This window comes from Pelobates fuscus, chromosome 8 (genome assembly GCF_036172605.1).
Source record: "Pelobates fuscus isolate aPelFus1 chromosome 8, aPelFus1.pri, whole genome shotgun sequence".
Lineage (NCBI taxonomy): Eukaryota > Metazoa > Chordata > Amphibia > Anura > Pelobatidae > Pelobates > Pelobates fuscus.
In genome coordinates, this window is record NC_086324.1 from 134169367 (window position 1) to 134241455 (window position 72089).

The following is a 72089-nucleotide window of genomic DNA, read 5'->3' on the forward strand; positions in this document are numbered from 1 at the left end:
TTGGCTTCCAGTTAGATATAGGGCTCAATTTAAAATTCTGGTGCTTGCTTACAAGTCCCTACATAATGCTGCTCCAACCTACCTATCCTCCCTAATACACAAATATGTCCCGTCGAGGCCCCTTCACTCTGCCAAAGACCTACATATATCCTCTGTCAGTACTCACACCGCCAAGACTTTTCCAGGGCTGCACCTCTTCTGTGAAACTCCCTTCCCTTCTCCGTAAGAATTTCACCCAGTCTCCACTCATTCGAAAAATCAATGAAAACTCACTTCAAGAAAGCATATCAATTAAACTGTTAGCAGGTTTTCATCCCCCATGACTCCTCTCCTGCAACTGTCAAAAATTACCTACTAAGCCCTCAATTGATACTTTTCTACCTACTTCATACCCCTACTTTTACCCTCTGTGTCACTATACCCCACTCCCTCTAGAATGGAAGCTCATGGATCAGTGCCCTCCACCCCTCTGTTCCTGTGCGTCCAGTTGTCTGGTTACAATTACATGTATGTTAGCCCACCCATTGTCCAGCGCTGCGGAATTTGATGGCGCTATAAAAATAAAAAATTCGAAATTTGTTTTTTTTTCTTTTTAAACAGTGACTTATAAATCTAAAGATCTACAAGAACACAAGGAAAATACATATTTGTCTATTTAAAAACATAGAATGTGACGGCAGATAAGAACCATTCGGCCCATCTAGTCTGCCCAATTTTCTAAATACTTTCATTAGTCTCTGGCCTTATCTTATAGTTAGGATAGCCTTATGCCTATCCCACTCATGCTTAAACTCCTTTACTGTGTAAACCTCTACCACTTCAGCTGGAAGGCTATTCCATGCATCCACTACCCTCTCAGTAAAGTAATACTTCCTGATATTATTTTTAAACCTTTGCCCCTCTAATTGAAGACTATGTCCTCTTGTTGTGGTAGTTTTTCTTCTTTTAAATATTGTCTCCTCCTTTACTGTGTTGATTCCCTTTATGTATTTAAATGTTTCTATCATATCCCCCCTGTCTCGTCTTTCCTCCAAGCTATACATGTTAAGATCCTTTAACCATTCCTGGTAAGTTTTATCCTGGAATCCATGAACCAGTTTAGTAGCCCTTCTCTGAACTCTCTCTACGGTATCAATAGCCTTCTGAAGATACGGTCTCCAGTACTGCGTACAATACTCCAAGTGAGGTCTCACCAGTGTTCTGTACAATGGCATGAGCACTTCCCTCTTTCTACTGCTACTACCTCTCCCTATACAACCAAGCATTCTGCTAGCATTTCCTGCTGCTCTATTGCATTGTCTGCCTACCTCCAAGTCCTCGGAAATAATCACCCCTAAATCCCTTTCCTCAGATGTTGAGGTTAGGACTCCATCAAATATTCTGTACACTGCCCTTGGGTTTTTACGTCCAAGATGCATTATCTTGCACTTATCCACATTAAATGTCAGTTGCCACAACTCTGACCATTTTTCTAGTTTACCTAAATCATTAGCCATTTGGCTTATCCCTCCTGGAACATCAACCCTGTTACATATCTTAGTATCATCAGCAAAAAGACATACCTTACCATCAAGACCTTCTACAATATCACTAATAAATTATTTCTTTAGGCCATGTCTTTGAAAAAAATTAAGTTTGACTTAACACAAGGAAAAAGCAAAAATAAAACCTAAATGACATGGAAACATAACGTTTAACATTCTACATTTTATTACATCCACTGGCATTCGGAAGACAAATATTAAGGAGGAGAAAGAAAAAAAAAAAAAAACACAAGTGCATTGTATACAGAAAGAGAAAACACATGGAAAAAACATATTTACAAAAGGAGAAAAACAATTTAAAAAAAAAAAGTGGTAAAAGTAAACCAGAGATTTTGCATTCAACCCACAAATACAGCAGTTTTTTTATGTTTTGTTTTTTTAAACACACTCTTCAAGGAATATTAACTCTTTGTTCACCAAAACAAACATTAAGTTTCAGTGCAACCAGTTTAAAAAGATACAGCATTGGCAGTTATTGAGGAAATGAACAGTAGCATGAAAATGTCCCCAAAACACAAATATTAGACAGAAGGGAAAATTAAAAAAAAAAAAAATGCTCCCATGGAAGATTGCATTATTGAATCTGGCAATCCTTGTTTTATTCGTTCTTCTTTTCCTTTAACTTGAGGAGCTTGTTTATTTCTCGTTTTCCCATTCCGGCATATTTTGTAATTATCCCGTGTTTGTTCAGACCAGGAAGCAGTAGTAAAAAGCTCACTGGAAGTAAATAAGTGGTGTCATTTAAAATATAACAGCATCAATGGCTTCACATAGAACAGTATCCCATTACAAATGCTGCATTCTCACATCTCAGCTATTTAAAGTAGACATTTTTATATGAAGAAAAAAAGAAAAATAAAGAAAAATAGCCAAGTTGACTGAAAAGAAAACAGATAGCTGGGTTGATATGTGGTTGGAGTAATGATCAATCATAAGCACTCCAGCTTTTACAGATTAGGTTTCCAGTGAGGTCCACAAAGCTAGAATAAAAGTAACACAGCAAGCACCATAAGTATTGCAGTTCACTATAGTGCTTATGGTGGCAGTAGCGCCCTGGCGCCCTCCCAAAAGAAATATGTCAAACATTTTAAGAACAGTTTGACAACTTATCTGTGTTCCTTGGGTGCCTGCAGCCCTGCATTCCCACATCTAATAAAATTAAAGTAAACCTATTTTTGAGAATGCTTTTAGCCCTATATTTATTAGAAAAATATCCAAATAAGACAAGCACAAACTTCCTTTTGCTTGGTTGATATGTAGGTGGAATAATTACCAAACTTGGGCACTATCTTTGACAGAGTAGGTTTCCCATGAGATCCAGAGCACTTGCCTTAAATGGAAGATTTCAAGCACCATCACCACTGTAGTCTGCTCCAGTAGCTATGGTACCAGGAGTGTCATCGGTAAAACAGGCTCCAGTGGTACTGCTTACCTCTCCTACCGCAGCAAAGTCACAGAGAAGGTCTATTACTTTAAGTGAAAGAGCTCTGTGGTGTGCACCAAAAGGATGCTCAGCACACGTTGATGCAGTAAAATAGCTCGTCAACAGGACAAGCTAGGAATATTCTTCAGTACTGGCTCCAGTCTTACGTAACACTATATATAAAAGTGCTATAAATATTGGACATCCAATAGGGCTCCCTCTGTATATAGCAATAATTGATTGTTAACATTGTGTAGAGCACTCTTGGTCATGGAGAGCCATGACCACTTCAGATATTAAAAGTGGTCTTGGTACAAGGAGTCTGTACGTGCAGTGTTTCAGTATGAAACACTCCTAATGAAGAGATACCTAGGAAGCTCATCCATAGCCGCATCATCAGCAAACCTGGAGCGAGAGTTCTGGTCCGGCTAATCTTAAATCTGTGCATTGAATATGTCTGTCCTGAGCACGCTGTTAAAAAAAAGGTTCAATGGTGGCAATAAGCCCCCCCTCCCCCGTAAAGGCCCTGACTGACATCCCTCACAGTGGTGTAAGTGCGAGTTACACCTGGCAAAGTGCATCAGGCTACAGGGAGAACTTGGCCTTGCAGCTGAATTACATGTAAGTTTTTGGGGTGCATTATTATTATTATTAATAATAAAACACTGTTCTTTGGTTGGCAAAACCAAATAGGATGCACACTAAAGCAAATGCTTCTATAGTCCCAAACTTACCAATCAAATACGTGAGGAAAAGGTTATGAACTTGCTGTCCAATCCAAGCAACCATAGCAAGAAAAGTTATCATAGACATAAAATACTGAAAAGAGAGAGAGGGGGGGGGGGGGGGGGGGGGGGGGAATTAACATTACCTTTATCATGCTTATGTACATCTATAACTTTATCTTAATTAGTCATTAACCCTTCCCCCCACCCCCCCCCCCAACTATCACATTAAAGTCAACCATTCCAAGCAATCTTACCATTTTTGGCTTTTCCTCTTTTAGGACAAAGAGACGTTGCCACCAGCCAATAGCCCTTCGACGTGATTTCACAAGGTTGCTGCAGATCTCATGGAATCTTTGGTGCTGCTCAGTGCTCCTGGAATAGCAAAAAGGTAGAATATGTAGGACATGATTCAATGTATCTCGGGGGCAGAAGAAACAGAGATGTTTTAAACGAAAATAAAAATGTATCACAAAATATGAAAAAAAAACAAAACAAAAAAACGACCACATTCCAATCAATAAAATTGAAGATACTTGTAGTGCCTGGATCCTCTTTCTACCACTAAAATATGAAGGGAAAGCAAGTCAATCTGCACTATAACCCTTTCAGAATCTTTAGACTGTTCTAGTTCTTAGTACAAACATTCAAAAACATTTGCCCTTCTAGTACGCACATGGAGGAACTATACTAGGTGGATTTTCTTTATCCTCTTATTTATCATTATTATTATTAATTATTATGCATTCCACTCAGCCCTCACCTGAAGAACTTTAGCTTGCTGAAATGCTTTATGTCTGAACACTGAGCCCAGGTTTTTTTTAATCCATTTTATAAAAAGTGCAGGTTTCAATATTTATGAAACCTTTTATAAATTAACCTTGTTACACCCCCCTGGCTGTCTGGCAACTGGTCCTGTTACAGTGGCTCTAAACGCAAAAGGCAAGCAGCTGGAAAGAGCATGCATGCAAGAGATCTGCGGCTTTTGTAAGCAGGCTGTTTTAAGATATACTCCAAAGAAAAAGAAAAACACAAACACACAAACAAATGTTTTCATTGGGGGTATATTCACTTAGTAGTTGTTTAATATATTTGGGCAGGAGTGTCCCATGAAGTTTTTTTTATTAATAGTACTGTCTAGCAATTTGATATTTTGACCACTAGATGGCACTATGATTATATTTAAAGGTCCAAATTAAAGTAGGCACAAAATCATTGAAGTTATTTTGAACCTGTGAAAGCCAGATGACCGATTATTCACCATTAACCAAAAGATGCATATGGCCTGATCTCCAATGATGAACTGGAAGAGGCAGTCACTGGCTGAGAGTGTTAGACGAGCACTCTGACAATCACTGCCCCAATCTCTGGTATCAATTGTTATGACATACTTGGGGGCTGAATTGTAGAGAGCAGAGCATCTCTGTTGAAGTGGTTATGGTGCCTACAGTTTTCCTTTATCACAGGGTTTATGCACTAAATTCCAAACGGCAGTGAATTAAAATGAAAATTGCACAATGTATGCAAATGTAATAGATTTTTGCTTAAAATTATGCCATTCGGCGGAGCTTGAACTCAAACCTGACGCCATATTTCAGAGCTCTCCCTGAGTGACCCTTAATTCGCCAGATATCGCCCAAAATACTCCCGATCCGACCCTACAACTCGGAGAATCCAAACAAGCAAGCGGAGCTGAACCGGCTGATGCCTTTTTTCCAGCCGCAAAAGCAGCAGAAGCGGCGCCGCCGAGTTGAGGCCTACCGCCCGCTGACAACCACGGACCTCGAGGCACTCCTGAGGAGCAGCTACGCAGGCCACCCAGGAGCAGAGGTGCCGCCACACGAACCGGCTATGGGCCGAAGGTCGCAGAAACCTACTGCAGGGTCCGATAACAGAGATATCGGGACCATGCTCCAGCGGCCGGCACAACACAAATCCCATGCATCATCGGAGGGAACCCAAAGTGAAGCCGAAACCGAGCACCACAGCCAAGAGGCAGAGACAGCACCAGCCTCTCGGGCATCACCGACCCTAATTGCGGACGCCTCAGATGACACCGCTTCATCCACTAATGGCGATCTGAAAATTCTTCTGGCAAATATACACAAACTGCTAGAGGCGGACTCAGCAAGGCTCAAAACCGAACTCAAGGAGGTTAGAGAGAAAGTGGGAGTGGTAGAAGATGGGGTAACAGAGGCACACACCAAGATCCACGTGGTGCAGGACACGGTCCTCCAGCTGCAACAAAACCAGAAGCTCCTGATGGGACGGCTCGCAGTTATGGAGGACCGACACCGCCGGCTTAACATAAAAATCAGGGGGATCCCGACCACAGTATCCGCGGAGGAATTGCCCCAATATACAAGACGCCTCCTCGCAACTTTCTTGCCTCCAGCAGCAGCCCGCAAACTGACTCCGGACGGAGTATATCGCCTCCCCTCGACAACCCACACGAAACCTAACCTGATCCGAGATGTCATCCTGAGATGCCGCACAGTCCAGGAAAAGATACAGGTCATGCAAGCCATAAGAGACAAAACGCCACTTACCTTCGAGGATTCCGCCCTGCTGTTCTTTCAGGATCTTTCCAGGGCTACGCTGTTATGGAGAAAATCCTGCAGCCCCGTCACCACCCAATTACGAGCAGCTGGCCCAACATACAGGTGGGGAGCAGACAACTCTATCCGAGCCGGAACCACGCACGTCCTACAAGCCATGGAAGAAGCTACGTCGTTCCTTCAAAAACTGGGACTGCCTGATACGACAACAACTCCAGGTCTGCCTACAAGCACCTGGGACCCGACCACAGTGACACCCTTTGTGCCGCGTTCCAGAACCACACCGCCACCAGACCCGTAGGATACCATGCTGGGCACAGACATATGACCATGCTAACGGGACACAGACACCCATGCTGTATGGACATAGTTGGGACTCTTGACAAACACTCCCTGGACTGGTTCGACTTACTCTTGCTTTAATTGTTACTTGCTTTTATGTTTATTATATTTTTGTACCTCTACTGCTATAATAACTCTCCCTCTCCCTCTCCCCCCCCCCACAAAGGGACACCTACCTTACCTGCCCACAGAGGGGAGACAGAAGGAACACACACACAAACATAAACCCCAAGGTCCGACGACCGAACAACCACCCTTACAAGGGTATTACCTGGACCCATACAACATATGGCATCAATACCTCCCTCCCCCGTAGCCCCCCTAGGTTAGGGGTACTGCACTATCCCACATTAGTATTCTCTTTTGTGAGATGGTTTTAATGGCCAACACGTCAGGTTAGCACAAACACAAACACTACATTAAATGTCAACCTAAACTCTGCTTTCACCTGTTGAAAAGTATCACTAAGCTATAGAAATATTACTAGTTTAGCATGTTACAAACCGTTCCTCCCACGTTGTAGTTATTGTCAGCCTACGTAATATGTCTCTAATATACCTGTTGTCATCTCATTGTCTGACATAACTTGTTCCTGCTTGTTTGCTACCTTAACACCAAAAAAAAAAAAAAAAAAAGTGCAGTTTTTCCTATATGCCACAGTGCTATACCCTTTTGAAATGCTTGTATTTTATGTAATGGCATAATAATAAGTCTGCCTGTCAAACCCTTGCACAACCAAAATAAAGAATAAAAAAAATGATGCCATTCAGCTTTCACTGTGCCACAATTTAACATTTAGAGAATTAAACAAACTAATGTTTCATATATTACCTAGAGAGCACAATCAAATTCAAGAGATGGAGTCTAGCACCACAGCATCATAAAATTTTAACCAGCCGCCTGGCTGACTGGATTTAAAACACCAAAACACATAAGCTATGCAACTATGCTGTTTTGATGCGCAAGTTATTATGGCAGTTTAGGGACAGGTTTGCTTTTTCCCAAGGGGTACACAAGTTGTTATTATGGTATTTTAATAAAGGATTTTAAAAAAAACAAAACACCTCAGTCTTTGGACAAGCCAACTTCATTAATGTATTATTTCTGTGCAGAGCACACCATAGAGGGATACAAAATAGTTACTTTAAGCCTCACTTAAGCTCACAAGGCATTTCAATGGTCAATTAGTAAGACATTTGCCATTCTCAAGGGTTATCAAGAACCTGGTTCACTCCTGGCTACATTCCAGGAGCAATTACTATCAAAGAAGGAAAAGATCTAAAATAGTAAGAATACAATTAAAATGGATGCAAAACAACCGCATTACTTTCATTTTAACTGGACAGCTAAATGAAATGGCTGCAACAGTTTCAATTCAATTGCTAAACTTACCATTGAGCAAGGCCGAAAATTCTTGGAGCAAGTATTGGAACAAGGTAGTCGGCCAGGCACAAAAGCATCACAAAGCAGGAAACACCAGAGAGCACAGAGGGATCCAAGTAATAGACCAAGCTGCAACAGGAACATTTACATTTTAAAATAATCTTTACAATACAAAGACTTGAAGTATTAAAGAATATTGTGCAATGCCCTTTAGAGGAATATATATCATATATGGGGACATGTATGTCTTCTTAAAGAGCAACAGTCACTTTGACCTTAAAGAATATTGCGCAGAGTGGATAGTGGGAACCGCACTCAATCCCAACGGCTAAGGGTGCTCTGGATCAGGACCAGCAATCCCAGGATAATATACAAAAAAGAGAAGACCACAGGCACTCCAAATTAAAGCCGTATGCAGATTTATTGGGAAATGGCGTTGCATTTTTTTCCCCAATAAATCTGCATACGGCTTTAATTTGGAGTGCCTGTGGTCTTCTCTTTCTTAAAGAATATTGGGCATAATGGTACTTGTCCAGGATGGTGCTGACCTAGAGATAGATAGATAGATATTTTTTTTATTATATAGATAATGCGAGAAAAGAAATGAAACAATATTATATATTGTAAAAATAAAGACACGGAAACATGATTATACTATAATAAAAATAATGACATCAATGGGTTCTGGAGACATCATAATAAAATTGAGAGAAGGTCAAACAGTCAGGAATGTCTCCAAAACCAAGAGAAGTTTTTCCTCAATGCTTCTCAAAGAAAAGTATTGGACTCACAGACTGAATCCAGAGTCAGCACACTTTACATGCAGACACCGAACATCGAACAGATTAAATAACTCATTTTGTTAAAAGCCACGAGTGGCTGTTAACTTTTAAATTTTTGCATCCCTGGATATTCATTCCTGGCACCACTATCTTATAATTACTGGTAGTGACAACAGTAGTGACAACAGTAGTGACTCTGCCTTCATCTTCCCAGCGTATGCAACGGGATCTAATTCCCACACGTGTTAAATGGAGTCCAGATTGAAAGTGATGTGAGGTGATCTCACAAGGCTACGATGGAAGGACTGGATGGAAAGGTAAGTATTGTGGGAAAAGTTATTTTGACAAAGGAAATCAAGCTTGCCTTAAGTTCCACCGTTGACATGTGTAGAAAAATGCAGTTAAAGAGAAACAGATGAAAAACAGAAGAACAGATTCTGAAAGAGGAAGGGAAGAAACAATGGGAAACGGGCAAGTTTGGGGTGAAGGAACCACTTTAATTGCATTAATAAAATACAAATAGAAAAAAAAAATTGTCCCCTCTCCTGCTTCTGCTTTTTTTTTTGCAGCGAGGAGGCCAACTTCCCTGGTGAGCCAGTGGGAGTTAATTATCTTTTTATCGGTGGTGGTTAATAATAAATTCCTTGTGGTCCAGTGAGCTTAATAAGAATTCCCTGATGGTCCAGTGGCAGAGTGCATGATCTCCACCTCTCCTTCTAGTCTGGCACTCAGTGAGGGTATCGGAGCACAGGCTTAGAATCCTATTCATTGCGCTGAATGCCTGAGTATTGAAACCCACAGGAGTGTTGTGGCACAGGTTGGCAATCACTGGCCTAGAATGTCCTATTAAACTTGTGAAAACTTGAATTAAAGAATTAAGATCAAAACGGCATTACTTACAGAAACACAAGAGAAACTGCTCCCATCACAATGGCAGGAAACCACGGCTTCTCCCAACGAAGGACACGGTCAGCAACCAAAATAACATCACCCCATTCTTTAAAGTGCTCCTCAAGGTTGGCAGTCTCTGCAGCCTGCAAAGAAATCCATATGTTCACTCCTAAAGTCACCAAGTATAAAAAGCAAGTTATATCCATAAAATGTTCAGAGCTATTTCTCCTTTACATCATTATACCTCAGCAGCTGCTTAGACCATGCAACATTGGCCCTTTCCATGTGGCAGACACTATGCAAATCCAAGTTTAAACATATCACAAACAAAACAGTTTAATGTAGGACAGGATATGCAGAATGATATGCAACCAAATGATTCAATGGCTCCTTTCAAATGACAAATGCTGGTTACGGACCCTGACCATTAACGTTATGATGGAATATACTGCAAGCTAAAGGCACATTGACACACTAACAAATAGGCAGCCTTCTTTACACCTTGTAGCAAAGCTCGCAGTTGGAGTAATGATCAATTAAAGGGAAACTCCAGTGCCAGGAAAACGATCCAGGAAAACGATCTCCCTCCCACCCCCCAATCCCCGGTTACTGAAGGGGTGAAAACCCCTTCAGTCACTTACCTGAGGCAGCGGCGATGTCCCTCGCCGCTGTCTCCTCCTCCGCGACGCTCCTCCCTGTTCTTCCGTCGGCCGAGACTGATCCCGCCCACCGGCCGAGGAGAGCTAATGCGCATGCGCGGCAATGCCGCGCATGCGCATTACGTCTCCCCATAGGAAAGCATTAAAAACTAATTTTAATGCTTTCCTATGGGGATTTGAGCGACGCTGGAGGTCCTCACACAGCGTGAGGATGTCCAGCGACGCTCTAGCACAGGTTTCCTGTGCTATAGAGCAGGAAGTTCCCTCTAGTGGCTGTCTAATAGACAGCCACTAGAGGTGGAGTTAACCCTGCAAGGTAATTATTGCAGTTTATAAAAAACTGCAATAATTACACTTGCAGGGTTAAGGGTAGTGGGAGTTGGCACCCAGACCACTCCAATGAGCAGAAGTGGTCTGGGTGCCTGGAGTGTCCCTTTAAGTGATTTTTGCGCATACATTGTATTTACATATAGTAGCTATTTCAGTGATGTTCCTTTTACCCAATTTAGTTTTTTTTTTTCCTTCTTTTTTTTAAAACCAAGATTTCTTGCAAGTTAAATTGACATGTGAGCGCTCCAAAAATAAAATTCAAGTTGACATACTCCTCTCCAAACGCAACAAATAAACTCAGGTTAGATAGAATATAAAATACAATGTTATTTCTCAATGCTGCAAAGTATAAAATATTCTTACAAGACAATATCCCCTAAGCGATACTGCGTTAGGTAAGGATCTACCAATAAAAAAAAATTAAGTGAAGATCCACTAAGTTGTCAAATGTTAACAGACATAAAATAGGTGTTTATTATATAGAACACATCAAAATATCCCACAGTAAATAGAATGATAAAATAAATAACAATGGACTTGATAATGCGAGGTAGATGAATAAAATCAACAAAATAAATACATAAATAATTACAAGATCCGTGAAGAGAGACAGTCACAGCACCCTCCACTACAAAGTCTGAGACAGACGCTGGGTATCCGGTCACACTAGATGCAACGGTAGAGATTAATCACATAAATTAGTGGGCAGAGAGCTCTAAAACCGTCGCCCGTGTGGAAATGGGAAGGGTGCTGCCACTATTACTACCCAAGTCGGAAAAACTTTGGGATGAAGAGATAACATGGACAGATCATCCAAATAACTCAAGGGATCAGGCAAAATACAAGTAAAATGTTAAGTAAATTTCAAGCAGTTAGCTACTGGATGTAAACGACACCAGAGTATGTAAACAAACCTCATTTAATCCAAAGAGCAAAATAGGGAAATTGCTCAATATTTGCTGCCGGATGTAAATATGGCTGAAAAAGGGTATATTTGATTCTGCATTTAAAAGCACGTACAGTAATTTTAAGAACATCTGCCACTGCTGTATAGAGCCTGGCTATCCTATGTATATATTGCAGAACAAGTGTGATAGCATGTTACTGATTAACAGCCACACGCACTACTTGCATAGCAGACCTTACTATTAAACAGGTTACACATGGAACACTAGTCTGCTATATAAATAGTATTAGGAGCATCAAATGCAGCTTGCTTTCATAGCACAAAATGTAACCATCACACACAAACATTATCAAGGTATCTAGTTGGGTGGAGGTATGTGAATGTGTCATGGAATGTTAAGTGGTTGGTAGTGTGTGACAGGGTGCACCATGACAGGTGAATGTAACAAGACCGGGACTAGTGGGACAGGCAACTGAGTTAACATTACAGCCCACACACTGTTAACAAGCTAGAGTGAGTAAATCTGCCTTCAAATATGAGGCGCCTGAGAACACTCCCCTTAAATCGCTCTTGAGTCTGCTTTAAAAGCAACAGTTCAAAACAGGTTACAAATACAGCAGACTATGCTCTACAAGTACCATGAAAGAATATTGCCAAGTAACACATTGCCTGCAAAGCAGACTACACTACACAAGCGTAGATTACACAATTACAATACTGCTTACAATGCAATCACTGCTGTCCGAGGCTCCAAGCAATTTCAGTTAGGTGACACTTGAAGTATTTGTATGAAAACAAGGTTCATACTCGTTGGTTCACTTTTACAGTTTGGACATAAAACTACACTTTATGAAACAAGCCCACCCGTTCAATAATTATTCTGCAATTACTTCTCATTAATAATAATTATTATTGTGCTTATATATTTATTTTACTTTTCTTTGAAAAAAGATGGACTGTTACTGTTAAAGCATAGGACAATATACTAACACTAACTAAGAAACACTAAAATTAGGAATATAAACATGTATTCCTAATGTTAGTGTCATACTAACTATTTAGACTAAGGGCTCCCCTTGAATAACATACAGCTTTCTTACATTAAAGGAACACTATTGGGTCAAGAACACAAACATGTATTTCTGACCCTATGGTGTTAAAACCACCATCTAGCCTCCCCTTGCCTCCCTAAATATAGTAAAAAAAAAAACTTACTTGTATTCAAGTCTGCAGCTGCTGCCCCTACCCGCTTACAGCTGAGATCATCAGAAGTGATTCCCTCAGCCAATCACAATGCTTCCCCATAGGATTGTCTGAGCTTGTTAAGGAGGCAGATCAGGGGCAGAGCCAGTACAAGCCAAACACAGCCCTTCCAAATCAGCATCTCCTCACAGAGTTGTATTGAATCAATGCATCTCTATGAGGAAAGTTCAGTGTCTGGATGCAGAGGGTTGAGACACTGAATAGCAGTACTGCACAGTGTGCAGCATTGCCCCAGGAAGCACCTCTAGCAGTCATCTGAGGAGTGGCTAGTGGAGGTATCCCTAAGCTGTAATGTAAACTATGCATTTCTAATGGCATATAACAAAATCAGTTCTTATACAACACCACTGGTATTAGCCTGGTGTTTTCCTTGTCTTTCATTGTGCTTCTTATTATGTCATACCCTATGCCTTATCCTTCTATTTTTCTTCTGGAGACTTTGACAGAAAATATCTGTACCATAGATGGATTAAAAAACCCAGAAACCAACTCATCCTGGAATACATTTGATTATTAAAATTACACAGGAGTCATTTTGTGGCTTTTCATACCCAGCCACAGGACAATGGCACTGGCTACAGATCACAAGCAGTACCAATGCTACAATGGTGTCAGATTAAGAATTCATGTAAACAACAAACTGGCAATGCATTTGCATTTTTCCTTCTTATCAACATAGCAGTTTTGCTTTTTTTGAAAACTGGAGGCACTCCCAGGAATGTCCCACGTCTAACATTAACCTGATTGCTGCCTGGGCCCAGCACACTGAAGGACTGCATCAGTGTCGTAGATCTGTGTAAATTTAAATAAGCAATACTTTGAGATCTACAATAAAATGTTCACCAGCTATTCAAGACTTATACAGCAAAATCAGATATATCTCCCCCCCCAAATTAAAATTATTTTATTTTTTTACACATTGTGCCGTTTTTTTGGTGTGCTGGTTTGTGTGTGTGTGCGCGCGCGTGTCTGACACACAGACAATGGTGTATTTTGGATTTGTGCTGCCCTAGGCACGACTAAATTCGGGCACCCCCAAAATCTAAATTTGCCCTCCCAATTTCGTGTCAAGGCCACTTTTTGACTGAGACACATGCCCTCATTGATACATGCACGCATATACACTCACTGACAGATACACAGTCATTGGCACACACTGTTTAACCAACACACACACTAACACACACTCTCAGATACACATAAAATTACACACACACACTGACAGCTACACTCACTCTCTCACTGACAGTAAGGTGGACAGCCCCAAACAAGGCATTTGTCAGGGAGCTTGGGTGGCATTTTTTGGCCCGCCCCCTGAAAGTGCCGCCCTAGGCAAATGCCTTGTGGTAAATACATCCCTGCACACAGATACACAGTGTGTGTGTGTCAAAGTGTATGTATCAGTGTATCTGTGTTTGTATGTGCCTGTGTGTATGAATCTGACACACAGATATACATACACACACATTTAGTGTATGTATCTGTGTGTGTGTGTATCTGTATTTGTATGCGCCAGTGGGTGTGTCAGTGTGAAAGTATATATCTGACACAGACACACCTTGACGCACAGATACACATTCAAATACACACACTGATATCCATTGGCCCATATATACACACACACACACACACACACACACAAACCTTGACACACAGATACACACTCTTTGATAAACACACATACAAACACAAACACTCTCACTGACACATACAAAACTCCCTAACAGACACACATACAATTTTTTATATTATTTTCTTTTTAAATTCTACTCCACCCAACCTCCGTATCTTTGGGAGTGCTGACATGTAGTCTGTGTCCCTGTGGTCCAGTGGGGCTGCTGGGCTGAGAGGCATGCGCTCCAGTGGTGCTCACTGCACCCTGCCGGGCGGCGAGGGTGCAGTGATCTTCTGGCTCTGCTCCCTCGCGCGCCTGTTAGTGATGCTGGAGTGACATCATATTCCGGCTCCGGCATCACTGCTGTGCACCCAAGGGAGCTGAGCCGGGGAGAGTGCTCCCTTGCCGCCCGCGGCCATTTTGTTTCACAAACACCAATTAGGAAACGTTGCCTTAGGAGGTCTTTTCATCCGGCTTACCAGCATTTTGTCTGGTCTCCCCTCTCTAAATCCCACAGATACAGGTACTGGTGGTGGTTTGTTTTACATTTTATCTTATTGGATATACACAAGTTACCTGTATAATGTGGGGTTTGTGAGAGGATTCTGTCTGCTATATGTTGATTTATTTATGACTAATAAACCTGTGCTTTTATGAATACTTCCTGTGATATTGAATGGGACAGTTTGTGCGGTATCAAGATATTATGGGCCGAAACAAACAAGAAACCACATTGAAACTGGCACGGCTGTGAACAAAGAATGGTGTCAGTCAGATAAATATTATTTTTAAAAGCTTCTGCAATCCAAGGAACCCAGATCGGATTCCCTTAGTTTAAAATTATTAATATACACTTAATTGAAGCCAAAAGATCAGCTGAACAATCCCAAATATACAAAGCTAGTCCCTGCACGCAGATATACGAAGCATATGTGTCTGGTACTACAATATCAGAACACTTGAGATATTTCTGTGGAATGTGGTTAGTAATATATAAATATTATGTTAGAGGATTGTACTGGAATATGGCAAGTAGGAGCAGTTTACATTTATTTAGCATGCATCTCTAGAATGAAATAAATTTATAATGGAACGAAGTCTAGTACATAGCCGATCCCCACCCAAATTAATTATATATTTTTTTCTATTAACTTTATGGAATTGCTGCAGGCTTAGCTCATGAGAGCTATCAGACGTTTCTGGCCCTCCACCGATCGTAGTGAATGCTGGGAGCGGCTCCAAAACAGTCTGACTACAAAGTCGTTATGGTGCTTGCAGTTATGCACTAATCTACATCCTTTTCTATCCTACTCATCCACCATGTACTCTAGTGTGACTTCAGGAAGCACTGTTGCATTAATTAGATTAATTAGCTCTATGGTCCTCTGTATGTTGCAAGTCATGCTTGGTCAATCTTGAGCTGAAGGGTCACCTCTTTATGCACTGTGTTATTTGGTCCTTAGGTTTTTGTTGCATTGAGCAACGAAGATGATCAAAAAAAGAGGATAGGTCTGGAAAAGATGAGCTAATATTGTCCAATTGGCAACCCCACTGTCAGGTATAGGGGCTAATTGGGGAGGGGATGAATCATCTAATGGTAATTACAAATATACTTCTAATATACGGATTGATGTAATGAAAACTTTTATGGCATTACTGCTTTCAAATGTGATGCAATGCATTGTTCAGAGCACTGAAAGAGTTAAGCCTGTGAGCACAATATACAGCATTCATTGCATTGAACATCCAATTATCCGTGCTGTACCAACTGTACACAAGTCATAAACGTACAAGATGACAAACAAATTTAGGAATACAGAAACAATAGACAAGAAGGACCCTGATCAGACAGACTACAGCATAAAAAGCCATGCCTGGCTTCCTTTCATATTGCAGCGATTTGCAATAGTCTCCAAGAGAGACATTGCGACTCTAGAGTTCACAAGGGTTTTGAAACAGTGCAAAGCCATTTAAAGCATTCTTCACGAATTTAGCAAAGGGTTTTCACATTGTCATGTAAACAGTAATGATTGATGACCCACTGGCAATTGCATGAGATTCTGTAGACTGTTCTTATAATGTTAGAATTAGATGTGATGTATGGGATGATATAAACATGTGTGTGTATATATATATATATATATATATATATATATATATATATATATATATATATATATATATATATATACACACACACACACACATACATACACACACACACACACACACACACATATATATATAATTCCATCTAGTACGATAAAAAAAATAAAAAAAAAATCTTATAAATGAAACATGGCATATCTATTATGTTTTAATCTGTATTCCTTTTGCGACACTGTCTGCAACACATTGTGTTGTATTTAACACATGAACCAGAGGAAGTATTTGTTTCTACTTCACTTCCCTAGCAAACCTGCTGAAAGCTAGACGGCATAAAGATGGCAGTAGTTACCTAATAAAAGACACCTCCCTTTTCAAGGCCTGTCACTACAGACGCAAGTCATGCACACTACTCTATATTATAGAGGAAACACATTAATCATAGAGAGTCCACAGTCACTAAGTGAAATAAAATCAATGTTTTGGGAATCTGTAGAAGATGAACTTCATCATAATGATTTGCCTAGAAATACAACCCCCACCATCTATCATAAATCACACAAGGTTCTCTCGCTCTATCTTCTAGCAAAACCTAGAAGTGGTTCAAATGAAATATGTTAAACACTTCTGTCAAAATAATAATAATAATGATGATGTTAGCTTTATTCTTTCAGTGTATACCAGTTAACCCCCCTAAGGAATTTCCATCAAGCTAACCTTTTGCTTCTGAAGTTGTGTCTTTAAGGGGTTAAGATTTAATATTATTATTTCTGTAGCTGACTTTTTTTTTTTTTATCAGCAAATTTCTGAGGAACAACTAAATATTTGGCAGCTTCCAAATGTAATGGATGCCATATGTCCAAGAGCTGATGTATGATCAAGCTGTCAACACAGATATATTTTACGAACAACAACATAAGACCGTAAAAAAATAAATAAAAAAAAATACAAATATAATTTACCAAAAGTAAATAATCCACCTCCATCACGGGTGGCCACAAGGGAGCAGAACTATAACCCCCACGAGGCTTTGCCAACTTTAAGACTGGCACAGCATCACAGGATTTATAGTTCAGCAAAAAACAAGGATGTATTAGCTTTATATCCCTCATCAACATCATTGGGGGCTGTGAAGGGGGGGGGGGGGGGGAGGGGTTTTTATTTTAAACTGGAATTAAAACGAGTTAATAAATGATGACAGCGATTGACAGATAAAGAACACATTATCCTGCCCTAGTTCCAGTCAGAGGGATGTGATCTCTATTTATATGATATATTCACACACGGTATATAGCTGTGCTCTCCCTGTGTATTAATGCAGTATATGACAGCAGGCCCTGCAAGGTGTCTGGCTGAGACCCCCCCCCCCCCCCACACACAGTCAGCCCATCCCCGGTATGACACCCCGCACAGCGTGAGCCCAGCCCCCCCAGGCCGCCATGGTGGCCCAGGCCGTGTCTTACCAGCTGGTTCGTGCTCCTGTTGTCCCCCTCGTCCATTGTGTCAGTGGCCCAGCCCGATCCTCTCCTCTCCCTGCTATCACTCAACTGCCCGCAGCGCTTGGCTGAGCCCCGGGATAAATATCAGCTCCCGGCAGCCTCCGCGGCAAACAGAACGCAGCAGCGTGCGGGGGTACCTGATTGGAGGAATCAAGCTGCTCGCGTCGAAGAAGCAGCCAATGAGAGCGCGCTGTCCTGGAAGCTGGCAGATTGTGTGACAGTGTGTAGTGGGTTGTGTTTAGAGCTCGGTTGTGTTTAGAGCTCGGAGCCTGAAATGCTGCCTAGCAACGATTAGCATGTTCAGTGCAGACCTAGGCCAGCAATGGCTGGATACTGTATCACCAGCACATTAAATACACATATATGCAGTCTCATGTGACCAGCTGGTGTAGAGCTCATCTCATTGGTGTATAGGAATCTAGAAGGCTTTAGTCCAAAGTTTGTTTAAATTCTTTATTCATCCAGGAAAAGATACAAAATGTAAACCTTAAGATAATAGAATAAAAACAATGCAAATAGTAACATAAATAAAACACTATGCAGACGAGTCCTCTGATACTGACAAAACGCGTTTCGCCTCCTGTAGAAGCTTCCTCGGTCAGTTTACCAACAGAGGAAGTCTCTACAGAAGGCGAAACAAATTCTAATTTGCTACAGTTTATTGAATAACCCATTGTATGCTATGTATAGCTGTATTTATTCCACAGGATTCCATGTACAGAGTGATCTATGGAGCTATAGTCAGACCATATGTTTTACTCAAAAAGTGGCCAACATATAGACATAAATGCAGAAAGAAAAGTCCTGCGCTCACTCCCATCATTGGGCGGCAGCAAATGACTACAGTACACATCAGCCCCAATATATAGTAAAAACCAAAGAAAAACAAGTTACCTGCGCTCTCTCCTTAATCCCTATGTATTTTTAAACAAATGGAGGTTTTTTAGTTACCTCCAATGGCCATGAGAGGATATAGACATCCCAATATTGTAGCACAACCCATATTATGCATTAATGAAACAAAACATTAATTAAAATCTACAGAGACAACCTAGGCCCCCCAAGGACTAAAGATGGCGCAATTCATTCTCAATAATAAAACAAAATATATGTAATTATTTTACAAAAATAGCAGACATTTGAAATGTCCTGCATGGATTATCATGGCAAAGAGACAGTGTATCTGAACAAGGGTAACTTCAAATGAAAAACAATGTTTTTATAAAGTACTCTTTTTGGTCAGAGAAACCCTTGCTGTGCTGGTCCAACCACCATAATTAAAAAAATAAAGCTAAAATTTACATCTCTTTCAGCACCTAGGCCAATTTTTTTCTGCAGCCTGCTCCTCCATCTTCAGGATATAGACGAAGGAGAGGTTGAGAGGGGAACATGGGCAGCTCAGGATGAGTTGCATGCTGCCATTATACATATGTAGGCATCATGCTATATGTGCTAAGAAGTCCAATATACACAGAAGTGACATTAGCCCAGAACTCCAGGCTGGCTAACAATGTCTCAATGATGCTGTTGGAGGTGGAGTTATACCTCCAGTAGCAAAGGGGTTATATTGCATATGTGCAGCGTTACATAGCGAGAAACTATGTAATGCACACAGACTCCAAACCACCTTTATTCATTTCAAATCACTCAAGTGGTCATGGTGCTTGAAGCAGTGGTTATGGTCTCAGAAGTGCCATGGTACCCCCACCTCCCCGCCCCCTCCATTGTAAGTAGTAGATAAACCATTTTGAACTGCTTGACGTCTTACCCGGAGGTCGCTCCCTGCCTTCACTACTTCAGACAGAGAGCTTGTAGCTCTCTGCGTAAGTAAATCCTGGCAGTGCAGAACTGAGCTCAGGGGAGCTAACAGATGCTACTTTGGGGCTTCCGGCTCGCTAATGGAAGAAGTGGGGATGTTGACCGGCACTTGGCTATCCCTAGACAATTCAGTTAATTCTAAAAGGGGGAATATATAGTGCTCTCCTGGCACTATAAACACTGCAGTACACTATAGTGGTTGTGGTGCTTGGTGTTCCTTAAAACATATAATATTAGATGAGCATAACCTTGACACTCATAAACAGTTTGGATTGTGTAATAGTTAAACCTACTCACACACTGTCTGACATTATATGTGGATCTGATAAACTCTTGCCCGAGGGTCGAAAACCATGTATGTTTTATTTTATTTTACAGGGTTTATGGGTGCAGCTTTCTCCTTCTCCTATTCACTACACAATTCCCACATTTCACACTGTAGCTATTGTAAGTGTCGTTTAAACATTAGTGTTTACCCAGGGGTTACAAATGGGACACAGTACTTATTTCTATTCCAAATAGTTACTATTGTTATATGTTTTCTCTCTGTTGTCATGGCCTAAGGGAGATGTTAGCAGTAATGCGATACAAGGAACACTGATAGCTGTGGTGTTCTGTATATTCTACAGGAGGGAGAAGAATTCATTTCTGATAAGTATGGTTGCAGGAATCTATATGGAGAGAACCCATTTGTAACTTTAGAATCATATTCTTGATATGAAGTCTCCTGTTTATATTATACCAACTAGAATGGAATTCCATGTTGAAACTGATCTCTAGGGATGTGTAGTAAACAAAACACTGGAAGTTTAGTTTTCATGTGGTTTTCTGTGGAAAGAAAAGCTGAAGTTAGAGTACTTTTCTTTCTTCTGCTAGCAGTAGTGGAATTAAAGGGACACTCCAGACCCCTAATGCATTTTAGTTTCCCGAAGTGCTATATGTGTGAAGACTGTGTCTTCTTTTTTTCAATTTACAAATAGTGCAGATTTTAATAGAAATTGGATTTTTTTTTATCAATTAACAGAGGCAGACAATTGCCCAGAGCACCTGCCTTGCAAAGACTTCTTATTGAGCTGCATTGGGAAGTGTGGGATTGGACAGCCACAGAAAGTCTGGGCGGGGTTAGAAGGGGAGGGCTTGCAAATGCAGCAGACAAGAGATCTGCAGCTTTTGCAAGCTGTTTTATATGCGCCCAAATGAAAAAAATGCATAATTAAATCTATGTTTTTTATGTGTGTGTATAACAATATTCATATAACTATATATAACAATAAATATAGCATTATGTATTCATCAAACTCTGAGCTGTAATGATTTGGAAATCCAACAGGCAAAATTAAGGTTGAAACAGTCACAGTGTAACTCTAAGGTTTAATTTTTTTGTACTTGTGCAGTGGAGTGTTCCTTTAATGCCTTTTTGGAAATGTAAATATGTATCGGGGGGGGGGGGGGGGGCGGAGCCAAGCAGCCGAGCTGAACAGTCGCATGTCAAAAGAGCTCCCGCATCTTCGGGCCAAAAATCACCCTTTACATACGATTGCACCCGTTTTGGGCTCCTCTCGAGGTCCAGCGGCGACAACGTAACACGATGGGGCGCAAGAGCAAGAAAATAAAACCTGAAAAACCGAGGCAGGGACCTACGATTGCGGATCTCCTGCAACAGACACACGAGGCCCGTAGGCCCAAGATGGCCGCCTATCCGGAAAACTATTCCGACTTATCTGATGACTTCTCCTCAGGGGAAGATGCAGCAGACTTCACACCCTTGCAGAGACCTAACCCAACCGTCCAAAAGGCGGAGACCTCACCGGTAACAACAGAGGTACTGAAGGCGCTTCTCGCAGACCTCCAAGGGAACATCCACGCGGATGTAGCCTCACTCCGCAACGACATACAGGGCCTGACAGGCCGCATGGGAGCATTAGAGACTGCCTCCACTGTCTGCTCGGACCAACTAACCTCTCTACAGCAGGAGGTTATAAGCTTACAGAAAAAGAATGCCGAACATGAACAACGTTTCTCGTCGTTAGAGGATATACGCCGAGCCAACAACATCAAAATACGGGGCATACCGGAGACTACCCCACAGGCCGAACTACCACACCTCCTCAGGCGTTTGCTGGTGGCCCTACTGTCACAACGTCAGGCAAAAGCACTTACCATAGATGGCTTCTTTCGAGCTCCAAAGCCGGCCTCGGCCCCAGCGGCAGCACCACGGGACCTGATTGTCCGGTTCCAGCAAAGCTCAGCTAAAACTGCTGTCCTGGCGGCAGCTAGAAATCATTCCCCCTACAAATTTGAATCCATGGAACTATCTATGTACGCAGATCTCACTGGGGGCACCTTGGCCTGGAGAAGGCTGCTCAGACCACTCACGACACTCCTGCAGAACCGTGGATTAAAATATAAATGGCACCAGACCCGCAAATTGATGATACTGCATGGAGATTCCACATACGAAGTACGAGACCTCCAGGAAGCTGCAACGCTACTCCCCACACTGGGACTCCCCCAGGACGCTCTGACTAACACCCTGGCACAAGCCACATCCAAACAGGCACACAGGTGGAATCCTGACAGAGTGACACCCTTCATCCCCCGCGGTCCCACGAATGGCCAGATCGAGACAGTGACTACCTGAGCCGAGATATGCGGGACTTAATTGTTTTATAATTGTTTTATAATTGTTTTATATTTATATGTTTTACAGCCGCAGTTAAGTTAGTAGGCTGCTACAGATATTGGCATGTTAGCCACACTCCTTTTAATAAGAAGGTCTACCGACCACTTTGCCTCCCCCCCCCCGCCCGTCTACAGCCCAGTACTCCCATAGATCACGAGTCTGTCATTAACGGGCGTAATTAACACAAGAGATAGACATGATGACCCATACAAGAAATCACTGGTAACATTTCAATGGCGAATAAAAGCCAGTAATACTCGTAGAGATACCCACACCATCCAGGTTGAGGAATCAGATTACCTGTCTATCCCCAGTAGTGCCTTGGAACCTCACCAATTTATTATACCTTGTTATTTTATTTTATGTATATCTTACTCCACCAGGGAAAAGTAAACGCATTTCTGTAATTTGCATACATAAACGTCTGTACCCTTGCGCAATATTGCACGGAATATAGCAGCAAACGTTCCCTATGAGCATGCTAGTGGGACATTTTTCTGACCAATGTATAAGACAAAGCTAGCCTAGACCAGAATAATGTTACTAACTTTCTTTCAAAAAAAAAAAAATGTGCCTAGCCTCTAATACCACATGTTTACAATCCTTTACTTTATGCTCTGTGTACGACAACCGTTGTGGTTACGCACACATGTTTGTTATACTCATGCACAACTTAAATAAAGAATAAAAAAAAAAAAAAAATATGTATCAGAGTCTATGTTTTAACAATTTGCATTTATTTTTGTGATAGATTTTATGTAAGAGTTGGTACTAGTAATCATTGCATTGATGAATCTGGAAGCATAATGGCAAACACAAAAGCAAAAAAAAAAAAACAGGACATAAAAGTTGTAGAAATCAAGAGAAGGATGATGGAATGGTTCTCACTCAGATCAATTTGTGGTGAGCATGAGAGGGGAATAACTCAGCAAGCCATGATGGTACGTGGTTTATTAGTAAAGGTATTTTCTAGTTGAAAGTTTGGGTTCTGGGGGCGTGGCCTGACCGGCAAAGTCGCATCTTCCTGCAGCTACGTGGCCCCAGCTTACAAAAGCACCAATTAACGGGGGCGGAGCCTGGCATCTGCAGCGACTGGTGGCACGAGAGCTCCCAACAATGACAGCCAAAATCGGACGATACAACCTATCTAGCCGCACCCACAGTGTTTTGGGGGACCCCTCTTGCCAACGAGACCAAGATGGGACGCAAAACCAAGAAGCCCAGATCAGACAAGCCCAGCCCGGGGCTCACAATTGGGGATCTATGGCGGCAGGCACATGACACTACTGGGTCCAAGATGGCCACCCTCACTGGAGGCTGTTCTGACTTAACGACTCACTGATGATGACTCCTACGGAGACCATAAGGCCCAGATACATCCCCGGTGACAAAATCTGTGCTACAGGAGATGTTGGCCGAGCTCTAGATAAATATTTTAGCGGACATAGCAACAATCCGTGGGGACCTGCGGGGCCTTACAGGCCGCATCAGGAAACTCGAAATCACCACCACAGAGAACTCCCAGCACTTAACATCGCTCCAGCAAACAGTGCAGGAACTGCAACACCAAAACCAGTTATGCGAACGTCGGTTTGCTGCCCAAGAGGACTCCCGGCACCAAAATAACCTAAAGGTGCATGGGGTGTCTGAGGAAATACCTGATGCGGAACTGCCACACTTTGTGAGGCGCCTAATAGGGGCCTTACTACAACCCCGACAGGCTAAAACAGTGGTGATTGCGTGCCAATTCCGTGTACCCAAACCCCTCATGGCCCCGAACACAGCCTCCAGGGACCTGGTGGTCCGTTTCAGAAGCGGGTCAGATAAATCTGCGGTCCTAACGGCACTAACCTTATCATTTTGAGAATATGCCCATCACCGTCTACGCTGACCTCTCTGGGGGCACCCTGGCATGGAGGAAATCGCTCCGGCCATTCACCGTGCTCCTGCAACAGAAAAATGTCTGCTACCAATGGAAGCTCTCCCACACATTGCTGGTGCATCAGGGAGACACTCCACACGCCATCCACAACCTTCAAGAGGCTGCCGGAATACTACCATCCCTAGGACTACCCCAGCCCCAGATGCTTTTACCCGAGACATTCAGTCTGAGCCACCGCTCTCTCACTCCTGGGACCCCGCTAGCATCACCCCTTTTGTCCCACGACAGCGCATCCCTGATTCTTATGCGGCTAAACATAATGTACTTAGCGCATATGTCTCTGCACTTCATGACGCATTCTCGCTCACCACGTTTATTATAGAATATGGGCAGATTAAAAGTTTAAGGAGTACAATCAACATATTTACCTAGTCATATGATTTGATCTTCCACAGTTACTCCACTACCTAATTTTTTGGCGCGGCGGGTGGGGGCCATAAAAATAATGAGGGGGGGAACCTCCTGTCCTCCCCCCCAGCCCCCACCCCTGCGTGGTGGGTGGGGGGTGGGGGCCCTAAATAAAAATCCCCCCCAATCAAAGGTGACTAGGGGTCCCCAAGCCCCTAGTCACCCACCCCCCCCACCCCAAAAGAAGTTACCCTCTACCTACCCCCTCACCCTAAAAAATAGTGAGGGGGGAATAAAATAACTAACCTGTAAAGAAAAATTCAACTTACCATCTGACGTCTTCTTTTTTCTAAAATCTTCTTTTTTCAGCCCCCAAAAAGGCCAAATAAAAAGCCATAAGAACCGATGCAATAGAAAAAAAAAAAAACAGCGCAAAAAAATTTAATCCATCTTCACCCATGGAGGGCTCCGCGCAGACTGAGCTCTGCAGAGCGGGGAAGGCTTATAAAGCCTTGCCATGCCCTGCAATTAGGCTAAGAACACTCTGATTGGCTGGTTTAAGCCAATCAGAGTGCACTTTGTCATTTTAAACAGCGTGTGAAAATTCGAAATAACTTTCCCACGCTGTGTAAAATGACACAGAGCACTCTGCTTGGTTAGATTCCAAGCCCACCAATCAGAGTGCTCTTTGTCATTTTACGCAGCGTGGGAAAATTCCAAAGAACTTTCCCACGCTGTGTAAAATGACACAGAACACTCTGATTTGTTAGATTCCAAGCCCACCAATCAGAGTGCTCTTTGTCATTTTACACAGCGTGGGAAAATTCCAAAGAACTTTCCCACGCTGTGTAAAATGACACAGAACACTCTGATTGGTTAGATTCAAAGCCCACCAATCAGAGTTCTCTTTGTCATTTTACACAGCGTGGGAAAATTCCAAAGAACTTTCCCACGCTGTGTAAAATGACACAGAACACTCTGATTGGTTAGATTCCAAGCCCACCAATCAGAGTGCTCTCTCTCATTTTACACAGCGTGGGAAAATTCAGAACTTTTCCACGCTGTGTAAAATAACACAGAACACTCTGATTGGTTAGATTCCAAGCCCACCAATCAGAGTTCTCTTTGTCATTTTACACAGCGTGGGAAAGTTCTAAATTTTCCCACGCTGTGTAAAATGAGAGAGCACTCTGATTGGCTTAAACCAGCCAATCAGAGTGTTCTTAGCCTAATTGCAGGGCGTGGCAAGGCTTTATAAGCCTTCCCCCGCCCTGCAGAGCTCAGTCTGCGCGGAGCCCTCCATGGGTGAAGATGGATTTTTTTTTTGCGCTCGTTTTTTGTTTTTGCTTTTTTTTTAAATTGCGTTGGTTCTTATGGCTTTTTATTTTGCCTTTTTTGGGGCAGAAAAAATGAGATTTTAGGACAGTAGGTCCCCTCCCTCATTATTTTTATGGCCCCCACCCACCGTGCAGGGGTGGGGGCGGGGTGAGGACAGTAGGTCCTTCCCCCATTGTGATTTATGGCCCCCACCCACCGCGCAGGGGTGGGGGCGGGGGAGGACAGTAGGTCCTTCCCCCATTGTGATTTATGGCCCCCACCCACCGCGCAGGGGTGGGGGCGGGGGGAGGACAGTAGGTCCTTCCCCCATTGTGATTTATGGCCCCCACCCACCGCGCAGTAGGTCCCCCTCCCTCATTATTTTTATGGCCCCCACCCACCGTGCAGGGGTGGGGGCGGGGTGAGGACAGTAGGTCCTTCCCCCATTGTGATTTATGGCCCGCACCCACCACGCAGTGGTGGGGGCGGGGGGAGGACAGTAGGTCCTTCCCCCGTTGTGATTTATGGCCCCCACCCACCGCGCAGTAGGTCCCCCCCCTCATTATTTTTATGGCCCCCACCACGCAGTTCAATCAGACGGCCACCAGAGGGACTTCCGAGTTCAGAGGCTCTAAAAAGGCCTCACGTCTGACGTATTCACGCATAGGTGAATACTTCAGACGGGCTATCAGCACACAAAGCACTGTGAACGCGCTTTGTGTGCTGAGGCTGTCAGCACTGCTGTGGGAGTGGCTTCAGCTGACAGCTAAAGACCGAACCCACAGGAACTCTTTCTGGCCACAATAGTGGTTGAAGGGGGGGGGGGGGAGACCTACTCTCCTCCCCCCTAGGCCCCCACCCCTGGGCGGTGGGTGGGGGCCCTAAAATTAAAAATAAGGGGGGGAGCCTACTGTCCCCCCGGCCCCCACCCCTGTGCGGCGGGTGGGGGCCCTAAAATTAAAAATAAGTGGGGGACCTACTGCCCCCCCGGCCCCCACCCCTTTGCGGCGGGTGGGGGCCCTAAAATTTAAAATAAGGGGGGGACCTACTGTCCCCCCCCGGCCCCCACCCCTGTGCGGCGGGTGGGGGCCCTAAAATTAAAAATAAGGGGGGACCTACTGTCCCCCCCGGCCCCCACCCCTGTGCGGCGGGTGGGGGCCCTAAAATTAAAAATCAGGGGGGGTGTTAAGCGTGGGAATCTCCTGAGGATTGCTTTTGGGACACCTCAAGCTTGCCTGTTTCCTTTACGTGCACTACAAAAATAAATAAAAAAAATAAAAAATCAGGGGGGGACCTACTGTCCCCCTCTGGCCCCCATCCCTGTGCGGCGGGTGGGGGCCCTAAAATTAAAAATAAGGGGGGGACCTACTGTCTCCCCCCCGGCCCCCATCCCTGTGCGGCGGGTGGGGGCCCTAAAATTAAAAATAAGGGGGGACCTACTGTCCCCCCCCGGCCCCCACCACTGTGTGGCGGGTGGGGGCCCTAAAATTTAAAATAAGGGGGGACCTACTGTCCCCCCCGGCCCCCACCCTTGTGCGGCGGGTGGGGGCCCTAAAACTAACAAGAAGGGGGGAACCTACTGTCCCCCCCGGCCCCGACCCCTGTGCGGCGGTTGGGGGCCCTAAAACTAACAAGAAGGGGGGAACCTACTGTTCCCCCCTCGGCCCCCACCCCTAAGCGGCGGGTGGGGGCCCTAAAACTAACAATAAGGGGGGGACCTATTGTCCCCCCGGCCCCCACCCCTGAGCGGTGGGTGGGGGCCCTAAATACAAAGGGGGGGGACCCTAGTTAACCCTCCCCCCCCAAAAAAAAAATTATCTCCCTACCTACCCCCCTCACCCTAAAAATAATGAGGGGGGACCTTTAACTAAAAACCTGTAAAAAAAAAAAATGAGATAAAAACAACTTACCATTCGATGTTTTCTTTCTTCTAAAATCTTCTTTCTTCAGCCCCAAAAAAGGCCAAATAAAAAGCCATAATAACCGACGCAATAAAAAAAAAAAACGAGCGCAAAAAAAAAACAATCCATGTTCACCCATGGAGGGCTCCGCGCAGACTGAGCTTTGCAGGGCGGGGGAAGGCTTATAAAGCCTTGCCACGCCCTGCAATTAGGCTAAGAACACTCTGATTGGCTGGTTTAAGCCAATCAGAGTGCTCTTTGTCATTTTACACAGCGTGGGAAAGTTCAATTTTCCCACGCTGTGTAAAATGACACAGAGTACTGTGATTGGATGGATTTCAAGCCATCCAATCACAGTGCTCTGTGTCATTTTACACAGCGTGGGAAAGTTCAATTTTCCCACGCTGTGTAAAATGACACAGAGCACTGTGATTGGATGGATTTCAAGCATCATGGTGGTAGGAAGTCACCGCACTATGGCCCAGCAATGTGAAAGGGAGTCGTTCACCTCGATCAGTGGATCCATTGTGGATAAATACTTTGGATCACCTCCATCAGTAGTGGATCTGCTTGCAGGCTAATCAGCGTGGGAGTTGTCAAAGCGCGTGAATCTAAGTGCTGGATAAGTTATAACTTCTCTCCCTTTGCAGCTTTGGATCCCTCCAGTTGGAACCGGGATAACCCCCACCGGTCCAAAGGGGTGTAAATGGGCCAGCAGGCATATCATAGTGCAGGTGTGTGGTAGCTGGGGAGAAAGCAAGGTGTCGGCCAACAATGAACAACAATTCCTACCCATCCAGTGGTACATTTTTATCAACATTCCCATTGGGATATAATTTGTGAAAACGCAAAATCTGAAAGTGTAGTGCAATATTAGCTTCCCCCCACCTTTATGTAGATGCCACTAGCACTGTGCTCTCATGTCACCTCGTCTAAAGAGAGACTGTGGGCATTGTGGGTGGTCACGTGACAACCATTTCACAGATCAAAAAACAAACTCCATTTAGTTACATCTTTTGATCTGTATATTAGTCCGAGAATCGTGTAAAATTTTATTATAATACTTACTTGAAGTGTTCCATACCATCACCCATACATCTTTACTTATATATATATATATATACACATACAATTTAGTAGAAGTTTTGCACTCCAGCTTTCCTAATTTTAATGGCCCGGTGCTCAACTGCACGAAGATATAGATTCCAAAAGAGAGCCAGCACTCAAGGACTTGTATGAAAAGTACGAAGGCTTTTAATCCAAACAGTCAACGTTTCAGTTCACCATAATGAAATTTCATCATGTCCTGAGGAAAGTTCACTATGGTGAACTGAAACGTTGACTGTTTGGATTAAAAGCCTTCGTACTTTTCGTACAAGTCCTTGAGTGCTGGCTCTCTTTTGGAATCTATCTATCTATCTATATATATATATATATATATATATATATATTGCATCAGTTCTTGGCCCTATATAAAGAAATGTTATTAATCCCATAGCTGAAGCCTATGCTCTGTTACATGCAACCCGAATGAAACTGCCCGGTGTATAGGTTTCCAAGAACATATTACAGAACCGCTAAACAATGACTTTTCCTAATGTGGATGGTGTACATATCACTGAATATGGGCAGGTCAAATGCTAAATGTATGTCATGGGTCTGGGAAATATTGAAAGGGAAAAATCAATGAAGTGCTTGCATTATTCAAATAATACTGATAAAATCATGGAAAACCAGTAACAACCATGGAGAAACAGGAGTTACCATTGATCAGTATATAAACAGTGCACAGAGGAATTGCACTTACCCTCAAAGAACGTGGGATCTGTAGGTCATAAGATCCATTATAGAGAATGCTTTCTGCAGGATATCCTCATATCAGCAAGAAACTGGTCAGTGGTTTTATGTGAAGAGTGGTGGGTATGTCACTTTTAGTAAATAACAGCCATGCAGAATAAGGGTTCTGTGAGATGAGAGAGTATAGAGCAGTGGTAGTCAACCTTTTTCTAACTACCGCCCACTAATGCATCTTTTTGGTTGAAAAAATTTCCTTACCGCCCACCAGTTTTCGCGCAAGTGCGGAATATTTTTTTCGAAAGGAGGGTGTTTTAAAAAAAATAAATGTACGTACATTTATCTTTTTATTTGCAATTAATGCATGTTTATAATGTTTTTAACTTTATAAAAAGTTTAATGAGAAAACAATAAAGTAAATTGAAATTACCTTTACTAGTGATTAATGAGATCCTTGAGGTTGTAAGGAACAAACGAAGGTCTCCTCTTTCGGTGATATTCAGACGACTTCTCTGTTTGCGCATAATATGATTTCTCATCTGTGCGTCAGCTCCCCTCTTCTCCCTCCTCAATTCCCCTCCCCACCTTTTCCCCCCCCTTTTTTTAACCTTCCTTATAGCAATGCCCAGTAGGAAGGCTGAGCTAGGTATCCCACTATAACAGACTGGCACACATACAGACACACATACAGACAGACAGACAGGCACACACACACATACAAAGACACATACACATACAGACAGACACAAGAAACAGACACACATATATACAGACAGACACACACACACACGACACATACATACACACATATATACAGACAGACACACACACACACACACATATACAGACAGACACACACACACACACACACGACACATACAAAGACACACACACAAAGACATACATACAAACACAAGACACATGTATACAGACATACACAAGACACATACATAAGACACACATACAGACACACACACAAAGACATACATACAAACACAAGACACATGTATACAGACATACACACAAGACATACATACAAAGACAAGACACACATATATACAGACATACACACACACAAGACATACATACAAAGACAAGACACATGTATACAGACATACACACAAGACACATACATAAGACACACACAAGACATACATACAAAGACAAGACACATGTATACAGACATACACACACAAGACACTTACATAAGACACACACAAGACATACATACAAAGACACATACACAAACAAACACACATTATATTTAAGTCACCCTCCTGTTTCCTACCTTTAAGGTGCAGGAGGGTGACTTTCCCTGGGGTCCAGTGGTGGCTCAGGTGCATGGGAGTCAGAGTTCCCACTCTGACTCCCTCCTCCTCCTTCCTCCCGCGCGGCTCTCTGTATGCTGGGAGGAGTGACCGGGGAATCACTTCCTCCCAGCAGATTTGATGTCATCACAGGGGGCCCGGTCGCGCTGTTAAAGCGCCCAGCGCTGACCGGGCCCCCTCACAATCCACATCCATCGGGTGGCCCTGACAGCATGGGCCACCCGATGGACCCCTCCATATGCGGCCCCGGCGGTTTGCCGCCGGGGCCGCAAGTGGTGATGGCGGTACCCAGTCACAGTGGTACCGCCGGCTCGCGCCCGCCCGCCTGCCCAATTTATAAAAAAAAAATTGAAAATCCCTACCGCCCACCTGGAATCCTGAAACGCCCACTAGTGGGCGGTAGGGACCAGGTTGACGACCCATGGTATAGAGAGAGAAAGGTTCTGCTGATGAGATACAGTCAAGGTCTGTCCTAAACTATTTTGCTAGAATGGAATCATGCAATAAAACCATAGAAGCTGTATAGCTAAATGCAAATGGAAAAAGAGGTGTGCGTCGAAAAACATTCATGCAGATTTTTTAAATGTCAGTTCTACATAATCAAAAACAATCCAAATTCAGGGCTGGCCGCAAGCACAGATTTATCTGGACCAAAACAAGGAAAAAGAATGTAAATATGTCTACGCTGTGCTGGTTCTACTGGCAAATATCAATTCGTAGTTACAAGGATAAAACAAGCTAATATGTGCAAAAAAGTACAACAAAGCAATGAATTACTGTGGGGCAATGCAGAATGAATTGTCTACCTACACATGGCTATATTGGCACCCTAAGGCCATCACTTAAGTACAGGTAGAGGGGTAGGTATATGGGCTTAAAAAGCTGAATAAAGTGTTTCATTGCTTTGCAATTAAGAATTAAAATTGTCCAATATATAGTTAGGGTGGTGTTAAAACACTGCAGATCACTTAAAGAGCTACTCCAAGCACCATCTAAATCTCTAAATCTCCCTTATGGGGTTTGAATGTGCCATACCTCTGGTTTTGTTAAACGTTTTGGGAGCAGTTTGACAAAAATGGGCTTTCTTCAACGTCCATAGAATGTCCCTCGTCAGCCGGTTTAATAATGCAGTATTTACATTTCTGCATTAATAACATCAATTCTGTCTAAACTGGATAATGATATTATGCTAAGAGCACTGGACTAATCTGCCCCCAGCAGTCAGAGCCTTTTATTGCCATTCAGGTTTACGAGATTAATACTGATAATGTAAATTCTACATTATAAAACCATCAAGAGATGGGTGGGCAAAAGGTGTTGGAGAGAGTCCTAATTCTACTCCTAAATGGTTTGAAAAAAAATTGGGGATGGTACTGATGTGGAATTATTAAAAATTATTATTGTACTTGTATTGAATTATTGTACTAACTCCATTTTAACCTTATATTGTGACAATCCTCCATTTTGTCCTCCTAACCTGACTTCTTCAAATCCTCCATTTTGTCCTCATGACTTAACTTGTTCATTTTAAAACTACATTACGTGACTGAACTTCTCAACCCAATTAATACAGTAGACAAAGACCGTGTTTCCTTCAAGGACAAGTACCAGGAGGTGCTGGCTACTCCTTAAGACTTGCTGGCTACTCCTTAGAGCTTGTAAGATAGTACAGTTTGAAGGCCACAGAACACAGTAGTAATGAAATGTTCTATTCATAAGAGACCTTGCACCTGGACATAAAGCCTGATATCATTGACCGTGTAAAATGACGCTTAGGACCCCCTTGTCCCCCACCCGTGTCCAGAATAATCCCACCTCTGATGGGTGGGCACGGGACTAACCTCTTAATTTTACGAACCAATAGGTAAGACACTAACCCCGTCACTTAACAATTAATCCAATTGATGATGTTTATTTGCTGATATTCTAATAATCAATGATGACGCAAAATGCCTCTTAAAAGGGCCTGCGCGCCCGCTTTTTCTTCACTTGCCAATAAACTTTCTCGAAGTTATTTTAACCTGAACCTCGTGTGTCAGACTTAATTACTTCAGCGTATATACGCAATTTAATTTTATTGATTTGGACAGGAACAGATAGACTTTGAACATTTTGGTTTACTTTCAAAAAGTACCATAACAACTTGGCGCCCAACGTGGGGCATCGGGCTATGTCCGGCCGGTGAGCCGTCCTAAGGAAGACAAGGGTGGACGGAGGAATCCAGGGGGAAGGAAGGGAGATTGATCACCTCCAGATACACGGTAGAGACTTCTGCAGAGCCACCGGTACGTTCCGGCCCCTTTGATTGACCCGTCCACGTGTCTGTGACTGCTTCCCGGGAGGACATCAAAGACAGGTAATATCTTGCCCGGTGTCTCGTTACTCACTTGTTTACCTGCATTTTAGTCTATCTGTTGCCTGGGTGTGTTTGAATTGTGTTTGAATTGTTTGCCTGTTTCCCCATTTTGAGATAAAGGGGGGGTGGACCTGCAGGGGATTTGCCTGGGGTTCTGTCTTGCTTGTTTTCCCCTTTTTGGGATAAAGGGGGGGTGGACCTGAGGGGACTTGCCTGGGTCTTCTGTGTGTCTGTCTATCTGTTTGTATTCTACCCCTTTTGGGATAAAGGGGGGTTGACCCGTGGATGTGTTCCTGGGGGGTCTTCTGTTGCCTGTTTTACCTCTTTTAGGAACCACGGTGCTGTGGTTGTAAGGAAAAAGAGGGGTTGACCCGTGGATGTGTTCCTGGGGGGTCTTCTTTGCCTGTTTACTTCTTTTAGGAGCCTCGTGGCTGTGGCTGTAAGGAAAAAGAAGTTTGTGGAACTGTGGGATCTGTGTAGAATCATAGTTTCCTGTGATCCAAGTTTGTGTCACTTTGATAGCCTAGCTAGCTTCACTGTGCGCGTTCGGACTATCCAGCTCTAGTTGAGTTGGGGACGTCCTGACCCGGACCATCCAGCTCTAGTTGAGTTGGGGACGTCCTGACCCGGACCCTTCGGCTCTAGTTGAGCTGAAGGTCCACTGATTATTTAATCGTGGTAGGAGACTTAGCCTTGTGGCAGGGGACTTTGTTTCCTGGGGGAATTCAGGCAGGTATTGCTTGTTTTTCGCATCACGTGGTAGTGAGACTTATAAGTGGGTTTTATAGGGGCACTACGGGAGTGAGGATAGACGTGGCCACATTCTTGTGGACTGCAGAGTAGAGGGAGGCTGGAAAGGATTTCGGACCGGTGTTAGCTGTTATCCTTGGCCGCTGGTAGTGAGACTTATGAAAGTCGTTCTCCGAGCGGGGACACTACGAGGTTGAGAAAGGTGACTTTGGAGTAAGCACATGTAGAAGGAAAGGGATTATTGTTGATTTTATTTGAACTGTAATGCATGCACTGTATTTCAATTGTATTGTTGTCTTGTCTGTTTTATTAGGAGTCTCATGAACTCCTGTGTCTGTCTCTAAGGATTTTTCCTTGCCTTTCATCTTTTCTAAACTTCCTATATTATTATACTATCCACTCCCATTTCTCTTGAAAGAGAAGTGATTGGTCACACACTTCTCACCTCGCTCCAATCCGTGTCTACCACCCCGGGTAGGCGGATTCAGTGACTAGTCTACGTTTTGGGAAGACGCACCTGAGAAAGTCCCACGATTCTCGGGTGGCAGTCGAGCATTGTAGACGTTCTTGTTCAGTTTTCCTTCTCTCTCCCTATATCTAGGACGCTGGTATAGGGGTAAAGGGATTATGGGACAGGATTTAAGCAAGCCCAGTAAGGGCTGGTTAGCATGTGATTTAGTCGAAGACAGAGAGGGTGAGGAAATGGTTAAAGGTGTTGAAAAGATTGCAAAAGTATGTAGAATTGCTGTACCGACATGCGGAAGATTGCAACCAGAAAGTTGGCGTAGGTTACTGACAGAAAAGAAAGGCAAACTTACAGATAATGGTTTATTAAAGACTGCTGAAGCATGGTATAGAGTAGCGAAGGCTATTCAGCTAGAAGGTTGGGTTGAGGAAGAGATAAATCACAAAGGTGTGAAATTGTTTGTGTATCATAATAATTGTGTTGCTGGGGTCTATCCTCAGCCAGCGCCCAAAACCGGCGCCCAGGGAATGTCTATCCCCAAGGTTCAGTCAGCAATTAGTGATAGCCAGCTGACTATGTTCCCCACTCCCAATACCCATCCCATCACCTCCCCTGTCTGCCCGGTCCTGAATTCTGATGGATCTTTCTTTTCCCCTGCCCCATCTTTAACATTCCCATCATCCTCATCCATCCCTACGCTACCTGCTATACCTTCCCCTAACATTTCATCTGCCATTCCTGCCCTACACTCTCTCTCTGTTCATGACCCCCTCCCCTCTTCTTCCACCCAACTAACCACCTCCTCCGCCCTTGCCCCGGCTCCTCCCTCTACACCCACCCCTACCAATCCCTCTCCGTTCCCTCCCATCTCCACCCCAGCTCAATACCCCACCTCCTTCCCCTCCCCAGCCTGGCCCTACCCCTTCCCATATCCCATGGCCCTGCCCTATCCCGGATATCCACTCCCCACTCCCCAAGCCACGCCCCAGGTTCCGGTCATGCCCAGTCCGGCACAGTCTGCCCCGGATGTGCCCTCTTCCAACATGGCCGCCACTTCTTCCCTTAACCCTAATGTAGTACCTTCTCCGGCCACCAATATGGCGGCCCCCAGTTCGGCCCTGATGCCGGTAATTCCCGGTGACTACCTATCCCCAGGTTATGACTCGCTAGCCACCCCTGCATCTGGGGCTCGTTCCCAACCACCGATCCTTTCACCTCATTCAGGCCCTGCACCACGCAAAAGAGCCAATATCATAGAATTCGATGATGACGAGATGGACAGGGTGTCCCATGTCTCATCGGAGCTTGCCGCGGGAGCCCCAACTCATCGTTCTATCGATGACCCCTTTGGCCACAAGGGTCGGGGAGAACAGGCCCCTCCTAAATATGTTGCTTTCAATCCCACTCAAGCTAGTGCTCTAATGAAATCACTCCCTGACCCAGAAAAACAGCCTATGCCCTTCTACCGAGGGATAGTTCAAATTCAAAAGACTTATTCCGCAGCATGGCGTGATCTACTGAGCATTTGTGCTATAAAAGCAGGGGATGCATATTGGCCAAGCATGGCCCGACACCTCAGTACGGATCTGCTCGGCAGTGACGTTGATTACCCCTCCGGAGTAACTTTTTGCACCCAATTAAGAGAATGGGCTAAGGACAAACTTGCGGATCAGGCTGCTGGCCTTACTGATGTTATTCAAGATAAAGGAGAATCAGTGGAAAGGTTTCATGCAAGGCTGTATCAAATGTTCACAGATTTGGGGTTTGATCTTACTGACAAGATTCATTCACAAATGCTGTCAGGTGCGTTTGTCCAAGGTGTTAAAGACTCTATACGCAAGGGAATCATTGCTGCACGTCCTGAATACAAGGTTGTTCCCTTGGATACCCTGCTTTTAGTTGCTAGAGGTCTGGAATCTGTTCAGACCCCAAGAAGACCCAATCCAGCTCCACTCATGGTGGCCCGCGCTACCCCCATCACCTCTGGCACCAAGGGTGCCAAGCTAGAGGATGTAACTTGTTTTAATTGTGGGGCTCAGGGACACTACAGAAGTGATTGTCCGGAACCTAAAAAGGAACCTGGGGCACCCAGAAAGTTCTCTAAATCTGCCCCAGGCCCCAAGACCGAGAAAAAGATTCCAATTATTGAAGAACCAGATGATTAGGAAACTGGCAAGCCTGTGTCTGTAATCCCTGTAATGGCAGCGTCTACAGGGGATAAGGGAGGGCCACTTGCCACAGTGACTTTGCCCATTGAAGACCATCCTACTACATTTCTAGTTGACACAGGTGCAGCCCGTAGTGTTCTACGAGAACAAGACCTGCCAGACCCATCCTTCCTGTCCAGTATTGATGTCTCTTGTGTTGGAGTGGATGGCCAGCCAAGACGTAGCCCTTTAACAACTCCACTACGAGTTGGCTCTAGCCTGCTTGCTCGCTTTGTAGTATCCTCCACATGCCCCATTAACCTGTTAGGTGCTGATGTTCTCTCACGCCTGCAAGCATCCATCACCTTTACCCCGGATGGGCAGGTAGAAATGTTTACACCTCTGTCTGTATCAGACACTTCAGCCCTATGCTCTTTGCCTCTGATGCTGCATATAGAAAAGCCCCGTGAGGAGGCAGCAGAATTAAGGTCCAATTTCCCAGAGGAATTAAAAACACAGGTGCCCGCTAAGTTATGGTCCTCAGGCCCAGAGGACATAGGTCACCTAAATGTTCCCCCTGTGGTGGTAAAGCTTATTTCAGGAGCTAAGTTACCAAGAAAACCACAATATCCATTAAAACCAGCACAGTCTGCTGCAATTTCTGTCCACATCAAGGCACTCTTGGGGAAGGGTGCCCTTGTCAAATGTAAATCTGAATGCAACACCCCGTTATTTCCTGTGAAAAAGAAAACTCCAAAGGGTGAGCCAGAAAAGTACAGGATGGTTCAGGATCTCCGTGCTGTTAATGAAGCTACCGTCCTGGACACCCCTCTTGTACCAAATCCTCATACTCTGCTCTCCGGAGTCCCACCATCTGCAAAATTCTTCACAGTTATTGACCTGGCCAATGCCTTTTTCAGTGTCCCACTGGACCCATCCTGTCAATACCTGTTTGCTTTCACTCATGAAATGCAACAGTATACCTGGACTGTCATGCCCCAAGGGGCACAAAATTCTCCAAGTCAATTTGCTAAGGCCATGGGCACCATCCTTGACCCATGGCAAGCTGAGCACCCAGAAGTTGTCCTACTTCAGTATGTGGATGATCTACTGCTGTGTGGAGATGATATTCCCACTACTGAAAGGTGTTCAATCAGTCTTCTTTCCTATTTGGCAGAACAGGGATGCAAAGCTTCACTCATCAAGCTACAATTCTGTCAATCTTCAGTGATCTTCCTTGGACATTGCCTATCTCAAGGTACCAGACATCTTACTCGGGACCGGGTAAGAGCTGTTCTGGACATTCCACCTCCAAGGACTTCAAAGTCTCTTCATGCCTTCCTAGGCCTCATTTCCTACTGCAGAGCATGGATCCCAGAAGCCTCTCTGCTTATGCAACCTCTCTATGACGCTCTTAAGTCTGACCCGTTTTGTCTGACCAATGACGCCCTGGACAATTTCGATGCTTTAAAACGTGCCATTGCTTCAGCTCCTGCCTTGGGCCTACCTGACTACTCCAAACCTTTCAAATTATTCGTCTCTGAAAGACAAGGCCATGCTACAGGAGTCCTCACCCAAACTAATGACTCAAGAGGCCGCCAGAGGCCTATTGGATATTTCTCTTGTCAACTGGACATTGTGGCCAGAGGGACTCCTTCCTGTCTCAGGGCTGTTTTTGCTGCGAGAGACCTCATAGAAAGAACCTCAGACCTGGTCCTTGGCCACCCTCTGGTTGTTTTGGCCCCTCATGACATTTCTGCCATCATCAACCAAGTCCAGCTCAAGCACGTGTCTCCAGCCAGACATCTGCGCTTACAGTGTCATCTTCTTTTGCCTGACAACATTTCCATACAAAGATGTCAAGTGCTTAATCCGTCCACTCTTCTTCCACTCCCTGAGGGGGGTATCTATTATGGATTTATCACGGATGAAACCTACATTCACCTGCTCTGTGGATGTATCAAGAAAGTCATGCATCCACATTTGACATTTTATGAAGGCGAAAAACCTCTCTGTGAAGGCCCAGATCACGCCTTCTGCACCATGTGGTACAAACCGAACATTACTCCTGAACCTTGCTATGAAGATGAGCTTTACCACCGGACCGATGTAAAGCTCACTGCACAAGACTTCTATTGTGACTCTGAAGGCAATAGCATGGTCTTGATCCAGCTACCTCAACAACTTAACTACCTTTACCGTCATTGGGATACTGCTATCCCACATATTCCTGTTACCAAGTTGAAGACAAGGTCATGGAATGATCTTGGGCCCATGGCAAAACTATGCAAAAAACAATGTGTGCTGGCACTCAATTACGTGTTAGGTGCCGGTATTCGAGGTATAACCCCACAAATAACCTCCAATAAATATCATACAAAAATACGAATACCGCACTCAAAAAAATAATTTTAAGTAATAATTAAACCTATGTTTAAATTCATAGTATTTATTGCAAAGCTTATAGGGATAATTCACAAAGTTAATGGCATTTCATCAAAGTAACACATAATTCATCTTATATACACCAACTATGTACAAATATATCTAGACACAGTATCCTCCTATGTGTAATGAATAGTTCAATGAAAATAATGTAACCAAATGAGAAAAAGAGAAAAAATGCAAAAATATATATGAAAAAAATATATATGAAAAAATATAGAGAATCTATATCGAAAAAATGAGAAAAAGAGAAAAAAGAAAAAAAGAAGAAAAAAAGAAAAAATTGAAAAAACGAAAAAATATGAAAAAATGAGAGAAATGGAAAAAATGGAAAAAGTGAAAAATATACAGAATGCTAAAGTCCTGAAAAGTACAAGTCCAGTATATAGTGCACTATATGTTTGCCCACTATCTGTGGGTTGGTCTCACCAGTGTCGTCCACTTCTTTATGTAGTATACAGTAGGAAGATGCTGAAGTCTGTGAGGGATGGTTTGAATGGAAGGGATGAGATGGAACAAGTTCCTGATAGTAGGAAGAGTGATCGCCACCCTGTATCCGCTGGTGGCTGGTCAAAACCTAATTCTGGAGAATGAAGATAATCTGCTGTACCAGGCTCTGTTTAGAAGCGAAATTGGAGTCACTCGTAGGGCTTTCCTTGTGAATGGGCATGGGCTGCATGGGCTGCGCGCTCGGGACATATGCGTCCCTTCGATGGCCCCAGTGTCCGTGCTGTCAAGGGAGAAAGAAACATCTGTGTTTAAATACCCTCAGTATAAGCGGCAAACTCTGCCGTATCCAATTCACGGTCCTACTTCCGCATTCCAACGCATACGTGCGTCATTACGTCATGCGTCTTTCACCAAACTTTATTGAAAACGAACATTTTGAACGGAATATTGAGCTGGAAAGAGCCTTAGCTTATTAGCATCACACAGTATATATTACAGAAACAAATATGTATAAAGCTTTTTGGTAGAGGTAGAGATGTGAACTCAATGCAAAAGGGGACAAGAATTGTATACTTGACTGTATACCTGTAAATACAATACACTTGTAATTTTTTAAAACACAATGTAAATGAGGATATGCAATATATACTTGACAGTGGATAATGTAAAAAAGGACCCAAATTGTATCCTTAACAATGAGTTAACAGAAATGCAAATGTACTGCCTCAATGGATGCATATCCTCTGAACCGTCTTGCATACACTTAAAACACAGAACAGTGTAATAGTTGATGCTCACCTGTAACAGGAGATCAAGAGGGGAAAGTGTAATCTTGGTGCAAGAAAGCTAGTTGGATAACCAGCTGTGTGAGGAAAAAAGAACAACTATTATATACTCCAAGAGAAAAATATATTTTATAAATACATAGTTATAATTTTCAAAAAATTAATTTCAAAAAAAATTTTATATACAAAAAACAGGGGGAAATGTAAAAAATTACAGATAACAGATACAATGCAACTGACCTGTCTATTATGACTCCATTGTGTCCCTAGACCCTGTCTGTGAGGGACCCTGTAATAACGACAGGTAGCGGACCCAGAAGAGTCAAATTGTTGGCAGGAGAGAGCCACGGACCACAATTGGTCACGGGGAGCACCTGTAAGGAGCACAAAATCACAGAGCAGACAATGTTGAGGAGACCGAAGTGTATATGTCATAAAAAGTGTTTGAGATCATAATCCTCATTCAGTCCTAGTGGTGACAGAGTCTCCAAGATGCTAATCCATTTAGTTTCTCTCTGGAGTAAGAGTTTCTGTCTGTCTCCCCCCCTTCGTAGGGGTGGGATTCTGTCTAGGATTTGAAACCTCAACTGATTCACGTTGTGATTATGCATTTTAAAGTGTCTAGGTACCGGAGCTTCCACTTTATTGTGTAATAATGCTGCCCTGATGCTCCTTTTGTGCTCCCCTATCCGCTCTTTCACTGGCCTGATGGTCTCCCCCACATAAAGGAGCCCACAGGGACACTTTAGAGCATACACGACAAAGTCTGAGTTGCATGTGTAATAATCCTTAACAAAAAATTTTTTGCCTGATCTAGGATGGACAAAATATTCCCCCTTAATGACACTGTTACAATGTGAACAGTTAAGACAAGGAAAAGTGCCCTTCTTGGGTTCTGAGAAAAACCTAGTTTGTTTCTTAGAGGAACCAATGTCAGACCTCACTACCATGTCCCTCAGATTAGAGGCCCTCTGATAGGCAAAGAGCGGAGGTTGTTGAAATATCGGGGGTAGTTGGGTATCTCCCTGGAAAAGTTGCCAGTGCTTTAATATAATTTGTCTTATGTCCCTATTGAGTGGGGTGTATGGTGTGACAAGTGTAAGTCTTTCTACTTTTTCTGTAGTCCTGATGCCCGATAGGGTATCTTGTCGGGAAAGGGTATCAACCCTCTGTCGCTGGTTATCAACCACATGTGCAGGATATCCCCTCTCTATAAATTTTTTGGCCATATAATCCAAGCCCGTGATCACCTTATCCTCCTGAGAGACTATTCTTTTCACCCTTAGTAATTGGCTGTATGGTAACCCATTTTTTAAATGCGTCGGATGGAAACTGGAGTATGTCAGTAGATTGTTACGGTCAGTGGGTTTTATATACAAGTCACTCTGCAGGTGGTTGCAAGTCCTCTGGACCTGGACATCCAGAAAGGGAACAGTCGTAATGTCACAATACATGGTAAATTTAATGTTAACATCCAGTGTATTTAGTGAGTCAAAAAATTCTTGTAAGTGGGCCCTCGTGCCGCTCCAACATATGAATACGTCGTCTATATATCTTTTCCAGACTAGACATTTTGAAAATAACGGATGCGGATAGATGCAAGTTTCCTCCATACGATTCATGTAAATATTAGCATATGTTGGAGCGACATTCGAGCCCATAGCAGTCCCTTTAATCTGCTTGTAATACTTGTCACCAAATAAAAAGTAGTTCTCTGTTAGAATGAAGGTCAGTAGTTCCCTGATATATTGTCTTGTCTCCCCCTGTTGGGTCAATAATGGATCTTTGCTTAGTGTCCAGTCTACTGCCTCAATCCCTCTTACATGATCAATGGATGTATACAGAGATTGAACATCCATGGTCACCAACCAGAAGTCGCCTGGTGGAATCTCTATATCTGCCAAGAGTGAAAGAAACGTAGTTGTATCCTTGAGGTATGATTTCTGGGATGGGACATATTTGATAAGAAATTTATCCAGTATCTCGGCTGGGTGTTGAAATATGGACCCAGTGCCGCTAACTATAGGTCTACCTGGTGGGTAGAGAGGATTTTTGTGGATTTTGGGCAAGGTATAGAATACTGGAATGCGTGGATATTTTTCATTCATATATTTGTATTCTCCCTGTGAGATGATATGTTTAGAGAGGGCCCATTGGTTGAGTCTTTCTAATGTGTGCTTCAGGTTATGTGTGGGATCCTGACTTATAGGTAGGTAGTTCGTCTCATCCGCTAATTGTGATTCTATTTCTTTTATATAGTATGTACGGTCCATGATTACCAAAGCTCCCCCCTTGTCCGCCGGTTTGATAATTATCGAGTTATCTTTCTTCAAATTGTTGATGTTTAGCCAATCTTGTTTGGTGAAATTGATATTTTGTCTATGAGAGTTGTGTGTATGTTGAGATTTTTTCCTAAGTTTGTAAATATCTTTTTTAACTAGATTGGTGAATATATCAATTGAAGCATTGGTGTTCTGTGGTGTAAAAGTACTTTTAGGTTTCAAACCTGTGTCTAGGGAAAGGACGGAACATGGACCAAATTCTGAATCAGTATCTCTCATAACCTCCCTGCTTCCTTCCTCATGTCGATGTCCTTGTGTAGTCTGGGTGTTGCTGTTTGTGAATGCTGTTGTGTCCCCAGTGAGTTGACCTGTAGAAAAAAATGCACGTAACTTAAGTTGACGGAAGAATTTATACATGCTGACATCATATTGGTGCCACTCCACATGAGGTGTAGGAACAAAGGAGAGTCCCTTATTCAGGGTCCCCTCCTCTACGGGAGTCAAGGGCCTACCTGAGATATTATGTATCAGAGATTGCGTCTGGATTGGGTCGATCGGTTTGTTCTTTTCTCTCGTGTGGCTCTTGTTAAAACCCCCCCGCCTGATGGTTCTTCCTGTCTTGTATTTCTCTCTAAAAAAGTCATTCCAGAGGATGAGGAGGCAGAGGAGGAGGATGTAGCCCCTTCTGTATCTGAGCGCCATCTCTGTGAAGTTGTGTCTCTGTTGGGTCTGAAAGAACGGTTATCTGTTCTAGAGTACCAGGTATAAACCTGATCCCTTTGGTAGTCTAATTCGTCTCTATGAAATTTTTTCTTTTTGAATTCCTCAGTTTCTCTCTGGTACTCTTTCAGTTTATCTTCTATTTGCTTTTTAAGTGTTTCTAAATCAGTGGATGCAGTGACCGCTGCCAGTTCCTGCTCTGCTATTGCTATTTCTTTAATCAGTTTGGTTAGTTCTTTTTGTAGGGATTCAATAGTTAGTACCATAAGATCCACTGAACATTTATTTAAGATTTTATACCACACTGTACGATGTTCAGTATTATCCCTACACAATGTAGGATGTAACCTAACTCTTAGGCCTCTTGGGATTCTCTTTTGTCTCAGGTACTCGCCTAGGGTGCTTACATGTAATTCCCAACTAATTTTTCTTTTTAAATCTCTCTCTAGTTTTTGTGCAATCCCCCGCTCACTCTCATTAGTCAAAAATTCTCTAGCCCCTCTGAGAGCTGAGGTGATACGATTAATGTCACCCTCCGTATAGGCAAACGTTGCCATCAAGTCTGGTATATAGAGGTGAACAAATGTGAACCCAATTGAAAAAATTACCAAACTTCTAATTCACAGTTACCCAGAACAATATTTACAACAATCTTATGACAGTTCTATAAGGGTAAACAGTTAAGTTACACAAAAAGGTGCCCAGCACTAGGGTCAAAAATATACAAAAAACAATGTGTGCTGGCACTCAATTACGTGTTAGGTGCCGGTATTCGAGGTATAACCCCACAAATAACCTCCAATAAATATCATACAAAAATACGAATACCGCACTCAAAAAAATAATTTTAAGTAATAATTAAACCTATGTTTAAATTCATAGTATTTATTGCAAAGCTTATAGGGATAATTCACAAAGTTAATGGCATTTCATCAAAGTAACACATAATTCATCTTATATACACCAACTATGTACAAATATATCTAGACACAGTATCCTCCTATGTGTAATGAATAGTTCAATGAAAATAATGTAACCAAATGAGAAAAAGAGAAAAAATGCAAAAATATATATGAAAAAAATATATATGAAAAAATATAGAGAATCTATATCGAAAAAATGAGAAAAAGAGAAAAAAGAAAAAAAGAAGAAAAAAAGAAAAAATTGAAAAAACGAAAAAATATGAAAAAATGAGAGAAATGGAAAAAATGGAAAAAGTGAAAAATATACAGAATGCTAAAGTCCTGAAAAGTACAAGTCCAGTATATAGTGCACTATATGTTTGCCCACTATCTGTGGGTTGGTCTCACCAGTGTCGTCCACTTCTTTATGTAGTATACAGTAGGAAGATGCTGAAGTCTGTGAGGGATGGTTTGAATGGAAGGGATGAGATGGAACAAGTTCCTGATAGTAGGAAGAGTGATCGCCACCCTGTATCCGCTGGTGGCTGGTCAAAACCTAATTCTGGAGAATGAAGATAATCTGCTGTACCAGGCTCTGTTTAGAAGCGAAATTGGAGTCACTCGTAGGGCTTTCCTTGTGAATGGGCATGGGCTGCATGGGCTGCGCGCTCGGGACATATGCGTCCCTTCGATGGCCCCAGTGTCCGTGCTGTCAAGGGAGAAAGAAACATCTGTGTTTAAATACCCTCAGTATAAGCGGCAAACTCTGCCGTATCCAATTCACGGTCCTACTTCCGCATTCCAACGCATACGTGCGTCATTACGTCATGCGTCTTTCACCAAACTTTATTGAAAACGAACATTTTGAACGGAATATTGAGCTGGAAAGAGCCTTAGCTTATTAGCATCACACAGTATATATTACAGAAACAAATATGTATAAAGCTTTTTGGTAGAGGTAGAGATGTGAACTCAATGCAAAAGGGGACAAGAATTGTATACTTGACTGTATACCTGTAAATACAATACACTTGTAATTTTTTAAAACACAATGTAAATGAGGATATGCAATATATACTTGACAGTGGATAATGTAAAAAAGGACCCAAATTGTATCCTTAACAATGAGTTAACAGAAATGCAAATGTACTGCCTCAATGGATGCATATCCTCTGAACCATGGCAAAACTATGGGCCACCATGAACGAAGAACAGCTACAGGAAAATGGTATTGTCAAATACCCAACAACTGACCTTCTAGAAGCATGGCCACGCCATTTCCTGGAAAAGGAATTCCAAGATCTGGTCATAAAGAATGATTATGACCCAGAAACACCTCATGACTGTTTTGAACAGATGAAAATGGAAACAGTGCACTTACCAACTGTGCATGAGAACCCATTACCAGATCCGGATTTTACCCTGTTTGTGGACGGATCGAGATATGCCGATGAAGGAGGAACATATCACACAGGATATGCCGTAACCACAACAGATGAAGTCATTAAATCATCATCCTTACCGCCAGCAATGTCTGCGCAAGAAGCTGAATTACAGGCTCTGACTTCAGCATGCAAAATTTCCGAAGGAAAACGTGCCAACATCTATACAGATTCAAGATATGCTCTGGGTGTGGCACATGACTTCGGCCTAATTTGGAAGACTAGAGGATTTCTTACCACCGCCGGTACACCAGTCAAACACAGCACTGCAATCAAGGAGCTAATGGATGCCCTCCTACTCCCCAAAGAAGTGGCCGTTTTGAAAGTCAAGGCCCATGGGAAATTGGATACAGATGAAGCAAAGGGCAACCATTTGGCTGATCAAGCTGCTAAGTTAGCGGCCAGGGATCTGCAGGAAGTGGATGAAGAAGTGTCCGGACAAGAAGAAGAAGAAGAAGAAGAAGTCCCTATTTTTGCTTTGCAAACTCTTCCTACTGATTTGCGAATCTTACAAGAACAACAAGCTGCAGTCACTCCTGAGGAAATCCAGAAATGGAAAAAGAAAGGAGCTGTCCAAAAGGACGGAATATATTACAACAACTTCAAATTTTGTCTTCCCAGAAATTTGTATCCAGCAGTTGTCCAATGGGCACATGGGCCTGCACACCTGTCAAAAGAATTGATGGCCGCCCTCATACAGAAGTATTATGAAGCACCTGGAATCACAACATTGATCAATAGCTTCTGCAAGGCCTGTGTCATTTGTGCAAAATGCAATCCAGGAAGACCAGTTAAAGTACCTGCGAAACACCTGGCAAAGCCCATGTACCCCTTCCAGCGGATTCAAATTGACCACATCCAAATGCCCAAGAGTGGGCCCCATGAATATGCACTAGTAATAGTGGACATGTTCTCAGGCTGGCCAGAAGCCTACCCAGTGGCCAATATCACTGCAAAAACAACCGCAAAGCGCCTAATTACAGATATTGTATGCAGATTCGGACTCCCAGAAGTCATTGAGAGTGATCAAGGCCCAGCCTTTACAGCAACTGTGACTAAAGAAATTTGGACTGCTCTAGGGGTGACTCTAGCCTTCCATACCCCTTACCACCCACAAAGTAGTGGTAAAGTGGAGCGCATGAATGGCACTCTAAAAACCAGAATGTTAAAAATGTCACAAGAAACAAAGATGCCCTGGCCAGAAAGCCTACCAATAGCTCTATTCAGTGTTAGGCACACACCTAGAGGGAAGCATTCACTGTCCCCATATGAGGTTCTATTTGGGACAGCACCCAGACTAGGTTGTTATTATCCACAGCAGTTGCAACTCCAATCAGATGTTTTAGTAGACTATGTAACTGAACTTGCAAATGTCCTAAACAAAATACATGCCCAAGTTTTCTCTTCAATTCCAGATCCCGAATTGGATACAGGTTCCCATAACCTACTCCCCGGAGATTGGGTCCTGGTTAAGAAGTTTGTGCGGAAAAATACCCTAGAACCGAGATTTGACGGTCCATTCCAAGTTCTCCTGATTACCGCAACCTCCGTCAAATTGGCCGGTAGGCCAAATTGGATCCACGCTTCCCACTGCAAGAAATCTCCTGCCCCAGAGGAGGCGAATATCGCACAAACATGTATCTCTGGTACATCTTCCCCTTAATTAGCCTTATGAAGGCCCAGCAAGTAGCCATTACCAAAGACATTAGTGGGTACACCTTCTGGTATAATTCATCATGCACCCAGGTGGCTACTTATACCTTTGACTACTGTGATATTGTAGAATGCCCATTTCCCACACCACAAATCCAGAGCATCTATAGAGATATCCCTCATTCGAAAGACCCATATGTTTGTGTAGTTGACAAGCAATGGGGGCACAATTGTGACCATTGGGGGGCGGCGGGGTGGAATGCCGGGCCTGCCTGGGGTTACAAACCAAAAAGTGCCATAGCTAAAGTAGATGATCGTGGTAGATCGCTTCTCCAGAGAATGACTTTGAGAAAGCCTGGGGGGAGCACACCAATGAAATTAATCCTTAACATTGAGCACCCAAGCCCAACAGATGCAGACCAGTATGTGATGGGAATGTACTGGAAAAGGGGTTCCTACCAGAAATTAGGGCATTTCTACCTCAAAGATATGTGCAACTCTTCTGAGTGGCAAGGGGCCACCCATATGGTCCCTAACCCATTAAAACCCCATATCCAGACCTTTCAGGACATGATGGCCATTGCTAACCCCACTTTTGAAGATACCATGGCCGCTGAAACAGGTTTTAATGATGTAAATTTATGGTTAGAATGGATGAAATATAATGCTAATAAGCATAATAGAACCGCATGTTATGTGTGTGGAGGTGCCCGGCCTCACCTGGGTACCGTACCTTTAATCCTACCCGTAGATATAGAAGAATGTGTTTTAAGCCTTTTTGCCTATCACTATAATTTTAACAGGTCCATATGTATTGCATGGACAAAGGAGTATCCTCTTCTAGCCAAAGACGTCAAACCCCCTGATGGTATTACCGTATATAAAGGTAATTACACTTGCTATGCCATGTACGATGGTATTGGTAAATTTGTAGGTAACTTTTCCAAAGGCTATTGTGCTACATACAGAACTGTCCCTGTACGTTTGCTGCAACATCACACTAGGTCACTAGGGGACATTTATTGGTTGTGTGGGGATTTACAGCTAAGATCCAGAATGGACACAGAATGGTGGGGAGAGTGTACTTTGACTAAGGCCATTATGCCTATACATATTATTTCTGACACACACCTCAACACCCATGAGTTCAGCCACACTAAGGTTAAACGTGACGCCCCAGTGAAAGGAAGTTTTGATCCTCATGTATATATTGATGCCATTGGAGTGCCCAGGGGGGTGCCCAATGAGTTTAAAGCTAGGGATGAAGTTGCTGCAGGATTTGAATCAATTTTTACCATAGTTACCGCAAACAAGAATCTAAATTGGATAAATTACATTTATTATAATCAACAGCGTTTTGTCAATTACACCAGAGACGCCCTCCAGGGGTTGGCCGAACAGTTGCAGGCCACATCCCAAATGACTTTCCAGAATAGAATGGCCCTAGATATGATCTTAGCCGAAAAAGGAGGGGTTTGTAAGATTTTGCCCAGGGCCGGACTGGGGATACAAAGCAGCCCTGGAAAAAAAAATCTATGCCAGCCCCATAAGTCATTGCGCCATATATTGTCGCTATATATATATATATATATATATATATATATATATATTGCTTTTTCTAATATAATATATTGGTCCTTTCAGAGTAAAACATTTAATTATACAGTAAGCATACTCACATGCAGACACAGACAATCTCACTGACACACACAAGCTCATTGATACACAGCCTCATAGACAAACAATTTCACTAATATACATAAGCTCATTGACATAAAAACACAAGCTCACTCACTAGCAGGCACACACACACACACACACACATACACATGCAAGCAAGCTCACTAGCAGGCGCACACACACACAGCTTAATGTAGTGGTTCTGGTGTCTATAGCCTGTCCCTGCAGGCTTTTGAATGTAAACACTGACTTTGCAGAGAAAAGGCAGTGTTTACATTGCTTCATAGTGACATCTCTAGTGACAGACACTCAGACGGTCACTAGAGGCGCTTCCTGTGTCAGTGCGGATTGGCTGAGATCATCAAGCTTGATGATCTCAGTCATAGAGGCAGAGACCAGCACGACGTTGGAAAAAAAGGTGAGTAAAACACTATTTTTAAAAACACACACAGACACCACGACTGAGACACACACACACACACACACACACCACGACTGACACACACACACACCATGACAGACAAAGACACACACACACACACACACACACACCATGACAGACACACACCATGATACAGACACACCGTGACACAGACAGACACACAGCATGACACATACAGACACACACACACAGCGTAACACAGACAGACACACACACAGCGTAACACAGACACACACACAGCGTAACACAGACAGACAGACACACAGCATGACACAGACAGACACACAGCATGACACAGACAGACACACACACACATCATGACACAGACAGACACACACACACTGCATGACACAGACAGACACACAGCATGACACAGACAGACACACACACACTGCATGACACAGACAGATACACAGCATGACACAGACACACACACACCGCATGACACAGACAGACACACACACACACCGCATGACACAGACACACACACAGCATGACACAGACAGACACACACACACCATGACAGACACACACACACACCATGACAGACACACACACACACCATGACAGACACACACACACACCATGACAGACACACACACACCATGACAGACACACACCATGATACAGACACAGCATGACACAAACAGACACACAGCATGATGCAGACACACACACCGCATGACACAGACACACAAACAGCATGACACAGACAGACACACACACACCATGACAGACATACACACACACCATGACAGACACACACCATGATACAGACACAGCATGACACAGACAGACACACAGCATGATACAGGCACACACACACAGCATGACACAGACAGATACACAGCATGACACAGACATAAACACAGCATGATACAGACACACACAGCATGACACAGACACACACACAGCATGACGCAGACACACACACACAGCATGACGCAGACACACACAGCATGACACAGACACACACACACAGCATGACGCAGACACACAGCATGACACAGACAGACAGACACACACACACACACACAGCATGATACAGAGATACAGACACACACACACACAGCATGACACAGACACATACACACACACCATGACAGACAGACACAAACACACACAGCATGGCACACACACACACACACACCATGACAGACAGACACAAACACACACAGCATGACACACACACACACTTCCACTGACATACATATTTTTTAGTATCTGTGGGCAGGGGCGTACCTAGAGCATTTGGCACCCGGGGCGGACCCTGAGTGTGGCAACCCCCCCCCCCCCCCCCCCACCATAATAAAAATGTAAGAAAACACCCACATATTTTTTCAATGTTTTCAATAATATTTATTGCACAAATTTGTAAACTGCTTGTAAAATTTGTAAAATGCGCCAGTTTTGTAGAAGGGGGAAGACCAGTGCTTTTGTAGAAAGGGGCTGGTGAGAACCTTCTAGAAAACTCCTGCCCTGCCCCTTTCTACAAAGCCCCTTGTCTCGCCCTTCATATAAAAACCCTGCACCCCGATCACATAAATTTCAGACACTCCCTACACATAAAAACCCTGCACCCCGATCGCATAAATTTCATTCACTCCCTACACATAAAAATCCTGCACACCCCCTTAATAAAAAACCCTGCACACCCCCTTAATAAAAAACAAAAACGTGCACAACCCCTCTTAATAACAAAAAACCTGCACACCCCCTTATAAAAACCCTGCACACCCCCTTAACAAAAAACAAAAATCTGCAGTGCACATCCTCCCTTAATAAATAGAATACTGCAACCCCCTTAATCAAAAAAAAACCCTGCACCCCCATTATGTAAACCTCCCCCTTTAATTCTTTAATCCACAGCCCCCTTTAATTAATCCACACACCCCTTAATTAATACACCCCCCTTAATAAATCCTCACCCCCCTTAATTAATACACCCCCCTTAATTAATCCTCACTCCCCCTTAATTAATACACCCCCTTAATTAATCAACACACCCCTTAATTAATACACCCCCCTTAATTAATCCACACACCCCTTAATTATTACACCCCCTTAATTAATCCTCACTCCCCCTTAATACACCCCCCTTAATTAATCCACACCCCCCTTAATTAATCCACACCCCCTTAATTAATACATCCCCCTTAATTAATCCACTCACCCCTTAATTAATCCACTCACCCCTTAATTAATCCTCACTCCCCCTTAATACACCCCCCTTAATTAATAGACCCCCCTTAATTAACCCACACCCCCATTAATACACCCCCCTTAATTAATCCACTCACCCCTTAATTAATCCTCACTCCCCCTTAATACACCACACTTAATTAATACTCACTCCCCCCTTAATTAATACACCCCCCTTAATTAATCCACACCCCCCTTAATTAATACACCCCCTTAATACAACCCCCTTAATTAATCCACACCCCCCTTAATTAATACTCACTCCCGCCTTAATTAATCAATACACCCCCCTTAATTAATACACCCCCTTAATTAATACACCCCCCTTAATTAATACACCCCCTTAATTAATACTCCCCCTTAATTAATACACCCCCCTTAATTAATACTCACTCCCCCCTTAATTAATACACCCCCTTAATTAATACTCCCCCTTAATTAATACTCACTCCCCCTTAATTAATACACCCACTTAATGAATACACCCCCCTTAATTAACACACCCTTAATTAATACACCCCCTTAATTAATACACCCCCCCTTAATTAATACACCCCCCCCCCTTAATTAAACCTCCCTCCCCTTTAATTCTTTAATTAATCCATTATCCACCCCCCTTTAATTAATTTAGCCCCATCACATAAAATGACTACTTACATTTTATTGAAGTAGTACGCCACTGCCTGTGGGTGGGCAGACTGGTAGCTGTGCTGGCGGCTGCAGGAAGAACTTGAAAGGCGGCCGCAGGGGAAGCTTTTCATGAGGCCGGGAGCAGGCTCTTCTGGGGGAGCAGGCTGTTCTGTCTCTGCTCCCCCTCCCTCGCGCGCTAGAAAGACCGGGGCCGGAATATGACGTCATATTCCGGCTCCGGTCTCATTAAGCTGCGCGCGAGGGAGGGGGAGCAGAGACAGAACAGCCTGCTCCCCCAGAAGAGCCTGCTCCCGGCCTCATGAAAAGCTTCCCCTGCGGCCGCCTTTCAAGTTCTCCCTGCGGCCGCAGGTCACCCCGGCCCCAGTTGCCGACGGCCCACCGGGAAATTTCCCGGTATCCCGGTGGGCCAGTCCGGCCCTGATTTTGCCTGACACTATGACATGTTGTACCTACATCCCAGAAAACACAGGCCCTAATGGTAAAGTCACACTAGCTATAGAAAAATTAAATGACCTGTCTGAAGAGTTAAAAAGGAATTCTGGGATAAAAGATCCCTGGGAAAGATGGTTTGGTTGGATGACAGGATGGCAAAAGGCTTTAATACAGATTGGTATGGCTATACTAATTTTTCTTTTTATTTTTGCTCTTCTCTTTTGTTGTGTCCTCCCATGTCTGAGAAAATCCCTCATGAAGACTGTTGACCAAGCAGCACCCACTTTGACCCATCTCGAAGTTGATGACCAAGAATTCCAAGACATCAACTCACCCTGTCTGCCGCTGCAAACATTCCCTTTTGTTGATAAAGTGCAGGAATTCTAGGAAGGGACTAGCTCAGGGACAGCATCTGTCAGTGAATGGTAAAGGCCCCATGTGGAGAAGTGGTGGGTTAGCTGCCATGGGATACCCTTGGGTGTGAAGCGTTCGAGAGCCATACTGACGGATGGTTAGCCTATTAGGGTCAGATCTAGGGACAGCCTTGCACTTTGCATTAACACCTAGCTAGCGGCCACGGGGTTTCTGTGCCTTTGGGTTAACATGTCTTCTGATACTAATATAATAAAGTTTTATCTCTTAGAATCTAACATTTCATAGGGGGGACTGATGTGGAATTATTAAAAATTATTATTGTACTTGTATTGAATTATTGTACTAACTCCATTTTAACCTTATATTGTGACAATCCTCCATTTTGTCCTCCTAACCTGACTTCTTCAAATCCTCCATTTTGTCCTCATGACTTAACTTGTTCATTTTAAAACTACATTACGTGACTGAACTTCTCAACCCAATTAATACAGTAGACAAAGACCGTGTTTCCTTCAAGGACAAGTACCAGGAGGTGCTGGCTACTCCTTAAGACTTGCTGGCTACTCCTTAGAGCTTGTAAGATAGTACAGTTTGAAGGCCACAGAACACAGTAGTAATGAAATGTTCTATTCATAAGAGACCTTGCACCTGGACATAAAGCCTGATATCATTGACCGTGTAAAATGACGCTTAGGACCCCCTTGTCCCCCACCCGTGTCCAGAATAATCCCACCTCTGATGGGTGGGCACGGGACTAACCTCTTAATTTTACGAACCAATAGGTAAGACACTAACCCCGTCACTTAACAATTAATCCAATTGATGATGTTTATTTGCTGATATTCTAATAATCAATGATGACGCAAAATGCCTCTTAAAAGGGCCTGCGCGCCCGCTTTTTCTTCACTTGCCAATAAACTTTCTCGAAGTTATTTTAACCTGAACCTCGTGTGTCAGACTTAATTACTTCAGCGTATATACGCAATTTAATTTTATTGATTTGGACAGGAACAGATAGACTTTGAACATTTTGGTTTACTTTCAAAAAGTACCATAACAGTACCTGTAGACTCTCAGCATCACACATACATGACTAAGCTTAAAGGACCCCTATAGTGCCAGGAAAACAAACTTGTTTTCCTGGCACTATGTAGTCCTTAGGTCCCCCCCCACACTGATGGCCCCCCTCCCGCTGGGCTGAAGGGGTTAAAACCCCTTCAGCCACTTGCCTTTCTCCTCGGTGCTGGTTAACTCTCCTCCTCCTCCTCCTCCTGTTGATGTCAGCGCCGAATGTGCATGCGTGGCAAGAGCCGGGCGCGCATTCAAACTGCCCATAGGAAAGCATTATCAATGCTTTCCTATGGACGTCAGCGTTTTCTCATTGTGATTTTCACAGTGAGAATCGCGGAAGCGCCTCTAGCAGCTGTCAGTGAGACAGCCACTAGAGGCTGGATTAACCCTCAGTGAAACATAGCAGTTTCTCTGAAACTGCTATGTTTTCAGCTGCAGAGTTAAAACTAGAGGGACCTGGCACCCAGACCACTTAATTGAGCTGAAGTGGTCTGGGTGCCTATAGTGGTCCTTTAAGCTATAGTACAGGGATAGGCAACCTTCGGCACTCCAGATGCTGTGGACTACATCCCCTATAATTCTCCTGGCAAAGCATCATGGGAGGTGTAGTCCAAAACATTTGGAGTGCCGAAGGTTGCCTATGCTTAGAGTATCCCTTTTAAGTTACAATGAAGGCACCCAGACCACTTCATCTCATGTATAGTTTGCACCACGCCCGGACTGGCCATCGGGCATACCGGGCAAATGCCCGGTGGGCCGCAATGGCCGTGGGCCGAGGCCGGCAGGAGAGATCACAGGATCTCCCCAGCCAGCCCCTGCAGGGCCAGCACTACCCGAGCGCCGGCCCTGCTGTGTGCCTTCATGGGCCGGTGGGGAGATCAAAGATCTTCCTCACCGGCCCACAGGCAGTTACAGGTGGCCGCCAGCTGGGGTGTGAGTGAGGGAGGCAGGAGTGAGGACCGGCGGAGCTCTAGCCAGCAGCACCGCGGATCCTCTCGTGAGATTCTGAGCGTTGCTGCGGTTACCGCGGCAACGCTCAGATCTCGCGAGAGTGAACTGCAGGCTAGAGTTCACTCTCACCACTGGACCACCAGGGAAGGATGGCAGAATGGCTCCCCCTCCATGGTATCACGGTTCCTCCCTTCCCTTCTTACCTTTAGCCTGGAAGGGGATATAACTTTTTTTTTATTATTAATAAAAAAAATATTTAAATTTAAATAAAAAATACATTCACACTCACACACACACAGCACCCCCAGACACACACAGCACCCAGAAACACACAGTACCCCCAGACACACACAGCACCCAGACACACACAGCACCCAGCACCCCCAGCACCCAAACACACACAGCATCCCCAGACACACACAGCACCCAGACACACACAGAACCCAGACACACACCGCACCCCCAGACACACACCGCACCCAAACACACACAGCATCCCCAGACACACACAGGACCCTCAGACAGACAGCACCCTCGCTCACACTCACAGCACACTCCCACACATATACAACACACACACACACATATATATATATATATATATTTGTGGTCGGCTAATATTGTATAGTGAAATACCTTGTGATTGGAATTAAATCGGTGTGGTGTGCCGGAACCGACATAGGGGGTAGGCCTGTAAAAGAGGGCCTCCCCAAATGAATTGTATAAGAGGGAGAGGTGGGTGGGGTGAACAGCGTGCGTACGGCAAGGTAGGAAGGGGGGAGTAGCGTTTATATAGGAACGCTTAAATCCTCCCACAAATACAGGCCTACGGCCTTAAACTTGTGGTCGGCTAATATCGTATAGTTAAATACCTTGTGATTGGAATTAAGTCGGCGTGGTGTGCCGGAACCGACGTAGGGGGTAGGCCTGTAAAAGAGGGCAAAAGGAAAAGCAAGAAAACACACTTATAGCACTATAATTATCACATAAAATCCGTTCACCTTACTTCTTAACCGTTAGGAATGTTCCTGTATAATGTAGCTGCCTTCTAGTGACTCTAATTTGTGTAACGGCTTACTGCTACTGGATGCCGTGCTTATTGAAAGGATGTGCTAAATAGGAGCCGGTGGCCCCAACCTACTCTAATGCCGGGACTATGAATGTAGAACCGTATTTAGAAGTGGTTAGGGAATGATTAGTATGTCAAGTGTCTTGATTGCCTGGTTTGAATGTTGGCGTGACATGACGTAGTGTTTGTACCTTCTTAAATCTTCCTTGAGGAGACATGATTTGCCAGTCTGATTAGTTGTGATCGTGGAATTGTAGGGTTCCGGAACCCTTGTACGGTTGCAGGCACATAGATTTAAGACCTGGTTGTGTGGTGACCGGAACCTTTGGATGGTTGAAGGCCCAGAGGTTTGAAACTAGGTTTGTTTGTTACGGATGCTGTTTGTGTGTTAGGGAGTCTGACACTGACCGGAATTCTCATCTGCGGATGTATGTTATTGTAGGGTGATGCACCAACTATTTATTCCTTGCTATTTATATGGAGTATTTAAGAAGACGGGGTGTGGTTTGAAAGGCCTGACATAAGGTGTTATTGTAGGTCAGATTGGTATAGTGCGATAGTGTTGTATGAAGGGCTGAATGAAAGGTGGCAAAAATGGTAGAATAGGCTACAATTGAACGGTGTGCCTGTGAATGTTGTGTCGCCACTGAGTCATGGAAGAACGTCATGTTCCTGTTGTTTGTATTTTAAGTGCACTTGAATAACGCTATCGGTGATAATTGTTGTCGAGTCCCAATAGCTGGGCGACTGAATGAGGATGTTGAAATGTGGACTATGAAGTGTGTAAAGTAACCGGTGAATCGGGTGTTGTCAGATGGGAGAGGTACAAGGCCAAGTTACTCTTGGTCGGTAATCCCTAATAGTTATGTGGATGCGCCACCCAGGATAGTGGTTCTACTGTACAATTTTGGGAGTAGGTCGGAACCAGGTGGGATGAACTCGTAACTCAATACGGAGCTCAAATTACTCCCCCTACCTGAACAGGAATGTCATGCCGAAGGACCTTCTAACACTGTCTCCGTCAAACGGTCTGTGAACCATCTACCCAAAAGGACAAAGAGGATGAACGATTGTATAGAATATGTTGCAGACCGCTATGCAGTCGGCCTAACCTTCAACTGGCCTGCTTGACCAGGGTTCTGTCCGTAAATGTTGCTGCCCCTATCGGTAAGTGTAACGGAGCTCCGTGTACTCCGACCGAGTACCCTCCGTTGATGGATGCTCCTAGCGCTCTCAGAGGACTCCAAGCACTGCAGACGACACCACAACCACCGCAGGCTCCACAACCGCCGTAGCTTAACTGGAGCTGCGCCGTCTTCCTTCCACCCTGGATCGGCTTCTGTCCTCCAGGACCGTGTGGGGAAGACTTCTCCTCCAGGAGAGCGTATCCGGAACAAGCTCTTACAAGAGCTAAGTGATTAAGAGCTCAGGGGAATATGCAGCGCATAGCAATCCCCAGTGTGATATAGCAGTTCCCTCCAATAACGAGACACGGCTACGTATTGAGGGTCAGAAGAGGTCTGAGGACTGGAACACCCAGCCTGCTTTTTATTAGGATAAGGTACACACAGGACACTCCCAGGGGGAGGATGAAATTAACCAATAACAGCATAGTACAGCCCACAGGTTCCCTCCCCTCAGATAAACAGTTAAACCAATTATTACATACAATAAAAATAAAGTTTTTACACACACACTGTAACTTTAAAACCATACATCCAATTTCAATAAAAGTTGCATATTCAGACTCAGCATACATCAAACATAAACACGTCCAAAAATCAGCCAAATCCCTCCAGTGGATCAAAAGTTAGCTGGAAGTCCTTTATGACCGACCGCAAGCACAATTTCCTGCCCAAAACAGTTCCATAGATTTGGGCTGTGCGGCCGGTCAATTTCATGCGGAAACGGGACTTAGTCTCTGGAGCTGCAAGTTCAGTATGGGAGAAGGTAAGGGTCAGCGGTGTTCGGCAAAATGTGTAGCCGATTTTAGTTCCACAGAATCTTTAGCATACACCGCTGACCGCATTCGAATGACTAAAATGGCCGCCGCCACGTGTTCGGCTGCCGAATGGCGGCCACCCAGCGCACGGCAATTAACCTGCAGTAACCTCACAGCCTGGGAGGTAAATTGCCTGCACACTTTAACTTCTGGGTGGTCCGCCTGTGTGGTACTTGGTTCAGTAAGCCCTATTTACTGAACCAAGTGGGAGAAAGCCAGGAACAAGTTATTTTACAGGTCTGGGGACATAGTCTTAAAGGGACATTGTTCACCAAAGTTACAAGATGTCCCCAGACGGTTCTTAAAGGGCCATACACACCCAATAAATGTTAATAAGTTTTCAGGGGCACAATCTTCCAGGGGCCATAGTCATGAGGCAGGAGGCTGGCAAACATGCTTCTCCACAATCCAGGGAAGCAGGGCAATTTCTCATTTAAAGGGCCAGTTACAAATAGCGATTTGTAACAGTAAGTTTGACTAGGCCGGTGTTTGCAATAGGTGGGAAGACTGAGCGTCACTTAATCGGCAACCTCAACCAATAGTTGTAGGGATGAGTGGTAACGTGGAGGATTTGGAGATGTCCGTCCTGCTAGGCCAAGTGGTTACACCTGCCCGCAATATAGCTACAGTCCTTAGTGATATAGTATCGAGAGAAATTGGGTAATGATATTTAAGGCAGAGGATGCGACTGAAAGTGGAGCAGACAGAACAATGCTGAGACAGTGTTTATTATTATGCTGGTGGTCCACATTAGATAATACAAGATTAGTTGAGGAGATGGGAACATCTAGAGCGCACTCTGAGAGTGACCCCCACCTAGTGTAGCACCCATGTAACGAATACCACCAAGTGCAGGACAGACTTGACAGCCAAAGAACTTTAAAGCTCTGACCTCATGATCTTTGATACAACATATACGGCAGACGGTCTTACCATGAGCCCCGAGACATAAGGCACATACATGAAGTAACCCACAGTTGGCAGAACTACATATGCCAGAGTTAAATAAGCGGGTGAGTACCCAGACCGTGAGGAGGGGTGAAAGGTGATGCGGGGGGCCACCTCTGCGGGGTGGATGGAGTGAGCGTGTGTGGAGTGCCAGTATGAGCCGGGCTGGTGGTCTCTAAGGCGGATAGTCTATCATTGAAGGACTGAGTGGCCAGAGTGGTCAGAATGGCGTTCAGACTTCCTATTAAGAGTTCTCCTTGCGAGCTGGTCCCTGACCCGGAATCTTCCAGGTTCGGTTCAGTGGTTGTACTAGGAAGGAATGGTTCGTCTTCCATAGTTCCTTCTTGGGACGTACTGAAAAAGAACACCACAACAAACAAAGCATTGATTAATAACAGTAGAATAAGCATAGAACTGGCTGGCTAACTAGTGCCGAAGCGAAAAGCTCTCTACCCCATGACAGGTGAGGCCCTGCTAGTTGCCAAGCGGCTGGCGAGAGGCTCTACCTATGATTTGGGCGTGGGGCTCGTGCCACTAGCGTGGTGGCGGGGTGTTGGCCTCTCGGTGACAGTAAAAGATCCAAAAACGTGTGGCCGTGTCAGGTGAGGCCCTAGCTATGAACTCGATAGGTGGGCTGATGCGAGGCTCTAACTATCATTTGGGCCGAGGGCAAAATCTCAGCGTTGAGATTGGGGAGTTGGCCTCGCGGGACCAGATCCGTAGTGCAACTAAGGCCAGCAATCTAACCCTAAACAGCCAGTTCTCTAGCCCTAGACGGGGGCTTGATGAGGGTGGAACGTAAAGTATGTAGCAACCGAGTCGAGGTTGACATGAACCGTGAAGGTACGAATTACAGGGAGAGAAAAGAAAGGAAAACAAGACGAGGAGGAACTGTGGACGTGGGATAGAAGACAGAGAAAAGTATGAACAATTCAGTGTAGATGTCAGAAATGTGGATGATAGCGTAGTAACCATAACCCCAGAAGGTACGGAAGAAACTCAGTATGGCAACTATATAACCGGAAAGGCATTGTGCCAAGAAAAACGTGATAGTAACAGACGGGGAGAGGGTGGTGAAAAGAGCGAGGCTGTATGGAACAGGGTGATAGTCCATAGACAGCGAGTTTGACGAAACGTATGACGAGTTATCGAGTAGAGCCGTGGCCTGATGAGGCAAGGCGTGAAATCAAGCCCCCGTATCCCAATACCCCATCGTGTTAAGGCGTGACCTTGATAAGGTGGTAGATTAACCAAATAAACGAAAAGTACATGTACCTGATTGAAACGTGGAGACAAAACGAGCCAGTAATCGACTGGCGATAGAATGCTGTCTTGAACCTGAAATCAAGGTGCAGTTAAAAAAAAGGACAACCCTACAATCTAAGTGCCTCTAAATGGAATCAAACTATGCTGAATATGTAGCAAAGCAACGCAGCTGGTTATACGAGTAGAAGATAGTAGGGAATATCTATTGTGAATTCCGTGATATTACATATAGAATTATAACCAAAGGTCCTGAGCGTACAAAATGAGACTAAGGACAGTAACTAAAATTCCCCTATAAGGTGCCAAAGTGTGATAGGATTTAAAGGATGAAAATGGTGACAAACTGAAGGAGTTTAAGGGAGTCTAGGCGAGAAGTCAAGCTCCCTGTTAAGAACCCCCTTTTTAGTGCTGCATGGCCTTGCAGGCAGTAATTAGAGACATGAATTATGGTAGATTAGTACCTAACAACACAGAGTCTATGGGAATAATGATCGGGTTGTAGTGAATGCCCTTGTAAAATAGGTAATTAGGTCTGAGGCTTATGAACAGGAACTGTCCCTAGGAATTTATACTTGGTTGTTTAGTTTCTTTAATTTTGTTAACTTATGGTTTATAAGTAGATATACTCTAAACACTGAAAACCACAATATATGCATAATTTACCCAAGATTCAAACTTTATTTACCTCTTACAGCTGGTAGCCATTATAAGCAAAGGACATGGCTATATCCCATAGGCTACACCTGGTCCTGTCAGTCACAACAGCATCTGCTGTAACTGTCAATACGCCCCTGATGATTGATTTGTCCAACTTTTACAGTACTATCACACAGCAAACATAAACACACCCTGCTAAGTATCCTTCCACTGACATTAAACACTTTTAAGGCATTATTGGCTCAGCCACACAAGGCAACCATTTACCATATCTGTAGCATTATTCAAACATGCTTGATACACAAATTCTGAACGTGTATACATCCGTAATCAAATAGTAAGAAGAATGATAAACAGTTTAATTGTCGACCAGCAAATAGCCAGAGCGCGGCTATTTGCTGATTACCTTGGCGTTCGTATGTTCGTTGCCCGAAAGGTGGAGCAGGGGAACTGAGAGAATGCCGGACCGGAAGAGGCGAGGACCGGAAGAGCGTGAGCGAGGACCGGAAGAGCGTGAGCGAGGACCGGAAGTTCGGCTGTCACTGAGAGTGAACAGCGTGCGTACGGCAAGGTAGGAAGGGGGAGTAGCGTTTATATAGGAACACTTAACTCCTCCCACAAATACAGGCCTACGGCCTTAAACATATAAATATATATATATATATATATATATAAAATAACCCTCAGTGAGTTAACAGACAAAGAAAATTAGAAACCTAGAATGTGACGACAGATAAAAACACCCTCACACACAGCACCTCTCACACATACAATACATCCAAATATATATATATACACACACACACACTACAGCACCACTACACACATTACGCTCCAGATACACGCTAGATCCCTTACCCTATATGCACTCTTAATCCTATACACACTCTGGGTCCTTTACACAGTAGATCTCCTACACACACACTACATTCCTTGTCAGCAAACACATACAACATTCTCTAAACACACCCTCTCTACAACCCCTACACACACTACGTCACCTATACACACACTCGCTACATCCCCTATAACACTATGCCCCCTATACACACACTCTCTACAGCCCCTAGCCACACATATTACACCACAAACCCGAATGAAATTGACCTATTTACACAATACCACACCACACTCTACACACATGCAATCCCACAAGCAGGCTCCAAACATATGCACCATGCACTTTCCTGGCCCTTTTGTCCTCTGGTATCCCACTTGTGGAGACACCAGAGACAATTTAAAAGCAAACACAGCGCAAGCATGTTATTAAATTTGCTTGCGCTGCGCAGAAAAAATTCATGGCCTTTTTCTAATGCCAGAGCTCTTCAGCGGGGCTCTGTGCATTGAACTAACATGTTCACTTTGAGGGGGCGTGCTTGTCATTAGTGATGACAAAACACACCCTCTCTGGCCCCGCCCCCTTCTTAGGGGGCCGCTCTGATTTAAAAATGCCCGGGCCTAATTTTTTTTTCCCAGTCCGGCCCTGGTTTGCACGTATAGTAGATGTGGCAATGTTTTTAATGTAGGGACAATGATGTCTTCCTGACAGCCACTAGAGGGGCTTCCACACTCATAACTGAGTTATGGGATTTTGGAAGCATTTAATTGGACGCAAGTTTCATGTCCCAATACTTCACTATGAGAAGCTTTGAATTGGATGAAATGGCAATTAAGCAATATATTGGGGAGACACTATGGTGTTAGGAATACATGGCTAATGTAATAGTGACATTTAATGACACTACATATTGGCTATGCTCAGTATTAATCAATGATTCATTTTTGATCATTTACCTGCGTTTCCTGCCTCCATTAGCTGTATGACGTTTAAATTGATTTTTTTTTCATACATTGTTTTAAGAATATATCTCTCGTATCTGCCTTTAAATCTGGTGACTGGGGAGTAAATCTCAGTTTGTCTCTTTAGGAAACATTTCTAATCACTCCCTTTAATGCTTTGTGTTTTCTGGTGGGCAAACCTTTTACTTTTCCGATGATGGTTTTACCTGATAACACTGCACCAGCAGCTGATACATAATTTAACACCCGCTGCCAGTTTGACCACTTCATCTCAAACGTTGAACTAAAGTTATGATTCACAAAAAAAGTAAAAAGATGGTGGATTGTTCATATCATAAACCCTTGTTGACTACTTCTAAGTTCTAATGACTGTTGCTCAGAATTAATAGTATGTTTTAATACACATTCAAATCATTTCCCAACCACAGATGTTAACGGAGCACTTTGACCACCATAAGTACTACAGCTGCTGTAGTAGTTGTGACGAGACCAATGTCGCCACCAGGGGCGGACTGAGAACCCTCAGGGCCCCCGGGCAAAATAAATCAAGGGCCCCTTACAGGCCCCACCCATACTCCGCAGCAAGCGCCACCCATATCCCGCCTCCATGCACCGCCTCCAGCCACACCCTACACAATCTTTAGACACAAGGAACAAAAGTGCAATAATCCCTCCAAGGCCCCAGTAGAGACTACAATGGGCCATGGAGGGGGGTCTTTCTAGCAGAGGCTATCTCAGTGTCCTTTAGAGAGTGTGTTAGAAAGAATCCCCTCCAGGCCCTATTAGAGACTACAATGGAGTCTAATAGGCTTGGAAGGGGGTCTTTCTAACAGAGGCCATCTCAGTGTCCCTGCTGGAAACAGTCGCCTCCAGGCCCCAGTAGAGACTACAATTGAGGGCTAATGGGCCATGGAGGGGGGGAGCATTCTAGCAGAGGCTATCTCAGTGTCCTTTAGAGAGTGTGTTAGAAAGAATTTCCTCCAGGTCCCATTAGAGACTACAATGGAGTCTAATGGGGCCTGGAGGGGGGTCTCTCCAACACTCTGGTTCCTATTCACAATATAGCAACACAACATAGCTGATACCTAGGCCAAGTTGGCTCCTCTTACCTTAATTACTGTTGCTGACTGGCAGTCTGTGGGCTTGCTGGAAGGCTGTGGGCTTACTGGCTGCGGCTGGCAGGCTGTGGGCTTACTGGCAGTCTGTGGGCTTGCTGGCTACTGCCGGCAGGCTGTGGGCTTGCTGGCTGCGGCTGGCAGGCTGTGGGCTTGCTGGAAGGCTGTGGGCTTACTGGCTGCGGCTGGCAGGCTGTGGGCTTGCTGGCAGGCTGTGGGCTTGCTGGCTACTGCCGGCAGGCTGTGGGCTTGCTTTTGCGGCTGGCAGGCTGTGGGCTTGCTGGCTGCGGCTGGCAGGCTGTGGCTTGCTGGCTGTGGCTTGCTGGCTGGCAGGCTGTGGCTTGCTGGCTGCGGTTGGCAGGCTGTGGGTTTGCTGGCTTTAAGCCTAACTGGTGGCCTGTAGGCTGGCTGGCTGTCTACTGGCCAGCCTGTGGGCTGGCTGGCCTGTGGGTTGGCTGGCTTGCTGGCTACTGGGGCACTCGTAGATTATTTAAAGAAATAATCCATGCACAATAACCACTACTACTCTGTGTAGTCATTATGGTGCCAGGAGGGCCGGGCCCCCCTCCCAGAGTAAGTAGTCAAACCGTTTAAGAACAGTTTGACAACTTACCTGGGGTCTGCTGGGATATGAGGCTGTAGTAGGGTATAGGAGCAGTGGTGCAATGTGTAAGGGGTGCAGTGTGTGTGAAAGGTTCAGTGTGTGTGAGGGGGTGTAGTGTGTGAATGTGTAGGGTGTGTGGGGCAATGTGTGTACGAGGGGGCTGTGTATGTGTGTGGCAATGTTAGTATGGGGGGCTGTGTGTGTATGGGTGGGCAGTGTATGTGTGTGTGTGTGAGACAATGTGTGTAAATGTGTATGGTGTGTGTGGGGGCAGTGTGTGTGTATGGGGGGCAGTGTGTGAATGTGTATGGTGTGTGGGGGCAGTGTGTTTATGGGGCTAAAGTTCACTCTCACCACTGCGACCACCAGGAATACCTGGTGGTCACAGTGTTGAGAGTGAACTCTAGCCCGTAGCTCCAGGGCTAGAGTTTACTCTCGCAAGAGCCGTAACGTTGCCGTGGTAACCGCGGCAACGATCTGTGCTCGCGCAAGAAGGACCCAGAGGAGCTGCAGGCTGAGCTCCTGGGTCCTCTCTTCCTCCCTCCCCTGCCGGCTGCCCGCACGGTGCCTGCGGACAGGGGAGGGGGCAATTGCCCTCCTCTTACTCCCCCCTCCCCCTCTTCTTACCCCCCCTCCCCCTCTTCTTACCCCCTTCTTACTCCCACTCTCTTCTTACCCCCCTTCTTACTCCCCCTCTCCTTACTCTCCCCCTCTTCTTACTACCCCTCCCCCTCTTCTTACTCCCACCTCTTCTTACTCCCCCCTCTTCTTACCCCCTCCCCGCTCTTCTTACCCCCCTCCCCCCTCTTCTTACTCCCCCTTCCTCTTTTTACTCCCCCCTCTTCTTACCCCCCTCCCCCCTCTTCTTACTCTCCCCTCCCCCTCTTCTTACTCCCCCCTTCCTCTTTTACTCCCCCCTCCCCCTCTTCTTACCCCCTTCTTACTCCCCCCTCCCTTCTTACCCCCTCTCTCTCTTCTTACCCCCTCCCTCTTCTTACCCCCCTCCCTTCTTACCCCCCTCCCTCCTCTTACCCCCCTCCCTCTCTCTTCTTACCCCCTCTCTTCTTACCCCCCTCCCTCTCTCTTTTTGCCCCCCTACCCCCTCTCTTTTTACCCCCCTCCCTCTCTCTTTTAACCCCCCCTCTCTCTTTTAACCTCCCCTCCCTCTCTCTTTTAACAACCCCCCTCTCTCTTTTAACCCCCCCTCCCTCTTTTAACCCCCCCTCCCTCTCTCTTTTAACCCCCCTCCCTCTTTTAAACCCCCCTCCCTCTCTCTTTTAACCCCCCTCCCTCTTTTAAACCCCCCTCCCTCTCTCTTTTAACCCCCCCCTCCCTCTCTCTTTTAACCCCCCCCTCCCTCTCTCTTTTAACCCCCCCCTCTCTCTTTTAACCCCCCCCTCTCTTTTAACCCCTCCCTCCCTCTCTCTTTTAACCCCCCCTCCCTCTCTCTTTTAACCCCCCCTCCCTCTCTCAACTCCCCCCTCCCTCTCTCTTTTAACTCCCCCCCTCCCTCCCTCCCTCCCTCTCTCTTTTTACCCCCTCCCCGTAGCGTGGCCGAGCTGCTCTGCGTCCGCGGTGCCGGCCGGATTGATAGGAAGGTGCACACACACTGAGTGTGCACCTTCCTGTCAGTCCGGCCGGGTACAGGAAACAGAAACTCCTGTTCCGCGCGGAACAGGAGTTTCTGTTTCCTGTACCCGGCCGGACTGACAGGAAGGTGCACACTCAGTGTGTGTGCACCTTCCTATCACTCCGGCCGGCACCGCGGACGCAGAGCAGCTTGGCCACGCTACGGGGAGGGGAAGTGAGAAGCTGCAGCCGCCTGAGCGCTCTTAAGAGAGAGCGCTCAGGCGGCTGCAGCATTTAAAGGGGCGGCCGGGCCCCCTGATGGCGGGCCCCCCTCCCGGCCGGGCCCTCGGACCATGTCCGAAGTGCCCGACCGGTCAGTCCGCCCCTGGTCGCCACTGTGCATTGGAGGAGCCTGGTTGCCCGCCTGCTGCCTTTAGACTATGGCCCCATGTTGAAACACTTGATTTTCCCCTGCAAAGACATGAAAGCCGGGTCATTCGGTGCTTGCCCTGTTTGAGCGGTGATACCCAAGATAGCTATGCCATGGAGCCCATTCGCATAATGAAAGACTATGGGAAAGACTTTGGCTCCATGGCAATTAAAATGTATGTGTGTGGTCTGAGCGCCATTCAGTAATAATGTGTGCTCAGACCTAAGCTATCTGGGGATATGTTGTATGTCTGTATTTTATGTAATAAATGTAACCTTGTGTATTTTACTGTCTTCTACTGTCTTTTTACTGCCATGTGCTTAATGGAGTTTTGTCTCTGTCTTTGGAGATAATTGGATTACTTCCCAATTATCTCCGGGATAGAAGACTCTGTGGAACTGGTTTTGGGCAGAAAAGCCATGCTTCATTTGGTCACAAAGGACTACGATCTATCTTTTGAACCACTGGACCAATTTGTATGATTTTGACGTATGTTTGTATTTGGAGTATGCTGATTCTGAAAATGTGAATATGATGCATACTTTTAAAGTTATGAATAATGTGGAAAAACTATTTCTCTGTCTGTGATAATTACATTACCCATTGTGTAAGGTAATTGTATTACAAGCAGAGGGGAGGATTTTGTGTGGGAGTGTCTGAGTGTATTGTATGTGTTTATTGGTTGTTTTCCAAAACCTGGTGGGTGGTACTAATGTGTATATAAGAACAATAAACCCACAGCTCTGTCTGTTTCTGCTTGACCCTCAACACAGAGCCTTGTCTCGTTCTTGGGGGGATTTATGGTATGCTGTTCCAGTTTGACTGCTAGGAGTGTAAACCTATTCGTAAGGTTTTTCCTATTCGGCTATTTACAGCATTCATATGGTTCAGGTTCATCTGTTTACGGCGTTCATATGCTTCTCCGGTTTGGTGGCTTGGTGTCTACGGTAGCTGTGCCTGTGTCTCTGGAAGGGAAGATCTACTAAACGGCTGTTAACCCCTTTTATGCCTGGGGGTTCCGTTACAGTAGTTATTTTTCAAGAGTGTCCTGGTGCTGTCCTAGAGTAATATGTTGCATGGTTTTGGAACTGCTTCCAGATTCTCCGGGTAGCTTCAATGAGCTAAGCAGGGCCATGCACTGAGTGCTCTCAGTCTATGAGCGCTGTCATGGATCGGGCTTGTCCTGAAGAAGAATAGCGGTTGTGGTGAAGGGGGAACCAGGTAAGTAGTCAAACTATTCTCAAATGTTTTGACAAATTACTTTGGGGTGGTACCAGGGTATCTCTGGCACCATAAGAACTACAGTGGGCTGTACAATTAAACTCACAGGTATGCAATTTCCTGGGTGCTTTTTTTTTTTTTTTTTTTAATTCTTTTTTTCATGATGGGAACCACATCTACTTATTGAAAATCCCATGATACAATCTCTTGATGAGGAGAATCCTGAATGATTAAAACCAGCAGTTTGGCTATTACTAGAAGGGTTATTCACTAGAGTGAGACTTTGCAGTGAATTTCAAATTTAAGGACAAAATAGTTGAACTGGAAATATTTTTTCATTCAGCTATGCTTTCAGTTCGGCTGCTCTGGCCTTAAATTTAAAATTCACTTTGAATCCTCACTGTAGTGAATAACCCTGTATGATGACTCACTCTGCATCCTCTCTGCTTAATCTCCTGAATCGCGTGCTGAATCCTCAATGTTGGTGAGTCAATTATTATCCTCCGTAAAAGAAGACTCCCACCTAACTTCATCTCAGTGAAGGGGCTAGAGTCACTGGGGCCATTTTACTTACAGGGAATAAACCGTATTTAGAAACCGTATCATTAGATTGACTGAGACTGCCAAGGAGGCAGATCAGGGGCAGAGCCAGCACAAGTTAAAGGGGTAGACATGTGCAATTCGTTTCGGTCCGAATGTGAATTCGGACGAATCTCGGACGCTTCCGAATGGTCGAAGTGCCGAATTTCGGAAGTGCCCAACCGAACCGAATGGCAGAAGTACCGAATTTCGGAAGAGCAGAAGTGCTTCGGATTTCTGAAAAGTGGCAAAAAAAAAGAGAGGGAGGGAAAATTATGTATATGATGACAGGGTTAAAGTAAGGTTAGGGTAGGGTTAAGGTAGGGTTAGGTTAGCTTAGGGTAGGGGTAGAGTAGGGGTAGGGATAGGCTAGGGTTAAGATAGGGTTAGGTTAGGCTTAAGGTAGGGTTAGGGAACCCTATAGATTTTCCAAATTGCAGAAGTCCCAAATTGCTGAACTGAATTGCCGAGTTTTTTTCTTACCTGAATTTCCAAACTGAACTGAATTTTTGGATCATGCACATCCCTATAAAGGGATACTCCACTGCCCAAAATGAATACATGTTGGGGTATATCTTAAAAGAGCTTGCGAAGGCTGCAGTTTTTATGACCTTTTATGACTTGCAGCCTCTTCACAGGAAAATAACCAGAGGCTCCAGAGGTCTGGAGCTAAGGAGTGGGGAGGCAGGCACGCTCGAGTAAAGCATGCCTGCCACTTCCATTAGCTCAGAGGAGCTAATGGAAGTAGGAAGGACTCCTCATGGCTGTTTGATTGACTGCCAGGGGACTGTTCACTAGCAAATTTATAAAAGTGCTGATTTCTCATAGAACTCATCAGCACTTTTATATACTAGGGTCAAACTAGGCTACACCTCACCCATAAAGGTCTTCAGCAAGCTGAAGTGCTTTTGTGGTGTGGTCTTTTAAACACAGCCTTGGCCAATCAGAATCTCCTCATAGAAATGCATTGAATCAATGCATCACTATGAGGAAAGTTCAGATTCTCCATGTATGCATGCAGAGGGTGGAGACACTGAATGACTGTGCAGCACTGTCCCAGGAAGCTCCTCTAGTAGTTACTGGACGTATCCCTAGGCTGTAATATAAGCACTGCATATTCTCTGAAAACACAGTGTTTACAGCAAAAAGGCTGAAGAGAATGATTATACTCACCAGAACAACTACAATAAGCTGTAGTTGTACTGGTGACTATCGTGTCCCTTTGAAGGGACACTAGAGTCACCAAAACAACTTTAGCCTAATGAAGCAGTTTTGTTGTATAGACCAGTGTTTCCCAACCCAGTCCTCAAGGCACACCTACCAGTCCAGGATTTAAGGATTACCCAGTTTTGTCTAAGGTGTTTTTAGAAAAAAAAGAAAAAACACCTTAGACAAAACTGGGTAATCCTTAAATCCTGGACTGGTAGGTGTGCATTGAGGACTGGGTTGGGAAACACTGGTATAGACCATGCCCCTACAATCTTGCTGCTCAATTCTCTGCCATTTAGGAGTTAAATCACTCAAATCACTGCTTATGCAGGCCTAGTCACTCCTCCAAACACTTCCTGTAAAGAGACATCTAATGTTTATACTTCTGTTACGGTACCTCCAGTCATAAATGCCCAAACCGCCGTTTTAGTGGATGTTCCCCGGTCACAATACTGTAGTCGGGTAGCGTATGCAGTATAACCATACGAACCGCTACTTAGGGAATCTTCCAAACTCTCGAACGGTACCTGTACGGCTTTCTCCCTTCTTGAGCTCCAACCGTACGAATCGCCACTTACAGCCGAACGGCCATAGATCCTAAGCGGCATATAATTCCCATAAGCAGTCTCTAGTCGCCGGTAATAAAATCCCCCCAATAACGAGACCAAGCTCCGCTTTGAGGGTAAAACACGAACTGAGTTTACTGTGGGCTACCTGCCCGTATTTATGCAGGTCTCCCACTTGGTGGACGGTCCCCTAGGGGACCAAATGGGAGACTGGAATAACAGAAGGACATGGGGACATTTCAGACATACATCCCCACAATATTCCCAGCATGCATCACAGTTTCCTCCCCTCTGCTCGGGAGATAATTGGGAAGTAATTCAATTATCTCCCCGAGCAGAGGCACATCGCCATTTTAATTCAAAGTTATAAAATACATTAAAATATATAACTTTCTAACTGCCGAACAGAATACATTTGTGTAACATCTCCCCAGATAGCCTGGATCTGAGTGCATATTATTGGCGAATAGCGCTCAGATCCCATACGCATAGTTCAATCGCCATGGAGTCTAAGTTGGTTATAGTCCTTCGGTATGCGATCGACTCCATGGGACGGCCATCTGGGTTAAGTCCATTCGTGTCATTAAGTCTCCCGAACGGCTGGTGTTCGTATACCTCTGTCGATGGAGAAGGGGACGTGGATGGCTTCAGCGGTGTTCGGTTGCAAAAGTGTCTGTTTTGAGTTCCATGAAATAATCATCGAACACCGCTGGGCTTTCGCATAGTTAAAATGGCTGCCGCCTCGTGGTCGACATACGAACGACGACCACCCTGTCTTCGGTATTAATTGAGAAGTGGCTGCGGTTAACCTCAACGTTCTAATTGGGATCAATAGGTTAACGAGCAGCACACTTCTCTCCTGGGTGGCCGTCCGTTCGGTAGTGGCGGTCGGCAAACAAATGCATTCCCTTAAATCAGGCATACGAACGGGGAGATTCATGCAAACGGCAAAACAGACGAACACAGTATTCTTAGTCCATACGGATGGGTCTGTCACAACTTCCTTTATTACAAATTCTGTTTAATTTAGAATTTCTTACCTCCTGCTCGGTTAATAGCTTGCTAGACCATGCAGGAGCCTCATGAATGTGATTAAAGCTCAATTTACAGAGCAGAAGATAAAAACTTTTAAAGTAAGTTAAATCGGATTGAATTTTGTTTTCATGCAGGCTGTGTGAGTCACAGTCAGGGGATGTGCAGCAAGGGCTGCATTAACAGAAACAAAAGTAATTTAACTCCTAAATGGCAGACAATTGCGCAGTTAGACAGCATGAGGAGTAATATATATATATTCATTAAGTTAAAGTTGTTTTGGTGACTATAGTGTCCCTTTAATTTTATAGTTTGTGTGTACATGAGTAATGGCCTGTATTTTCTTCTTATTAGCGTAGTTGTCATATTTATTACATTATATCCTTTGGCCTCAGTAAGACATGGATTTTTTGTTGGGCAATAAAAACAAGTCTGCTTAGCTCTGAAAATATTTGTTATTGTGGAGTTGTAACTAATGAATGTATCCTAGCTTACATACTATACTGATCAGACACTGTGACAGATCAGAAAAAGTCTGTAAAACACTCAACTGTAACAAATTAAACATCTTCTACACGAGTAATTAAATGTATACTTTAGGCACCATAACTCCTATCTAATTAAATTGGATAGAGTGCCTCTAGTGATCAAGCTTATGGTAA

At 44.3% G+C, this 72089-nt stretch overlaps 1 protein-coding gene across 1 annotated transcript; it reads right to left on the reverse strand.

Annotated features, from left to right (window-relative positions):
• Positions 1-1912: 1912 nt before the first annotated feature.
• On the reverse strand, positions 1913-18151 carry ARL6IP1 (ADP ribosylation factor like GTPase 6 interacting protein 1). Its single transcript, XM_063428852.1, has 6 exons — positions 17992-18151; positions 9658-9791; positions 7985-8104; positions 3950-4067; positions 3702-3786; positions 1913-2261 (listed from the first exon to the last, which is right to left on the reverse strand). The coding sequence occupies exons 1-6, from the start codon at positions 18025-18027 to the stop codon at positions 2143-2145; spliced, it is 612 nt and encodes a 203-aa protein (XP_063284922.1). The 5' UTR covers positions 18028-18151; the 3' UTR covers positions 1913-2142.
• Between the last annotated feature and the right edge of the window lie 53938 nt (positions 18152-72089).

Coding starts and splice junctions, on each gene's coding strand:
- ARL6IP1 (XM_063428852.1), bottom strand. CDS start 18,027: ATGGACGAGGGGGACAACAGGAGCACGAACCAGCTG. Junction 9,792..17,991: donor ACAGGAGCACGAACCAGCTG/GTAAGACACGGC, acceptor ATTTCTTTGCAG/GCTGCAGAGACTGCCAACCT. Junction 2,262..3,701: donor TTTCCTCACGTATTTGATTG/GTAAGTTTGGGA, acceptor ATTTACTTCCAG/TGAGCTTTTTACTACTGCTT.